Here is a 58668-nt window from a genome sequence, read left to right as displayed (position 1 = left end):
TCATTTTCCTTTTAACCTCTGCATGTCAGAAGACCAGCACGTTTCATATGAATGGAAATACGCATAACATTATGTAAGAACGGAGGCGATTCCTTCCCCTTGACTTATCATTAGTTCGAACATGGAATTTAGCCATTTTTGTATCTTATAACACACAACTTCAAATCCCCTAGACTATAATCATGTTCATGTTACATGCACCCTGGAACTATGCCGGGAATGGGATGCCCCTTGACCCAACCAAGAGCAGTATAAAGGTGGACCCCTCCCTCTTGGTGGGGTCAGGCTCCCTCACCACCCCCCCCCCCCATCTCATCCCCTTCAAAAGTATTCCGCGACCTCTATGAATTTAAGAAAGTGGATATGTAGGGTATACTATACCCTATAATAGCAAACCACTTTTCGACAGCAAGACAGGTGCAGCTTTAAAAACACATGTTTGAAAGGTAGCGATAATTAACCCGAAACGTTTTAGATCTAAAGCCCTTTGGTCTTCACTACCGGTTCTGATAGGTTAAGGAAATCGTTCAAGACCTGGCAGTGTTTAGAAAGGTACAGCGTGGTTTCAGTGGATTGTAAAGATTGTTCAACTCGAAAAATTGTAAACTGAAAGAGATTTGATGTTGAAACGGGATGATGAAACGAGGCTTTAACATGTGTGCAAAAAACTTTTTCTTTTCACTCTCGTAAAGCTTGTCTGGTTTATGACTTCGTAGAATACGAGTATCAAGGGGGTATCGATCCCTCCTTGCAAGTATCACATGAACCTACTGTTCTTAAATAAATTGTGTTCTCAGAACAGATTCACATCAGCAAGCAAGCACACTGGATATATAACGGGTGGAATTCCGAAGAATCTTACAATCTTCCATCTATCATATTGTGTATCTTTGCAATGACAAGACTTATTATCAACTTATAAAGTCATCATAACTTTAGGTAATTTATATGCGCTTTAATCAATGTCAATTTAAGAGTAAGAGACACGTCTTTAGCTTCAATGACTTTCTTATACACGACAAACTAGATACAACTTGTCATTTTCTAAACTCGAACATCAGAAATTTAAATCCAGTGTCTCATTAAACATTTCGAATTAAATCAAAAAGAAATCAAATTAAAAGTTTCACTTTCAACTGGAAAACGTTTGAAGTATAGTTACAGTATTTCAATTTTTCACCCACCAGCTTTTCACCCACCAGTTGCATGCCCGTTGTCTTCAATTTCACAGATAAATCGAGGGCCGCTAAAGAGGGCTGCAACCTTTAAGCCGCATGAGGATGGCAGGTTCAAGTTCTTTAAATTCCATTTTCGGGGGGTCTCACCTCTTTCCGCTGCGGATCATCGCTCCCCTGACTACGCATCATCCTGCGTATCATTTTCGCAGACGATACACAGGGAGACATCAGTGAAATGGGCGGGAAAACAGAGATGGAGGGACATACTGGAGAGAGATGAAAGTCTTTATCGAGAGAAAGATAGAAAGAGAGAGAGAGAAGATGGAGAACGTAAGAAGTTGCAGTAAAAGAAACTATTTCATCTTCTTATATACGATTCCAAGACTACACCGCAGAGAGATGGAAACGCTGTGAAGAGGAGAGAAAGAGTAACGGTGATAATAAGACGATGAGATTAAAGAAAAAAAAAACCAGAGAGATGATGATTAAGGTGAAGGGTAAATGATCTAGAAAAAGAGGCAAGGAACATTTAAGTATTTCCTGCATAACACGTGACACATAACAAAGAATAAGTCAAATAAAGAACGTTGTCAATGCGCAATTGTTCAAATATGAACCGAGAGAGCTGACAGAACGGAGAGAAGAGAGAGAAAGGAAGTAGAGGAAGGGGGGGGGGGGGAGACAATCAGAAAGGGAGGGGTAGAGGGGTGAGGAGGACGGATGTCGAAACGATACATATTTTCGCGACGTCGTAAATCTGGCTCGTGGTTGCTATTTCACAGTCAGTGAGCGCGAGCCGATAATATTGCATCACCGACTTTTCGTCACGGGTCGGCTGGAGCGTTGACCAAAATGTAATAATGAAATGGATGTTTGGAGAAGACGATGAAGGATAACGATACTCGGAGACTCCGTGCTGATTGATTCGAAAGGAATGAGGAAAATGGAGCGGCAGAAACGTGCAGTATAGCTGCAGATGAGATAACAAGCATAATTCAAGGCGATTTTCCTTTGTCATTGCACACTTGCATATCATACATTACTACAACAGAAGCATAGTATTTTTTCTTCTTCTTCTTCTTTTTAGTACCTTTCTGTTTCGTTTCGTCGGTAAGGCCTCCTTGCTTTGTGGACTTCTGGAAACGGCCTCTAGAATATCAGCTGACTTTTGTGATATACATGCTCTTCCCAAAAACATAGTTTTGAGATTAATTTTCCAGGCTTGATAAGATAGGTAGTATGAAGACATTATATCCATTCCACACGATTAGCCTTGTTTGCTATAGAGATAGAGTACCACTGAGGCTCCATATACAGGCCAAGGTGCTCTCCAAACCTTTGTGACACTCCACACACATTACATTGTGCAACCGAACAAAATCTGACGCAATGTGTGTGTATGTATATAATTATGTAATATGATATGCCACTCTATAATACCTTCACCGTCAATGACATGTATTGCTCCCCGTGCAAAGCTATCAATTAATATTGAAACATGGTGTGGCTCTTCCAAATGTTCATGTTAAAGGTATTGTTTAACTTTAGGAGCAGCTGTGATTTAAATAATGTTCGAGTTATGACATTTGATGCATATGTGTGGGTTACTTGTATCACAAAACATCCTACCCTATAAACATTTCGAAAGAGAGCCCACAACATAAGGAGATATCACTACTAGTATTTTGCTCAATAAACCATCGACGGTTTATTCTAGAAACTTTATCGTTCACAATTTGTATATTTAGCAATATTTACCATTAATTATACTGATTAACAATTTTACATTGGGTGTTTTTATCCCTTTACATTTTAAACCATTTTGACACACTAAAGCAGGGTTTTTGTTTCATCAGCAAATGGTATTAATGCCTTTAAACATGAAAAAAAAATAGTTTTAATAGATTATTCTTAGATATACAGAAAATGTGAACTTGATTTCATCTCCTCTATATACTCTTTCAATGCAGTTTTAAGGTGTTCGGGGTTTACTCTATCATGACTCAACAGGGCATGTCGTTTAGAATGAATGAATAAATTAAAATCAACGCGGGATGCGCGTCCAATGATATTGTTTGATTGACATTTTTTGTGGGACATACGACGCAACGACCTATTCTGCTGAAATATGATTCTTCGACAATGAAGTGAAGTATAATGATATTACCGTAGAGGAGAATACTAGGCGAGAGAACAAGGAAAGAGAGGAGAAGAGAAGACAATGGACATGATGATGGTGAGAAGTCAAGGAAAAGTGATGAGGCTCCAGAGTGACGGGGGAAGGAAATTGAGGGAAGGGGTGCTGATGAGACGGTACGAGCAACGCACACTACACAAAAAAAGAACGTCCTGGACGCCCTGTAACCGCACTAGTCATATAGGGCATGTTTTGCGGTGACGACGATGTCGCCAGTGGTAGGACAAAATGCATAAGAGGAAAATGAGGAAACAGACAAGACGGATGGGCAGCCCGTTGATGTATTTATTATCAGATACTTTGGAGGAAAAATTTACTGCAAGGTTACGTGTCTACCTATAATGCCAACTTCTTACTTCATTCTGTTTTCTTTGTCTCTTTTTTTTCTCCAACAGTTCAATTCAGTCATTAAAATATATCTTTTGCAAGAGATAAACGAGATGGCTTCGACCGCTGTTACAAAAGTCACTTTTTGAGGGAGGGATGGGAGTGTTTCGTCACATCCCACAAGTGACGTCTGTTTTAACCAAACGAATATTGGTGACTTCCTTTCTAAATTTGGAGATGCTTTGCTTTTGTACAGGTGTTCCACAAATTATGTTACATAATATATTTGAAAGCATGCGGTATTGTGACGTATGCTAAAAGTAACTGCTCATATATCTCTTCATGTCCGGCTCTTTTCACGAGGTTTTCTCTTCGTTTAAATGATAATGATGATAATAATGATAATGATGATGATGATGATGATGATGATGATAATAATAATAATAATAATAATAATAATAATAATGATAATAATAATAATAATAATAATGATAATGATAATAGTAATAATAATGATAATAATGATAATAATAATAATAATAATAACAATAATAATAATAATTATGAATGAATGAATAGATAACCCTTAATACGAAACAAAGAGATGAAATCTAGACACGGAATACAATTACCAACATTGTGATATACACATTAAAAAAAAATGGAGAGAGGACCATGTGACCAGAGCCTGAATAGAAAAGGTACCTGGGAATGAAAATAAACTTCAGTTGTTGTGATAACCGGGAAAGCTGTGCGACTATTTGAATAAAATCGAGATATACATGCGCTAGCCATTCAGGTTGATCAGGAATTTGCTGCATGCCTTGTATCAGTGTGTAGGCCCATATGTATAAAAACACATACGAAACATTTTTACCGTCACAATTAACCATGTAGCGCAAAATCCACCATGTTTTTTGTTTTGTTTTGTTTTTAACCTTTTTAGGCTCTGTGTGGCAGTAAAGATGGACTTAAAACAGACGAAGACGAACTACTAGTATCCTTTAAGAAAGATATCGGGGATGTTATAAACTCATACAGTTAATTGAACATTTCTTTGTCGTTGATTTAAAGGCATTATTTACCATTTGAAGATGAAACAAAAACATAGCTTTAATTCTTGAGAATAGTTCTAAAATGTGAGTTAAGGATAGAAACAACCAATGTAAACATTTAGATTAGTATAATCAATGATAAGTATTGTAGATATACAAAATGTGAACAACAGTTATAATAAGATTGTTTCTAGACTAAACCATCTACAGTTACATTTTTTTTTGGAGAAAGTAGTGATATCTCCCCATAGTTTAGGCTTTATTGTAAATGTTTTTATATGGTAGGACATTCCGTGATACAACAGACCTATAGTGTATACACATATGCATCCAATGTGATAACTGGAACATTTTCAATCACTGCTCCCAATGGTAAACAGTACATTTAAGGCAAATAAGCCAGAAAAGATTTTCCAGGTCTGCAAATGATGCCGATATGAGGTAAAGCTTAGTAAGGGCAAGCATAATTATAATGATATACTGATAAACGTTTACTGATACAGTTGCGAGTATAATGTGGTCCCGAAAGTGAAAATCAGTTGAAAATTATTGTTATATAATCTTCAAACGAGTAAGCGATCAGTGAGTGAGCGAATTTACAATTCTAACTTTTCACACAGTCAGCAAGTATTGAAATAAAACATGAATTTTTCTTCCACAATTAAATAGCATGGTGATGTGGATTCAAATATATTTTGATATATAGTGATAGCATAAATTGAAATTTGTGTACAACTTTTACACAAAATCATCGATTCTCTCCAATGAATTATGAATATATAAAAAGTCAAATGAATGAAGCGCATACCACTCTTTGACATATTATTATGGTTATAGTTTTCATTTTTGCGTGACAGCCGAAGTCCCAAAATTTTGAAGATTTCTTCAGATACTGAAAACGTTTACATCAATATGACGTCCTTTTTCTTTGTTTTTTTACTATGTAAGTGTCAGAAGGATTCTTCAACTGACATGAGGAAACTCAATTTCTCATAACTTCAGCTTTGAATGAGCGTGAGCTCAAAAAGAGTAGTTACAAGTGTGGTGAAACGATGGGAGCGCTGATGTGGCACAGTGGATAAAGACTCCCAACACCCGATCGGAGGACCCGAATTCGATTCCCGCCCAACGCTTACGTCTCTGCGTGGGCAAGATGTTTATACCCACAATGTCCCTCTCGACCCCGAAGTGTAAATTGGTACCTGGCGACGCTAGGGCAATGATAATGGTAGGGCCCTCTGGAAGAGCAGTGATGGCAACACTAAAGAGGCTTCCCTTGATAATATAAGACTTATTATAATCGTTATTATTATCATTATTATTATTGTTATCATTATTATTATTATTATTATTATTATTATTATTATTATTATTATTATTATCATTGTTGTAATTATTATCATTGTAGTTATTATCATCATTATCATTATTATCATTATTATTATTATTATTATTATTATTATTATTGTTATTACTATTATTATTATCATTATTATTACTATCATCATCATCACCATCATCATCATCATCATTATCATTATCATTATTAAATCGTGTTTCAATGCGGTACTTCGCGGACATTTGGATTGTTTTGACTGGACAGCAAAAACCCTGAGTCATAACTGATTGTATAGAGGTGTACTATTGTCGATGTCAAAACAAGATGTTAACAATACATACATATGACTTGGATGCTTCATTAATGGTAGGTCGTGAGATTTGACAACACCTCAGTAAAACTTGACAAACACGAAGACACAACGTGTGACTTGATCTACTTTTAAGTTAAAAGAAGAAAAAGAAAATAGAAACGTTAGGGATACACTTCCCTTTACGAACTGTAAGTGAAAATCTAATCCATTCTCAAGTTCGCTTTGATAAGTAGAATAAATTCATACAGACAGAACAGAGAAAAAAGCTTCATATTTATTCTGTTAAAAAAAGTTCTGGACTCTTCAGGCTTCGTATTCAAAAGTTATCTGATCTAATATGTAGCTTAGTGGTCAACATTTAACATAAACATTAAAAGTCCTGTTTACCTTGGGGAGCAGTGATTTTAAAATGTTCAAGATATCACTTTTGACATTTTTGATGCATTATATAGGTCAGTTGTATCACAAAACATCCTACCATGTAAAATTTTTGCAATAAAGCTTAGAATATAAGGAGATATCACTATTTTTCTCATTAAACCATAACTGTAGACGGTTTAGTCTCTAGTGGAATATTTTTTATTATAACTATTGTTCACATTTTGTATATTTAACGATACTTAACATCGATTAGACTGGTTCAAATTTTTGCATTGGTTGTTTCTATCCCTAACTCACATTTTAGTACTACCTTTATTTTGAATCACTAATGCTGAGTTTTTGTTTCATCTGCAAATGGTAAATTACGCCTTTAAGCAATGCATCAAGATGCTGGCAGGTTACTCCAAATGAAAGTGATCGACCAGACATCATTTAATTTTTGCAGTCCTTCAAGGGTCAGCTAGATGGACTGAAAGAAAGCATAACTCTACTGGCCAATGAAAGCATAACTCTACTGGCCAATGCAGTGATTGGATGACAGTTAACTCCTCGTATTATTCCTTCTTTTGCCTACATGCAATAAGTGAAAATGAGTTGTGTAATCCAAGCTATTAGCCATATTGACTGGAAGTTGGGTATCTTTGCAGAACTGCAAACGATTATCGTTGTTTTGTTTTATTTCATTTCATTTTTCTGAAAAACGGGAAGGAGAAAATGGTGGTTTGCTCATTCAATGTGATCTTTTTATCATTTTCTTCACTGGAACCTATAGCAACTTGACATAGAGAGTACAGTCATTACATTTTTAGTTCCTTTCAATGACACTTGGAAATTGTCCCACAACGTATATAAGTGATGAAACAGTTAGCTCAATCATTGTTGCTCACTGCTTGATATGAAATTTCCAATACACCCAGTAGGAGTTTATAGCAACGGCATACAGTGTTCGTTATTATCGCTAATGTGCGATTCTTGATTTGGGACAAAACGTCGGCTTACTGTGCTGCTTCGGACAGCTACCAAAACGCAAGCTCGGAGAAACCTCCTGGGTACGAGAATACACAACTGAGAGTGACAGAACATCCCTCAGAAGTACACCGATAGATGACGTCAGATTAAAAAGTCTCTCACTATGAACCAATCAGGGCCGTCAAACGTATCTTGCGCTGACATCATCGATCCGTTGTCCACCGAGTGGGCGGAGTTTCTCACTACTGTCCACACTTTACAGAGAATCCCGTAGTCTGCGTCATACAGGGGCTACCATCAATAAAGGCGGATGGAGGGCAGAAAGTTATTGCCGACTAGACGGTTTGATGGTCATCTACACTTTGTATCAAAAGATTAGAATATGCGTCATAAGTGCAAAACAGAAGTAAAACTGAAATAATCTGGAAAATTTATCGGAGTGAGGGATAGCTGCGAGAGTTTTCCGTAGCCCCTCGAAACTAACAATAAATACAACTCACGGCTCACGTAACTCACGCTCTCCCTCTTTCTTTTCCTCTCTCGTTTCACACACAACAACAACTCGCACACACAAACACACACACACATGCGCACTATAACTGAACACCGCTGGTTATTGTTCTCGTTCCCCTACGATGCTTACGACTGTGGACTGCGAACCCTCGCGGCTTTATATATAGCAGAACTTCCCACAGTAATCAAACTAAATTTCCTGTCTTGATCTCCTCAATACCAGTATCACCTCTTATTTCTTTCTTGATCAGCGAAATTTGCGGGCAATTTCACGTCAAGTCGCATCTACGTTGTGGGCATCATCATTGTTGTTGTTGTTTTTGTCTCCGCTGATGTTCAAATTCACTCTCTGACCTTGCTCCACACCTCAAATTAAAGTGTGTGCGCCTGCTGAACCAAAGGACAACATCTGATTGGCCCTCCTCACGATTGTAAGTTAAAGATTACTATCGAAATAATATATCGCAGGCAGAGCTGCCATAACATTCAAGTGAAACGAAGTAGGGGCCAGATTTGATCGACACAAATTAGTTTTATCATTACTGCCCACTCCTCAAACACGGTGTTCTGATTTAGCATTAACCTGTGATCACTCTGGCAGGAAGCTACAGCAGTGACTGTTCCAACCAGCGACTTATCTTATGGATGGATTAATGACCGGATGGATTCAGGTTTGTCCTTGGTATAAGTTCCAGTCCAAGTGATCAGATTAGGATTGATCGCAATAGATCGATTACGGACTCTTCCTTCGATGACGGTATAATTATTCGGCGGCCAACCGGGGAGGGAGAGCGCCTGTCCCTTTTGAATCGTCGAGCTCGCTTGACTGCTTCGGAGATCTGTCACTGTCTGTTAATCCCAACCTGTAAACCTGTTACACTACCACTTTTGGGGCTTGTGAATTGTCATCTTTTCCATCAACATTTCCTCTTTTTTTTTCTCTCTCTCTCTGTAGAATCGTGTTCTTTGTTTCGAGATTTCTCATAGGCCTAACAGTTTGCAGAATCACTTCCACTCTAAAGTGACATTTTGTTTCAAACAAACTATTCCTGGACTTGTACAGTCTGTGTGATATCGCTTGTGGGTCTAAACTTCGCGAAAGAATATTGAAGCTTCAGATCAAAACGGATAAATTTTGTGTGGATACATTTGCAGTCGTTGGAGCCCTTGTACTTGTTGGTGTCAATAACTGTCAGTTTTGATAGGCCCAGGTAATTAGCCGGCATCATGATCAGTTTGAGCACATTAAGTTTAGAGAGAGTACCCGATTTCGGCCAGCGGGGAGATCTGGAATGGACCACGATCGGACTCATGCTCGTCGTACTCGTAGCCGCAATCTACTACTACGTCGTAAAAGTGGCGGACCGCTGCACCTGTTCGAAGCGGCTGGACGGCAAGACGGTTATTGTCACGGGTAAGTTTGCGGGTCTATACACATGATACCTTACCCCCATTTCCGTGCATCCAACGTTTACAGTGGAGAATGTCTCATTACAAATAGACAACGATGCTAATTAGCCATCAATGGTGGTTAACAGATTGATTTTAAATCTTGCCATATTATATGTTATTTCTCCAGTGTTGCTGCAGTTATTTGAATTTCTTTACTCTTCGTATAGTAAGTGATATCAATATGAGGTACGTAGTGTAGAGTATGAGGAGTCGCCTCAAAACCGGGGGGAACCCGGCTGCCATCACGATCTCGACATGCAAGAAATATGTGTCATGAATGTGGTTTTGAGTATCCCTCAGTAACGAACCATACACCCTGGTGATAAACAAACACACCATAACAAGACACGAACATACAGCAAATACTATGTGACTTTCAATATCGTACTGACGTCCCAATGTATGAAATTTGTTGATCTACAATCGTCATGACATGCACAGGGGTTTCCCTCAAATGCAACTTGCACGGTGTACGCCCAAGCGATTAGTGGAAATAGAAAGAAAACGGTACAAAGGAATTTTCATCTTTTGTCGCAATATTAGATAAGGAGGCCACGCAATTTATACATGCCAATTCAATGTGTTTAGTTGTCATCATGTGCAGATGAAAACACAGGAAGTGTGGAGTGGTAACAAAGAGGACAACTGGCTGTGGTAGGTACTGAGTGATGCATTACCGATGATGGTAATTACTTTGACGGTGTAAGGGGTCCTCATTATCCCGCTAATGAATTTCTGGCTCGACTGCAAACCGCCAAAACTGACGGCCACGAAGCTTGAAGGTCCGTGACGGGGATCTAGAGCTGCTGAATGGTCTACTCAATGCCATGAAACAGCAAATAATCTCCATCGAAGTAACATCCAAACATGATTGATAAAAATTCATTATTCATTCAGAGCATTAATGTTGATCAAACAGTATATTAGTCCAATAACTCTTGTGGAAAAAATATATGACAAATCACAGAGAAAATTGCTATCATAGTATTTACATAAACTGTAATAGCGTATATCAATGTTTACAGATTATTGATAGGGAATCCTATGAAAACATAGAGACTTGACGTCTTCATGAATATTTGTGTTTGTTTGAGTAGATCTTGCAGAAGGTGTGTAGAAACAGATTTTGTTACAGTGCACTGTCTAAAAACAGCGTAAGGTGGTAAACCACGCTCGACTGTATTGAAGTATAAGAAAGACTAAAATCTGGGAAGACTGAATAATTTAAGGGTAATATCAGTCATCTCTCAGCTCCATTTGGAATATTTCTGTTTCTTTTTTTCACGGCTTTTTGTGCCCCTGCTTGTTTCTTCACCCGTTTTCGTTCATCATGACAGACGAAACCACAGCCACAGCCGTCCAGTTTCAAAGTAAAGCGTGGCGTATAATGGCGCCCATCCAGTCCTTTATACTGCAGCGGTGCAAGCGATATTACCTCTCCCCAAGTTCGGGTGAGAGGATACGTGAGCTTATACGTTTACCAGTTAAATAATGCTGATCATTTTCAGCATCTTTTTAAGAGATTAGAGATTCAAAGATCAGAAATTGGAGATTAGAGATAAAAGATTAGAGATTAGAGATTTTGGTCAGACATGTGGGTTTTTTGTTTTGTTTATTTTCTTTAATACATATGGGTTGTTTATTTTTCAGTGATGTATTGAAAGAGAATAGCAAAAAATCGGTCATTTTAACAGCCAAGCCTGGTATTAGGTTTTCGTCTCTCCTTCGCGATCGTCGTTTCGTCATTTTTGTCTCGTTCAATGTATTGCTACTGTCCGTGAAGCTTATAGATTTATTTGTGTAAATCAAGTTTAATTGGCATATAGTTTGTATCACTGTTCTATCTAATAATATAGAGACTGCAGGTGGCGAAAAATCGCTCATTGTCAGAATGCTACACCTCCTTGCCCTCCCCAGCCCAGTAATTGCAGGCATTAAATGGCTAGGCATTTGCATTTGTTTGTAAATTACAAGAAAGGCACACACGGACCGACGCAAAATTTCTCTTTTTCGTCCTGTTAAGGTCTTTTAAAGTGAAAGATCTACACTTTACAAGTTAAATGTTACTTTGACATAAAGAATACAACTACAAAAAAAAAGCAAAGTGGTACAAGTTTCGTTGAAATCGGAGATAGAATAAGACAGTTTTATGAACAGTTTAAAGTTTCGTGCTTATGTTTTCATTAATTAACGTCATTGGTCGCAAATTTAAGCGTAAATTTGATTAGAGTGTGACTCAATAATGCCCTCGATCCACTAGTCTCCAAGTATTTTTAAAACAAAATGCTAAGAGTAATAATAACAGAAAATAACTGAAAACAATGAAAGTTATGTAGCAATTAGAACCCATGCCGTTTATAAATCATACATTGCTCAGGTGCTTCTATAACTGTAGGACTACAATATTTTGACGAAAAAACGATCGATATTTTGGTCTCATTTTGAGATACGGTATTTGGCGAAGATCTGATGGGGGCAAGTGACGAGTCAAAGGAAAACTTATGACGTTACGACATCATCACCTTCTAATTTGCATAATTCCTCATGGTGATCATGCAATACCAGTGCGCTGTGAAGACATGTGGAGCTGTAAACTTCCTTTTATTATTTCCGTCATGACAAATACTAAGATTCAAACTCAATGACTTTAAAACCTACAAAGAATAAAGCAACTCATATACAATAAAATCAATACAAATATGAAGAAAACACATGGCATTACAAGCTTGACAATCTTATGAATAAAATGCACACAGAATGAAATTAACAAGGACAGGGAAAATGTGAAAAATTTATTGATAAATAAGATAACCCATATTCAGCTGCACTGAGTAGGCCTATATAGTGCTGCTGGTCTTACAAGTATTTATGTTACGTGCGATTTTATGTGACAAGCGTATACCCATCAGTTCCTTTGATTTTACTCATGAGAGTGAACTTGAACTTGAAGGGAAAATTCACTTGAAGGAATGCAGCACTGCAGCGAAGACTTGAGCAATAAAACATGTCACTGGGGTTATCTCTGGAATGATAAAGGGAATATATCTGTAGTTGTATATACAATGAAGAGCAGAGAAGTGCAATCACAACAAACACAACGTATCTAGAGGATGATGTGAGCATTCGACGTCAGATGAAATGTTTTGAGTGCTTTCATAAATCAGGCATCGTTCTTCTTGTTTTTATATTGTTTTTACAATGCGAAAGGACGAAAATACTCCCATAAATCCCATCCCCCGTGTGTCAAAAGAACCACAGGTGTCTCTTATGCTGTCAAGTGACATTGGCACGTCAGTAGTCAAGTGATGTTCTAAATATATGTGATATTAATAGACTATGTCCTCGCATTGTTCATATTCATGCCAAAGGCAAAGAGGATTATATCAAACTGAGGTAGGGATACAATCGAAGACTTTAGTTTAAACACACAGGAGGAAATGAGCATTGATTTTATGTGTCGTTAAAGAAATCCAAGTCATCACTAATGTGCTATATTTGAAAATCAAATGAACCCTCAAATTGAATCTGGATGGGAAAAAATACAAAAGCAGAGTCTACAATAACAACAACAACAACAAATATAGGGTTAATGGTCAGGCGCTTCCCTGACCCTTGTAATAAGTATTATGTACCTATGTCAACTATGCCAGAGTTTGTTTGCTTGATTGTTTGTCATAATACTTACATCCGGTTCTTTGTACTTTATACCTACATGTTTACACTTTGTTTGTATCTGCACTTAGACGGAGTGTTTATGATCTTTAACAAGAACATAAAAAACATTTTCGTATCGATTCTGGTCAAAACACAAAGGAGACATGCCGGCAGTGTGTTAGATACATAATCAGATATTTATCCTCTTGGTAAATTAAGATGAAAGTAGAACAACAATGCATATAATATGTAGTGAATCAGCTATAGGACTTGACGGACACAGTTATGTAATTTCACCCATGGTTGGGCCCACTGCGCTGACAAAGCCGCCTGGGTTGCAGTAAGATTTTGGTACCACACCTACACTCGAGGCGGTTGAGAGGCGTTTTCTCTCTGTACAAACCACACGGAGCTTAATTAATTGATGATGATTGCGAATCATTATTGTACATCTGATTTGCAGACGAAAGCCTGATGGCGGGGAAAAAGGATGTTTGTAATTACGCACGAAACTCGGCGTGACCGTCTGCTCAATGATTAAGCGATTTTTGAATTGCCTTGACAAGAATGTATCTCGGCCACTGTCTGGGTGCCTAATCAATTTATACATTATTGAGCTGCAATAGCGCAATGAATTGATGATAATTCCATCAAGTTTACCAGCAGTTCATTTAAATTCAGTGGTACTATGTCTTGAAAGTGTGCGGGGAGCTAATAACATGCGGTTTGTTCATTATTATAGATCATCATTAACCTGGGCGTCGTGTAACTGACAGGGTATAAGTTAACTTCACATCCAGATGATTATTATGAAAAGATTAGACTGTGCCAATTAAAACAGGTCAAATTCTATTAGAAAATGACCCAATAAATGGAAAATGTAATGGCAGAGTTTCACATGTTTTCATGAAACGAAACCATGTTACGAATTGCAACTTCATACGCGCAACTCTTAATTGGTCGAAATATTCTTTTTCTCTCTCTCCCGACAGAAAATAAAGAAACAAATATTTGGTGGAAGCTTCAGAAAAAAATAACGGAAACATACAGGTTTTTATCTCATGACTAGAAGCATCGTTAGAGTTAGATTTTGGGTCGTGGGAGAATGTTCCTTTCTCGTTGTTGGTCGAGGTAAAACCTGGCAAGTAACTGCAAGCACTGTTGGCAAAGTGTGACAGAAATAAATGAGTTTGGACAGAATTCAGACACAGCAGTCATTCAGTGGTTATTCTTCCAGTGAATTGTTTCCGTGCACCTGCCCGCATGTTCGGAGTGTCCATTAACTCATATATTTGTCATCAGAAGTCTGCCGTACGCCAAAAATGTCGACAAAACTCGGACTAAGATTATCAAAGGGAATGCACAGTAAGAGGTAAAGATCAAGTGTCGCAGGTTATCGAAACTTAACAGGAGCATTTTCACCTCTCCTTTATTCCAAAAGCCTCGTACTCAGATTGGATATCTCAGGACTGCATGCCAGGAGATATCAGTGACACCTATTTGTTTCCAGTTAAAGTGACATATCATTTTATTTCTTCTTTGCTTATGATTTTTGTTTTCCATAAGGAAGAATTTGACACTCAAAAAAGAAGTCAAAATTTCAAGACTCGCCATGGTAGTCATGAATATTCGTACGGTGAACTCACATGGTATATAAAGACACATAGTAGTCGTGTCATGGTTATCTTAGTCTGTATAGCCGATTAGTTCATGATGCACTCGCTCATTCATTGTCAACTAATACTTCGGGCCCGTAGAGTGTTCTGACCAAGGGACGTGTGAGAGATACACTTTCGTGTTCTGACCTGTATTATGCGTAAATCGGTCTTAGCAAATTGTTGAAATCAGAACCCATTTCAGTATATTATGGTATCCCGTCTTCGTTTGATGATGTGAGCGTTCTTAGTCGCTCACGAAACCGATATCTTCGTTTCCCTTGTCACGAATGATCGATGAATTTCACTCGCATATAACACAAAGGAAGGATGTCTACAATACATTGATAATCAACTGACTGTCTTGTTTGACCTCCTGTTTGTGGCACTTTGAATGATCAGACGAAGACCCGCGATACCCGCTATTGTCGGGTAAGAGCATTTCTTCTGGGTCTGCTTAATAATGGTGGGCCTATATTGGCAAGCATTTTCTCTCCGTACTAACCCTTGTCGAGGATTCTAGATCATGAGTTGAATAGAACAGGAACAACTGCGTGAATTGAGTGAAAGTGAAGCGATAATGAAGAAGCTCTACGAGATGTAGATAATCTGCTTGGCCACGTCTTGCTTTCTTTCTTCTGACTTGGTACACAAAAAAGCGAGGTTCAATAAGTCGCGACAAGCAAACAAATGAGAGAACAATGTGCCCACTTTTACGAATCAGCGCCCAAGAAACCGCGAGAACGCGTCAATTCAATCCGCTTTACGAAATAGTTTCTTTTCTTTCTTTCTTTCTTTTTAAAGCATAAAATTGTGAACCTTAGAGTAAAATATATCGATAAGCCTTGTGAGTCAGAGGAAAGGTATCCAGAATAGGGGATATATCGTATCTTTTCGAGTTTCATCAGCCCGGAACGCGCTTGTTGATTGGCGGTTCGTTCCTCCTTGAGCTTACTGTATCATGCTGTGGAATCTCTCATCACGACTCTTGAGCACTGTTTTCTTTGTTTTAATAAAAAGCTAATTTTGATTTATAATCTTGGCTCGATGACAGCACCTCTGGTAATGAATAGAATATCGAATGGTTATCTTTACAATTCATCCTTATAACGTACCCCCCCCCCCCCCCCGAATGTTACACCTAGAGAGGGAAGATGATTTCCACTAATTACAATCATAATACAGATGTGAAAATCCGACTTCAATAAATCCCTCAACTACCAAGATGGAAATAAGAATTACTTAGTAGTGCACGGGACCCGGATTTCAAGTCAGTAATGAAGGTGAAATCCTTTATAGGTATCATTACGTAAGCGCACATGAAGCAAAAACCAATTTGTTCTGCTGCACTTTACTTCTAGCAAATATTATAAAATGGATGTGTGAGTGCAGGCTACTTTTGTTCAATCTCGTCCCAATAAGAAAGAGAAAGACCACCACCAAAAAAAAAAATCACATATTTTGTACACCAGTATGAGGACGCGCTATATAACACTACAGGGCTAAATGGGTGACTGCACCAGCGCCCGCAGTACGAATTACTGTCCTTGTTGATCAAAAGTTGATATCTGTCAGACTTGAAAAGCTGACCAATGACCGTGATGGCCGTTCCTTTGTAATGATTGTAAACACTCAGTTGATCGCGAGGTTCTGGTAGCCTTACATTACCCGATGACTCATCAGCTGTTGTTTGCAGCTTTATAGCTCTCACATAAAATCCCACAAGCTCTCATAATCCTTTGCCTTGATTTGTCTCTTCTCGACTTAATCAGTTCCTCCACACCTGGTCGATTCCAGCTAATCCCTCCAGACGACTTCGTCAACTAAAACATTCCTCGCGAGGGAGAAATAGGCACGGGTTTCATTGGATGGGTGATCTCTTCAGTATTATCTCTTCATTTTATCGTTCCCTCGTTGCCTACAACTTCCTTTTGACCAGCGAGTCAAGTCATTATCATTCGCAGGCGTAAGATGTCTACCGGTTGTATAGGTTACACCTTACAATATCCACGGCTGCTGTTTGTGAAAGTGTTTGGCAGGTGATCGATACGTCCGATATCAATCTTATCAGTGATGTGGGAAGACGATATCCGCAACCGGCATTTAGTCATGAGAGACTTTCGGACAGTCGTGTGAACAAAATAAAACAATTCACTGATATCGTCGTTCAAGTACTCGTTATCTGTGACCTTGGTTACAAATGGGTCGTTCGTCATGAGACAGAGATCCCATTAGTTAATTCACACACTAATGAACACAAATTCGGATCACAAGCAATGCGTGCTGTTTGCTTGATTTATACGTTTGAGCTGCGTGATGGCACGTTATCATGATGATTAAACTTAAGTCTCCGCAAGTGAGTGATTTCAAAGCTTCTGAGGTAAACACAGTGAATTAGTTGTCATCTAACAGAACCTGATGTGGAGTTGTTCAGGCAGGCGACTGCAACTCTTTTGCAAAGCTCGAGTAAAGGTTTTGATAGTTGTGTGGACTGCTGTCTCACCGTTTGCTGAAAAAGACTAGTGATAATTTATTCGACAGCATGGCCTAATGGATTTGTAATGTATAGGATACGTAAAACAGTGTTGAATACAATCTTGAGTTATATTGAAAAAGAAAAAAGAAACCAAGTGATACTGGTTCACACACACACACACACACACACAACCACACACACACAAATATTTTATGCAGGTAAACACCTTATTTATTTGTTGGATGTTTGGTTATGTGCCTTTTAACATTTAACATTCGTTATGGACTATTGTTAGGTCAGCATGCATGCTATCCTTTCGCATTATTAGCCCTGATGTGGCCATTCTCGATGTTTGTTTTGTTTTGTTGAGATGCGTCATGTACACGTTTCCCCATATTTTGCAGTGTCGTTTAGTAGATGTGTGACATAAAAAAGCCATTTGGTCATTTTAGTCGTCCGTGTCATTTTAAGAAAAAATAGATCACTGTGTAATGTCTGCAATCAATACTATTAAAGGAAAACTCCGAATGATTTTCCGACTTTTGCATTTGAACATAATATATCAATCGGCTGTACTATCAGGTACAAAGTTACATAATTTAGAGTGATTGGAATAAGGAATAGGAATAATTTCAAAATTTGTAACAAATCACAGTTAGCAAGGATGATGGACATAGCAGCTTCACCATAAGAATGCAGGATGGGCGCTCATGAAAGCAGAACAAAAGAAAGCATCCATGAATTCTACGAAGATGAAATTGTTAACAAGTGTCATTATCATGCATGGAATTACATTGCTACATTACTGGAATGTGTGAGTCTTCTATGTCGTCATCCTTGTTCAGTGTAATTTGTTTTGGGGTTTTCAGAATTGGTTTATCTGCTCAAGAACCACAATAAGTTCCATAAATGTATACATGGCACTACCGATTTATGTACTTCATGATGTGAAATCACGGAAATTGTCCGGAATTCCCCTTTAACATAATCATAACATGAGATCCCATTAACCACTGAGAAAGACTCCTCTTATTGTTATACTCAGCCCTTTGGACCATCTAACGTCAAAGAATAGCAGAGGAAAGACAACAATGAAAAGAAAAATCTAGTCTTTCCCCGATAATTAATCACCTTTCTGTCCATCAATATACTGGTCTGTCTATCTTCCTATCCATCAGTCTTCCAATCCATTTATACCTTCATCCATCTGTTTATATCTGCAATCGCTTCATTAATCTAGATCAGTCAGTTTGCGAAGATAAGACGGAGTCAAAAGGAAAGAAAGAGAAATAGAAATAAAAGAGGCAGAGAAATCCTCACCTATTTTCCCTAGACCGATTTTACTTGAGGCCAGATTTCGCTTCAGACAAGGGTGCAGATATCAATGGGTTTAGGGATTTAAAAGATAAATGATAAGTCAAAACTCATTCGTCTCTTACACGATATCTAGGCTCAGTCTCAGTTACGGAGAGAAAAGTCGCCCTGAATGTCCTTTTGTTCGCAGTTCATAAGGACTAGATGTCCTAACACCAGATATCGTCCCTACGCCTTTTGTGCATGGGTTGTCATTCCCTGGATTTATCATTGCAAACGCGTTGGAGATGCTGATAAAAACTTGGCGTCTTGGGAGGGGGCTAGATGCCACCTCCGATGGGGAGCGCAGCCGGGGTGGTGCACCATCATTTCCCGTCCAAACCTACCAGCGAAACGTGATCCCTCATAAAAGCATCGATGGAAAGTTAACATGTTCACAATATTAAAAACGCACCAATTTTGCTTACGTGAATTATACGAGCTTCACCTGCGATAATTATATGCGTGTTTAGAGAAATGCAGCAATTTGTAAAATTTGTTGTCATTGGATGTGAATATGTCATTGCCATTGATAAAATATGACAGTTTAAAGCTGGTTTTCTGTTATGTATCAAGAGCATCTCGGAAGAATAATAGAGGGGAATCATGCTAGATCTAAAGTCGACACAGAGTAGAAATTTGTAGGTGAATCAAGGCTACAGTCTCTGACGAATGTATAGACTGCCATGCATGAATTATAGTATTTCGTTCCAGCAGATCACAAGAAATGAAAACGATGTTAAGCTTGAAGTAATAACAAATTCAGGATGATTATGCCATTACAAATGAATGACCATCAACGTCAATAAAAACTGATCGATGTGTATTACTTACTTTCACAAGGTTGGTATCTTCAAGTTAGGAATTGTTTTCTAGCCTAATTCTGAACTAATTTCCTGTCAAAAACACAGTAATGATTTATAGGAAAATATTCAAATATCCCAAAATCGATGTAACAACCATACACAAAATTTTAAAGGAGATTACTATATCCAACGAAGAACAAAGGACAGTTTCTGAGAAGGATATCGTCAGAAGGTTGGGGATTTACCGACCTTACACGAATAATCAAGGTGCTGTGACAAACGTATGGATTAAATGGACTGCTGCCAAAATTATCTTCCCATTGCTTTGTTGTCGACAGAATCGCGCTCGTTAATAAAGATATTTCCGGGCTGCGCAAATTACATAATCAGGGTTTGACAATTTTAGGTGGACGTAAATCCTTGTGTCTACAAAAGACGACAGGCGCTGAAAGTGTACATGAAACTCGAGTCTCGCCTCAACTTCTTCAAGTCTTAAACGCGTTATCAAGCTCAGCCATCGAAATACAATGAAACAACATAATATATAATGTCTTTGTTGTTATTTTTTTACTCGTTCATTCAAAATACTTATTGTTTTGGGCGGGGCTAACATTCACTAAGTCCTGATATTATTTATTGTTTTGTCTCTTCTTTTTTATAGAGCTATAGGCGTTTTCGTTTCGGATTACCGGTATATTTTCATGATATCTCTTGGTCTTTTGCCTTTCAGTGACTCTGTCACGACATATCCCTGAGTCTTAGGACAATCACTTAGGACTGTCAGACTTATGCTCGCAGACACAGACACAGATACTCACGCACATACAGACATACATGCACCATCCATATACACATACAATAATACATACACGATAATTATGACACACACACATACACACACACACACACACACACACACACACACACACACACACACACACACTCGAAAAAAACATAGTTAAGTTACATCCTTGTCGTGCAACACTATTCTCATTGTCAGAAGAGGGCCACAATATTGTGGCCAAAAAAGAGCTGTACGACTATACCATGCGACAGTTGAATCACCTTTTCTCTAATTTTGTCGTAAACATACATTACGTATATAATTATAGAGCCTGATACGACAGTGATTGGGAACAGGATACTAGTATGTAGCGAACGTATATAAGATATTGTACATTGATTCACACTAAGGGTGGGGGGGGGGGGAGACGATCAGAGCACTGGTTGGAAGTCCATGGTCAGAGTGCGGAAATTTATAAATCTCCACATTTCTTTCCTAAAAAACGGCTTCGCAGTCCCGTACGTGAACTGTTGGCTTTGAATAATGACGATTAATACCACTACAATCACTATGAATTTTGCTTAATGTAGATTGTAATAATTGCAGTTTCCTTATAACAACAAATCAGATTCTCACACCTGATTGGTTTTTTCCTGGCTGTCGCCATGCTAACTGCAGCTGCGTTACTTGCAAAAATATCAAATCTCTGTACAAATTAGAATTGTGAATGCAACAAAAACAACAATTGATAAAGGGAATTAATCTGGGAGAGTACTTATGTTTTCAACACCACTTGTGTCTCTAATGGGAGAGGCAGGTCATTGTTACAGTGACTCATTAATCCTGGTTTCTGCAAAGAGTGACTGAGGACAGGGAGTCACTATACCAGCAACCTGACATTCAGAACTTTGTTTTACCAAAAACAATTCCCTCGTCGATCAAGTCAATTGATGCTGTGAGATTGCAGATAACACTGACATAGAACAGATGAAAGCCAACCAATTTCAGTTCAGTTCAAGTTTATTCTTTTCATACTATACATAATAGCACAAACATGATAATATCATACTGTGAATAAAAGGAAAGAGATGTCAACATAAGTAATATAAAGTATCAGGGTACATACATTACTTTTGATGAAAATCAAAGGAGTGAACAATTTGATTGTTTTTTTGTTTTGTTTTTTTTTTGAGGGGGGTGGAGATGGGGGAACCAATGAAAAAAGCAAAGCTTGTAGACTGTGGGACCCATCAAGTGCCATATGAATAAATAGGTGAAATGTGAAAGATTATTGAAATCGTGAAAATAAACCCGTTCAATTACTTTGATGCCACCACAAATTTACATTTGATGTGTAAAAGAACGGACCTTCTCTCTGTGGTCCAAAGTACTTCTTCGCTGTGGTTTAATTTTCTTGTCTCTCTTATTCATCACTGGTTTCAAGCGTTTACCTTCGTTCACTGACCCCATCGTAACATAAACCAAAATAATTACATATTATAGTCCCAAATCGTATTCCATCAATATCAATTTCTTTTCCTTCCTTCTTTTTTTCTGTGCTGTACTTACAGCGTTGTTTTTTAACACTAAACACTTTCAAGAATTTTGAATGCAACTGTCTTATATCGCACAATTCGCTCTTGTTCTTTTTTACATTCAGTTGTATTTGCCAATGCCTACATAACCAAAAGCGGAATGATATGGCACATCATGTGATACCACCACATAGCAAATTAGAATACATAATGATTATGGTGATACATATGACCCGCTCCACTTGTTGTACAACCCATACACGTATCTTTTTAACCTAAACAAAACTTAAACTCTCTTTTTTTTATCAGGTCATCCACGGTCTTTGTCCATACAGTCACAGACCTTATAGCAATCAATGCCACTGAATTAGTCAACTGACTTTTCTATTTCCTGTTTGCTGAAAGAATGATGAAGGACTTGATTGTCTATATGGTAACCTGATATGTTATCTATTGTGATGTTATACCTATTAATTAATCATACAATTAAGGGGCTTTGTGGATCTTTTTTGTTTTGCCCTTATTCAAATTAGCCTTGTGTGGGAGTCACATAAAAAGAGATGATGACACACAATGCACGGAAAATACATCCGATATCAAATTAAACTGTTTCATATTCATATTTCATGACATCCTAACTTTCTTTATGTGGGGCTGTGGATCTTATGTTAATTAAGTAACTTTATTATCATTTCTGTAAACAAAGACTCCAAATCAACTTAAATTGAAAAGCTTCAAATTTTTGTTTCACGTAAATACTTCCGAGCAGAATCGTAATATAACTATTATTGTTTCTAAACAAACCAAAGTGTATGATGCGGGTTGTGTGTGTGTGTTTTTTTTTTCCAGGGGCATAGTTTGAACATTCTTCGCATTTGGCTACTTACATTGTAAAAACATCGATGTTAGATTTAACACCACAGGTGTTAAATCTAACACCGATCAAGTGTCAATAGAGGACCACACCCACAGGTGTAAAAAGTATGTTGTGATGGTGTTGAAAGGTGTTCACCTGGCACTTAATGGTGTTAATTTGACACTGCAGCTGGTGATATTTTTGACACTGCGCTGTGTATGGTGTTAATCCAACAATGACACCGCATGGTGTTGATTTGATATTGCTGGTGTTAATATCAATGGTATAACACCCGCCCAGCTTCAATAGGAGACCACACTAATTGGTGTTACTGTGGTGTAAATGTGTTCACACCTTTTTTTTTAAATCAAGTACTTTATCGGAAAATTCTTGATCGTCTTGTTGAAGTTCAAAATCAACAAGAAAAACAGTAACTAAGAAACTATTAATTTTTTTTTTCATATTTTGAAGTGACACCCGGAGGTGTTGATCTAACACCATAAACGAGCACCGAAAATTTAACACCAGCTCGGTGTTTCATATTTAACACCGGACTTTTTGCAGTGTATAAGGTCATTAATGAACCTGATCACCTGATTAGAAGAGCTGATCACGGTTTAAAGTCATACGAGTGCCCAATATCATAAGAATATTTGTATTTACGTGTTTAGGAAAATTAATGACAAAATGAGACAGTCATTCAGAGGATGGGCGGACTCAAAAATACAAACAACTTATGTTGAAACAATTTCCCCGAATTATACGCTGAATGATTAGTCCGTCGCTATTCATAGCGACGTGATTTAGATCAGATTTTGTTCCTACCACCTCCCCCCTACCAAAAAAAAAAACCAAAACAAAACAAACAAAACAAAAACAAATGCATAAACCAGGAAAACTCCTCTTTTTTCGAACATACAAACTAGCCCCTTCTATTAACGTTGATTCTTAAACCATCCTTCGAATGGTGCTTGACGCATTTCACCAATCGAGAATTCGTTCACATTTGGAGATGACATTATGGTACAAACACACATGTCCAACACATTTGGGTCTGAAACTCTGTGTTATGAAGAGTGTATGTATTTTATTTTCTTCTCCTCTTCCCAGTAAAACGCCGTGTATTTCCCAGAAAGACATGATTGCAATACAAATGCAGTGACTAATCGCTCGGCGTTGCGGTCTGGCATGATATAAAAAACAAACGACTAAGAATAGACCATTGCCCGTTTTGCATAACATCCATCAACGGAGTACACAAAACGTGAGTCTTCAGACCAAATACAAGGCTGTCTCCTTTTTGTACTGAATCAACTGTCAACAAGAAATCTCTGTTTGTTCCTTCTGTACGTCACTGCATCATACAGGGTTGGTATTGCATGAGTCTCGCTTTGTTCTTTCAAACTGAAAAGAGGGTATAGAAAATAATCCTTGAAATATTGCACTGTACCTGCAACAATCATTGGACCGCGGTAGATAAATCAGCTACCAAAACAGCATTGTATGTGTGTGCCTGTGTTGTGGTGTGGTGGGTACGTATGACAATAAGACGAGTTGGGTTTTGCTTATGAAGTTTAGCGGCGCGGGACAATGTACGGTGTTCAACCATTTACAAGGTATAGGAGATTTTAGTCTTTCTGTGTTTACCTCAACTAATTTTCGTTTATTCCATACTCCCCACCGTTTCTTCGTCTCCTCCTTCTCATTCTCCTCCTTCTTTTTCTTCTACTTCCTGTTTTCTCTTTTCTTGTGTTACACCTTGCAAGGAACTTTCCGAACTCGAATAGCCAATTAAGTCCTGATACTTGCCAAAGTCGACCCCTTAGAGCTCTAGATTTGCCCCGTTATGATTTTTTTTTGTAATAAATAAAACACCGATTCGAAGTTGTCACGATAAATAGCATCAGAACTGCTGCTGCTGATAATTATTATACTATGCTGAATTTATCTGACGCTCGCTAAACATCAACAAAACGAGGAAATGCGGTTGCTTGGATGTCATGACATTGTGTAGCTGTGAATCAATTCATAGGTAAAGCCCCGCGGAGTTTATCCGCTGATATCAAAACATTATGAAATTCCACCCTGATTTAGGAAAGGAGTCTGTGGAATGATAATCGCATCTCCTGGCTTATTTACAGGAATATTAAGAGTGATTGCCTAGCGATGTTGTCTGCCATGGATCCGCGAAGGGGGTTGTCCAATGGACGTGTTGGTTGCGGCCTGCTACCCGCCGAGACGCGACGAGCGGTCGTTACTGTAGCCGGCTTCCTCGGCTCCAGCACTGCGGGATTTCAGAGAAAGATTTGCTCTGACAACACCCTGTCACGACAATCCATAACAGGAATTGCAGAAAGGAAACGTGGAAGACTTGAACACGAACAGAACCTCTATAAAAAGTTTACTCAAACGAACATAATCATGTTAAATAACACAAATACAAGGGAAGGAGATGGGATAAAACTAGATGACCTGAGAAAATATCAACCTAGAACTTGAAGATGTTGCAGCCGGTCCATGGAAGGAACTGTGGCTGTTAAACTTGATCTTTATACAATTACAGATATGGTGAAACTGGTCGCTCTTACAAGAAATCTATATAGAAAAGTATCACCTAATCGGTGATGTGTTTGTCACCCAGTTTTCTGGAGGCAACAAAAGAGTCAGATCCTGACGGAAAAGAACGAGTCTTGACCATGGTAGGGATAATTTCCCTATTCCGTATAGACAAGATTCTGAGATGTATACATGCCGTCTTTTAAGTGTAATTAACATTCCTTTGAATCAGAAATACAGCCGTACACATTCACTCAAAACACAGGAACAGCTATCGCTTGAGCCCTTGTAATTGGGGAAACCGATGTGTGCATACCAAGAAGAAGGAGCTTATGCTTCGTTTCTTTGCAACAGAAAACTGCTCACAAGATGTACATTCAGGCTTTTTTTTTTCATTTTCCTATTTATGGTATAGGCCGGGGGATGATTCAGTCATCAGTTTATTTCTTTTATTCTGGCCGAATGACCTACGGTATGGAAAGCACATTGCTGTACTGAAAGCAATGTATGACTATATAAATAGACTAAACATGAAGGGGCGATAGTATAGACAACAACAACAACGAGAAAATGCAGTCTGATTCATTTCATTGTTCTTAACTCTACTTTGATAAAAGGAAAATGTGAGAGAATATATAGATATCCGTAATAAGTAAATAATATAGATATAGATGTAAATATATCATTCAAAATCAGTAATATTTCAATTCGTTTGCATTGCATTAGTTTTGTGTTATCTAATTATTAACGCATTAAGTCATCGCAATTTGTTTCATTTCCTATATTTACCCACGATGTCCCAACGAGAAACTCATTTACAACTTCCAGCTCAAGAGCTACCGCACAGGATGTTTTTAGTTGCCGAGTAGGAAGAAGTGAATGAGTTTGTTCTTCACACTCTAGCATGCAATGGGACTCAAACCTAACCGATGAGAGCGTTCAGAGAGATATATCTAGAGAGAGAGAAGGAGTTTCTAAACTTTTCTCGAAGCATTTTACACACTCGAGGGAAATCATCCTCCCAATAATCTATCGCAGCAAAATTTCCGTTTCATATTTTGCCATTAGTGAGTCACATTAAGTCTTGTCACGACCCTGTATTATCCACTTTCTCCTTCCCGCACCCCGAATCCATTTCTTAACGCCTAACGCTGAGAGGTGACTGACGGTGATACTTACAGGAGTCCTGTGATACCTAACGCCGACGAGTTTACTTCCTTCAAGAAGTAAGATGCGAAAGCCACAGCACGGATGTTCGATTCCCCTCCGAAAAATTAGCTTTGACGTCCTAATTCGGGGTTCTGGCTCCAGATGTGAAACGCTGAATTGAAGTTGAAACCCTTCTGTCGCTGCAGCAGGGTTTTACCGCCCTCTCGTTCATAAAAATGTGTTTTACCAGATAATCCCATACATGTGTGCGAATTGTATCGGATGGAAGAAAGAAAGTGGGGGAAAAGAGACTTGGCGAAAAGGTAACTCTCAAAGAGAGTGCCAAGTTTCCTTGACATTGATAAATGGAGAACATGCGACGATTAATGTATTGCGTATTTAGGGCTGATGCTCGACACAATACTTGTTGTAGTGACACATCGCGTCTGTACATCATCGCTGTTGCAAAAACGAATATAACCCAGGACATACGCAGGATGCAGTTGTGTCCATTGCCATACCGCAGAGTACAGATCGAAGTAGCATTCTAGATTTGATATAACTGAACTTGAAACCCGATTTGCACATTGTAAGGGGAATTTGAAAAATAGGTTACCGCTGTGTCATGTTTTGTTTCGTTGTTGCAAGCATACAAAACATCACAGGCGTATCCACACACCCGCATTTGCACCCACACATACAGACACAATCGGCAACACGGTGAAGGGGAGGGAGAATGCACTATATCCATTCGAATGCCCGAACCCTTAACCACACTGACAAGGCTTGATGCGCTGCGTCACCAGCCCGGATGCTTTGTATTTGTCAGACAGAAAGAAAGGATGACACCTCTAGGAGAGAAGGAGTTAGACGCAATCCCCTGCACTCGTGTCCAGGAGACCTCGTCTGGTGAGCTATGAACCTTCAGGACTCATCTACCCATTGCATCCTGATGCTCCGGTTACAGGCACGAGGTCTCGATTGCTAGTAAAGGTTGGAAGACATGACGAAAACGGAGATGAAAGAGGGAAAGAAGGATGAGAACACAACGAATAAACACTGACAATAAAAAGAGCATGAATTATAAAAATGAAGGAAGGATGGAAGTTGTAGATGACCGGATATGAGAAAGGGAGACAGAACGAATTTAAGGAAGACTAAAAAGACTTGGGACCACTTTTGCACAAAGCCAACATTTCTCTCTGGGTATTATTTTACTTATTATTATAGTGCATACAAAGCCTGGATTGTGTTTTAGAATTACATATCAAAACACACCTGCAAACTGAGGGATCCCGTCAGAGAAGTTAAACAAACTCAAACACCATTGCTCAATATACGGCACAGAAGACGTGAAAGCGATTGAAGTGTTTCAATTGATTTTACAAAGGAACAGGTCTGACCACAAGTAATTGCTGGGTATAGAGAGTGGAGGCAACTGAACAATTAAAGGCTTTGTTTCCTAACTTCAACAACCCTGACAGCGACGAACCTTATCCGATTATTCCTTCTTCTTTCTTCTCTCTCCCTTGCTCTTTATCCAGCCAGAAAGAGAAGTGGAGATCGGGCGAGAGAGAGAGCCGCATTGTCGTACCAACCATTGGAAGTACTTGTTACCATTGAAAGTACTTGTTCTTGGCGAATTTAATCTCCAAGCCGAAATGTTATGGGCAGCAACAAATTCCCTATTCTCGGAATGAGATATTGAAAAGAGGGAGGGGAGGGGGCGACCAAACGAATAAAATGTTTATGACGATAAACTTCCGTTCGCATGGGTAATCAATGCCAAGTTTTATGAACATTAAAATAAGAAATAGAGATAAATCATTACCGGTCTTCAATTACCCCGAAAAGAGAAACCCCGAGATGTTTTCATTTGACAAAACTGAAAAATATGGGGTTTTGAAAATCAGAAAACAACCCCAAACAATAGGAATAAAGGTACTTCTTCCCACAGCCTTTGCTCGCTTTGCAGCTTTTTGAAGGCACCATTGCAGACCCAGAAAGACTATCGACACAAACAAAAATATGTTTGACTTTTGTTATTTTTTTCCTTCACTCTGTTGTCGTAGAGTTGGTTGTTGTGGAGTAGTTATTCTTCTGGGACGCGTTTTGTTCGAGGGAAAATGGAGAGCAGAGTGTGCCCTTAAAAGTGCACCGGATTTCTAGCTTTTCATGGACCCAAGGGCTAACTCATGTGATACCGTAGGAGAAGAAAGGAGTCTGAGGTTGACTATACTTTTCTTTTCTTTTCCCTTTTTCTTTTAAACGGCAATGACTGAGTGGCTGAAAGAGACGGAAATTGAGAGACAGCCCATTCGAAGTATACCTTCACGATGTTAAAGGGATCGTATAGTTTTGGTTGAGATGGGGCTTCAGGTTTCCAACTTTGTGTGTATGTGTGTGTGTGTGTGTGTGTGTGTGTGTGTGTGTGTGTGTGTGTGTGTCGTGTGATAATGAAAAACCACTTATGACATTATGAAAAGGCATATAATTCTAAAAGGAATTCAAAGTTTATTTGATGAAAATTGGTTTTGAAATGGTTGAGATATCCAAAATCAAAGTGATCCTAATAAAAAGAGGGACACACCTTTTATTAGGATCGCCTTGTTTTACTTTGTTTTGGATATCTCAGCCATTTCAAAACCGATTTTCATCAAATAACTTTGAATTCTTCGTAGAATTGTATGCTCTTTAACATTTCAGAAGTGGTTTCTATGTATCTCACAAAGAGTTAAAAGCTGAATCCTCATCTCAGCCAAAACCATACAATCCCCTTAAACGATTGGGTATAGGGTGTTGCTGAACAAAGTACTAGTATATACGGATGGAAAATAGAAATGTGAATGAATGATTCTCCACGTGGTATAATGCCAAAGAGCCATCCGAGTGTGAATGTAGTGATTTCAATTCTAATTTCAACGAACAAAGTGTTATAATATTATGGTCATTATTCATTATAGTCAACTTCAAATGATGAGACGATATGACGCATATTCTGCCAGAGCAGTGAGGCAAGCTTGGACGAGAGCTATCTGGGTGTGGGGTTGAAAATAAAAGTCCTTAATGTATAATCCAGTTACCACTGAGCTAAACTTTTGTTGGCTATGTATTCATGGCATAGCGCAAAGTACATCAAAGAGCGGTTTAAAAGACTTCTCTATTTATAGTGACATTTAAAAGAGGAATCAAGAATGGTTCGTGGTATTTAATAATTTTACTGGAGTGCTTCCCGTGGTCATCCATTACGGCACAAGGACGTCAATCCGTGAAAATTTGGTGAAGATGTCGCTGGTTTCCTCTTTATCATTACCAAGGCAAGCGACAAAGGACAGAACATTTGCATCCTTCAATATTGAGCATTGAGTGTCCCAAGTTGAGAGGTCGACAACACTAATATATTCTCTCATCCCCCATTGTTGTCACGCATCAGCTCGATATACTGATCTGTTTATCTGCATTCTGACAAACATATTTTCCCGTATTTTTTGTTTTGTTTCCATTTCATTCATTGATATACATACATTCCAATTGAATGACTTGAATGTTTGAATGTGCAAAATAAGCATACAAAACATAACATCTCGTGTCAAAGAATACAATAAACAAACTTAGAATTAAACCTTTTATGGAACCACGACTACCCTATCCTGAATGAACTCCTTTTCTTCAGCGTACCATTTCCCTTGAAAGAATCTTATACTGTGCTTGGTAATGTGATTGGCCTGTAATTCGGAAAGATAGCGGATCTTGTCCATCATTTTTTTTTTCAGTGTTACAACGCCTTACTTCTGAGATGTCGATAGATGATAACCCATAACAATCACTTCATTGAAAACCTAAATCATCGATTCGAACTTGACCATTGCACGGAACTACCATTTCGTTCGCCCCTTGATTGACAATACCCTTTTTATTTAGGTATCGAAGGCAGTGTGTAAGGCACTGTTTTTCAAATGCATATGATATCCGATGAGCTTCATATGAGTTTTTTAAAAATGTGATATATGTGTGCCTTTGCATCAAAATCTGCAAGTATTTTTTCCCTCTTTTTTTTTGACGGCCGATATTCAGCGTATAGCGTATCAGACATCGACCAGTAAATGGCAAGAAAATATAGCCCCATGCTCATGATACTGTCGGGAAAGCTTTATATCGATACCGCATACATACAAGGGTGCTGAAAGTTTGAAAGAGCTCACAACACGTCATAACAAATATGATGGGGTCATTAGCACGTTTATAATGGTGCTGATATTATGTAGGAAAGCTTCTGGTAAGATGCCTGGTTCTAATTAGCAGGGAGAGTAATGATTTTGATTTTCTTGCTCACTTTATTCTATTAAATATGTTCACTTATGAGCATTCTCATTGTGTACAACATGGTTTTCAGTGTTCCCTGTCTTATATAAGATGTATATAGCAAAGTGTAATATTTTCTGTCCCTCCGCAGACGTATACTAGGCCTACAGTAACTATAATTATCACTAATTTCAGTTCCTTTTGCTTTAGGGGTTATGTTTTTATAACAATGCTTTTTAGTTTAGCTTGATATGATATTATGACTGTCATTAGTATTTTGTACATAATGATTGAAACGTCGTACTGAATTCCCGTATCAGGACAACAGCCTCCCGAGGACAATTACCCCGGCTAAATACCGGTTAGTGATAGGGTTAGAGTAAAGATCAGGGTTAGGTTTAGGTTTAGGATTAGGATTTGGGTTACGGTAAGGATTAGGTTCAGGATTAGGAACATGGTTATAGGTCTAGGGGAAGGGTCTGGGGTAATTGTCCGGTTACAGCTCGTTATTCCGAATGTTCTTTATTCCGATGGCTCTTTATTCCTAAGATTCCTTATTCCGAAGGTTCATTGTTCCGAATTTCATTTTCAGATTAACCGATCTTCGGAATAACGAACCTTCGGAATAACGCCACAAATTTTCGGATTAACGAACCCTTTTTCATTTTCGGATTAACGAACCTCTAGGTATAGGGAATTTGCGTGTTTCGGATTAACGACCCTTCGCAACAACGAACCTTCGGAATAGCGAACCTTCGGAATAACGAACAGCACCCAATTGTCCAGGGGTTAATTGTCCTAGAACTCTGAATTCTTTTAGGACTAACAAATGTATACATGGGTCGCTATCTTAGGGCAAAACGCGAACAATTTTTTTTTTCTCCAAATTCCTCCGCTGCCGCTAGTTTTGACTTTACTGAACTTCCCAACTCCACTTCATGAGCATAGCCTTACATGTGGTAAAGGAACGAAGGAATCAAATATTTTTGGCGTGTGGTTTTTAAACGCGTCTATCGTATAATACTAGTTGGGTCTACCTTACTGTAGTAAAGTCAGCTGGAAGTGGTATTGAAAATAATGGGAGAGTGGGGAACGGGGATGCCACTAAATTTCATGATAAAGTTTTACACCATTAATATCGTCAATATGAACAGGATGTTAGCAAACAAAGTGCTTACCGACCTTCATACTTGCTGAGTGGGAAAAAGTCCATACTATAGCATCATTTTTAATCATCAGGACTTTCAATAAGCAGGTTAATGATACCTATATTTGAAGCAGAATTGATAGGGCTGCAATGAAACATCAGAAGTTGTTCCACCTGCTTATCAACACAAACACACAAAACCTGGTGGTATCAGGATTACAGACTGCTTAAACCCCCCCCCCCCCCATTCTCAGTAATACATCATTATATTTCGGTCAAGGATTTGTGTCAATCGCTTTTATTGTACATTTGTGAGGGACTTTTAGCGGGTTCTTTCAATGATAAATGCATTTCATTAGCAACCTATTATGGCTCTCTGAATGACGAGGTCTGTGATCGGTTACAATACCTCGCGAATATCATAGAGAGCTTCTGGCGGCTCAGCGTTTCTGTCAGAATCATGGGTGATGAAGTTTGCGTCTTTTGAGCCACATGGGACAAAAGTAGACCTTCCAATAGCTCGAAATTGTGTGAGCAATTGATATCTTTGGAGAGAACGTCAAACAGTTTCATCTGTTAACATCATCATTCTTGTGCAAGTGCAACAGTCGAGGGTGACATAATTCTAAAATTAAATCATGCTAACATTGACACAATGCATTCTCTCTAAGATGTACGTATGATGATCGTATATAAATCACAAGTCATTTCATTTAGCTGTACAGATGATGAAAACTTCTCTAGAGCAATCTATATAGCCAAGGAGGTAGGCTACTACATGTATTATAGACGAACTCGCCTAGTAGCTCCTCGGGCCCCGTTTGTATGCTCGAATGTGTATTTGTATTGAATTGAGATTATGTTTGTAAATTCCACAAGTTGTCTCAGGAGAGATCCTTCATAATAAGCAAAAATTCAAGTGAAAGTACCGTTTTCAGTCTATGACGTTTGTGCTTCAACGTATTTTACTGATCAACTGAACATTCGGTATCATTAATTAAAAAAAGAATACATAGTTGCACTTATAAACCGTACTTACAAAAAAATCGTATACATTGTACTTATGAAAGTGTCAGAAAGTGAGAAGAAGATACCCAAAGTAGCTAAATGTAGTTTAGAAGTGAAAGTAATCTATTTGAAGATACGCTGTACTACATTTTCAACTGGTTTTTAAACTATGAAAAGTATGTATCATTTATGTCGAATGTACCCTGAGCATAAATGGAATTTGATTGAATACGACCCAATCCGCGTCATTTCACCAACATCTATTGTACAGCGAATCTCATTCTTCCAGTACTGCTGTTTAGGCCATACAATCTCTTGTCATCGCTTATTAAATGCAATCACAGCCGGGTGTTGAAGAACGAGAGTCAATTTGAGTTTGACAAATGTAATGATTTTAGCTGAGCTCCTAATAAACTTCACGGCATTTGAGGAATTGTGAGTTGATTGCATGGCGTTGACTCGCTGTCATCACTGCCAGTCAATCGTCGTTTAATTTTGATTCGGGAGTCGGGAGAAAGCTCTCTTTCTCGACAGCATGCAGACATACCCCGAGCCTGTGCCATCATAACATCTCACAGGCACGTACGTTTCAAGAGACTAGGTCACGTAGCGGCATTGACGCTGATATCTGACAGGGAAGATGGAATGTTATTATTGATTATTAACGCTAGGTTAGACACTATGACCTGAATCAAATTTACATTCGTAATAAAACATGAAACACACAAAGCATATCCTTGCCTTACAGAGTGTTTCCCATTTTCTGTGTCTCGATGCCTGTCTAGGTTTCTCATGGGTGCGTGTCAGTTCTCAATAAGCACAAGGCGAGGTAAAATAGTGGTGTTTATTGATGTTTTCCTCAGTGTGTGGTAGACCGTTCTTTGTATCATTTTCATTCGAACACTAAATTTTGGCGCCAGTCCTTTCACAATGTCTGAAACAACTCGTTCTCATTTTTTCATCTGTCGAAGGGCTGTGGTATCAACGCCCAATTGTGCTACGCCCGTTTGTCCCAATCCCCTTGTTTCACGAATCTAGATAAAGTTGATAATAATTTTCAACGCCGATCCACCTATACACTGATTTGACAAGGAAAAATTAATCTGAAATAAGCACTGATAGATAAGCATCAGACCACTGAAAGCTTGATTGTTATCATAATGAGCATCATTCGTATTGCAAATGTGGCCTGTAGGAACGTAAGCCGCCTGATTCGATGAATCTATTATACCACTAACTACGCCATTTCTATTGATAAGAACTATTTCTTCTTGACTTGTATACTTTAGGATATTATACAATGTGTATCATAACCACATCGATATTATCAGGAATGTTTGGACAATCTGTTTAATTATATCGATAATTGTATCAATATATAATTTTACACTTATGCTCGGTAATTTCTTTCTATTCTTCACTCTTTCCAGTCTCTCTCTCTCTCTCTGTGTGTTCTATACATTGTGCCAATATGTAAGATTTCATACCAAGAATAATATATCTAATGTTTAATACCTGTCTGAAATCCAGGAACATTTGTAAAACAAGGGTATGAGAGAATTTGAAAATATTTTCATCATCTTTTTTATTGATCTTTTCAAGTTGTTTAATATTTCTTTTATTTTAAAGGCTAATTTTTTTTTTTGGTGTGCTACAGACATTTTTTTTCCTGAAAAGAAGAAAAGTAGAAGAAAATCCTGAGGCAAGGCGGTAGGTATCGGCACAGAGCATTGGACCTGACCTTCGACTTACACTTGAACTTACTCATCAATCGTCTGTGCTCTTGTCAATAATTGTACGATCAGTTTATATTGACTGTTTTTCCTTTTTGAGGGGGGGGGGGGGGTTGGCGCAGGTTTAGAAGATAGGTATACACAGTATATATCGTGCATTTGACACTGTGTCAGAGGGCTTTAGTATGATAAGAGGGTCTAATCAACCTCCTTGGCAAGGAGGGTGGCGTCTGTATCTGAAGGATCCTATACATACATGTATTTGTCTTTGCCACCATGCTTGCGAGATGATGAAGAACTTGTCATTCCCGCATTTTGCCTTTCTTCATTTATAACCGGAACTCATGGTTATGCAGAAGGAATTCTGGACGCAGCGCAGAGTTGTTCGTATAATTTGCTAGTGAAGTCCATTACACGTATCAGACTGTGAGGAGATGATACAGCGCTTGGAAGGAAAAGCAGTGTAAATAGTGATCAACGACTTTAACATTTAGAAAAGAAAATAGACCACTCACCATTAGAAAATTATGATATGCCCAATGTAACCTCTAAGACATTTTTGCCTACTTATTCATGCATTCAATTATTTTTCCATTTCCAACATTATGCATAAATACATGTACATAGAAGTTTAATGCATAATTTACATTAAACTTAAAAATGAATGAACGAAATGTGTAAGTTTACTTAACAATTTGCATTCATAACAACACTGTGTCATTATCGTGCTGTTGAACGTCTATTGGTGATGTTAACTGAAGAACTCAAGTTGTGGTTTTCTAGTTTTGGATCAGTACCTCCCGTTTTTGACAGTTTATATATAGACTTTACGGCGAAGAACATGCGGGGCAGCGACATTACTGAATTTTCAGAATTTCAGCAAAGACGGAGTCTTGATCACTGATTTTGATAACACGTTATAGGAATTGAACAAGCAGTGTTTTTCAGTTCGCGAAACCCTGCAGTATCTTTCTATGTGGTCGAAACGTGAAAGCCTGCGGGAATAATATTTATGATCTGTGACGTTATTTGTAGTTGAGAATCGGCAGAAATACTGGAACGGGGAGGAGTGAGCGGGTCGTAAAAATTATATAAAACAGACCTTGACATTTGTTAGTCTCTGGAGATATTTCGAAAGTTCATGGCCAAACGATGTTTCTTTCAAAAGCTACCCAACATTTTTCGACAAAGTGTCAGTTGCGCGATGGTTCATGTTTGATTTAGTTGTTTTTCCGGTTAAGAGGGACAAAAGGGCGGATATAGAATAAACAGGTGCTCGTGTGGTTGCATCAGATTTTAATCAGTTTGGAATTTGAAATCCGTGACGGTCTGCTGCATCATGCCAAAAATGGTGATGCAGTTTGTGGTGCTTAAACTATTATGTCCCTCCTGATTCAGATGAATGCTGATCGTCGACTATCATACATCCATAAACATAGCTGAAGGAAAAATCTTGACTCCAGTCTGGTAAACGGTGTGCTGAAACCTTAATACTCTCCCGATGCTGTATGTTGACATCTCTCATTTGAACAACTCTCCGAAGAGCAAACTTTCTTTATCAAATTTATGATTTCTACGGACGAATCTCAAGACATGAATTATATTTGGGTGTCAGTGTTTGTGAGTTTGAAAGTATAATATAAAACTTGGGCATAAAAGCTTCATCTTGGCAAGTTCAGTGAAATCCAAGAGTCCAGATTCCAGGTCCAGATCATGTCAAATGACGGGCTCATCATCAAGTATATATTCTGTCTGCCATCAGCTAAGGTAGCATGCCGGATATCACGCTATTATTTCAGATATGATTTAAAGTAATGTCAGGTTGATTTCTCTGTCCACACCATATCTAATTTTGTTATAATGGGAATATAATATATAAGTGTGCATGGCAATGTAAAGTATATGACAATGTAATATGCGTTGAGTGTGTATGATATAACAATACCTAAAAGAGTTTAAAAAATATAACCCATGAATTATAAACAAACGTATAGCACAAGATTCCTTATGGCAGCCTAGCTTTTGTCGAGTACATTTTGAGCGAGAGAACAATACCAAATGAGCTGATGGGAGATTCGATAATTAAGTCATGTTAGAGTTGTTTTCTGCGAGGAAATAGTTGCCATAATATATGAATATAACAACTTGTGAATCATGGAAGTGATTTATAAGTCTGAGGCTCTTAAATCTCTACGATAGGATGCGAAAATCGCAATGTATTTATTTTCCCCATGATTCAGGATTGATTTTCAAATGAAATGGTTTGATGTTTCATGATGCTTCAAATCGTTTTATTCGATCAAGAGTTTGGGCCATTTTAAATAGTTTTATAATATTTTCTTCAGCAATAATATTGTTCTAGTCTGGATATCTTTGGAGCAATAAGCATTGTCTGTATAGCGATTTGGGTTTCGGAACTGTTTTTATCGGGTTCTCAATTCAGTCGCAGACAGGGATTTTTTTTTGTTATTTCTTTAATAGAATACGTTATCTGTTTTAAGTCTACCATTAACATCCGGTCTGATAATGATGATTAATAATGATGATGACTGAGCTTCTATAGCGTAAACCAAAATAAATGTTCCCTGTGCGCTTTAGTTATTGTTATCCGTTTTACAAACACATTTATATCACAAAAGCATATTTGCAAATTACATTCAATATAACAATGAAAATAACATGTTAAACATACAACACACAACATAAGCTGGACGCATTAATAATTATACGTAACTTACACAAAATATTTACTTTACAAATAAATAAGTCTTATAATATATATAATATCAATCAATAAAAAACATGATAGCTGAATCTTGCGAATGATCTTGAGTGTGCATTGATTGTGACTTGAAATAGGAATGAGTATATAATCTTCAAAGCGTAAAGCTCTTCTATTCGAAAGTCAACATATTTATCTAGCTGGAAACAGGGTGTGGACCGCTTACTTAGCAGGGCCACTCTGTTGTAGGTGGACGAGTCCTCCTCAAGGCTATGGGTTCAAATATCGTGATTACTTCTGGTGAGCTGTTTACTCTCTAAACTCGAGAGAAAGTGCGAGACGCTGAGGGCACGGACACCGCGTAGTGCCAACGACGCCACTTGAGATGAAGGGGGTAAAACGAAACAAACAAAACGCGTTTGGAGTTTCGAGTAAAAATAACATGAATTCTCCCTGAATTTATCACATTCGATGAGCTAAGAGTGAAGGAATCTTGGGAGGAGGAAGTTGTGTGGTTCCAATTATGAGTAATTCACGTTGTGCGCCCAAAACGTGCAGGGAGCATCATCGGACTAGCTGTAAACTAGGCGCGTCAAAAGTAATTTGGAAAAAAAAATAATGTAACAGATAAAGAAGAAAAGGGTGTGTCCAGTCTAGTTTGGAAAATGTCTGTTTGTTAGGATCCTGTAGGACTCTGTTCGTTTGTGGTTGACGTTTATGTGTTAATGAGATGCTTGCTATGATGGGGCTACATTCTCAGGCGTCTGGACGATTGAATTTTTCGTCTCGAGCTTGGAGACGTTTCCCTTTGAGTCTTAAGGCGTCTGATCATTTTAGATCCATCTCAAATCTTTTTCTTGGTTGTATGTCATGGTGTGGTGGAGGGGGGGGGGATGGATAGTCATACCTTTAAAGGACTCTAGAAGAAATTTGACAATGTGAACTAATTGATGAGAAAGGGCCATAGTGTACATACAATAATAACCATACCATATAGTGTCAAAAAACCAAGGATTTCGTTATTCCATTTCCATGCTTATGCAAAGTGACAAGATTGAACATATTTTGTATCAATGTGTGTATAGGATCACAAAATAATGGTTGAGTCATTTCTATTTAACACGAATTCAATCACTTTGTGAATTGATACCTGGGATTATACTACTAGATATTTGTGTTACAGGAAGTAAAAGTATCAGTTAAACATACATTAGCCGCCACATGCTGTGTGCGGCCCCCCCCCCCCCAAAAAAAAGGCCATATTGAAGACCCTGCGTATTGCGGCCACCTGTCTAACTCGGCCAACGGCCAGCAATTTTGTATCGGGGAAGATTTTAACCTGTGTATAGCGACCACAGACCCATACAGAGCCACAGCCGAGTCAATAATTCAGCGTGATGATATACAGCTGTAATCATTAAAACTGTTATCGTTATGTGAAGGTCCGTATATCATCGACTGGTAGATTCCGTTTAGCCGAATCATTTTTATTAATAATTTCTTGTCCAAAATGCGCGTTAAATATCTTATTTATTCTTATGCTTCAGATTTCACAGATTGAATTTTCCCTTTAGAAACATGAGTAAGAACTCTAGACGATGCATTCATGTGAAACAATGTTGCTTTCACTTATACCATTTTCATTCATCCAATACACGCTTGCCCCTCTAAATTTTGGACAAGTTTACGTTTGGGGATCAGAAGGAATGTAAAACGTGATATAAACTTACATGTAAATACTTTAACTTTGGAATCAAAACTCCCTGTTCTCCATCGGCAATTAACCTTTCCCAAACTGCAGCCTTTCTGAGGTGAATTGATGGAAATATTTTTTTCCATAGTTGCAAAATGAAAGGGACTCTCAGGAGAAAGTAGAACGTGATCAGAAGGAATTTGAAGAGAGAAATAAAGACTTGCCGCGAATTTGATAACATTCAGGACTAGGAACCGCCTGCCATTCTTGCAGCTATTTTCGCATTCCAGTAACACATCGACGGAAGCCGAGTTGGGGTTTGTGTCGAAAATAAAATAATACAACAATTCCGGACCGTCCGTTGAGGTTTGACTTCCACAGTACCAAGAGAGGCGGAGGAGTCTGTGTGCCACCACATTTGTTTTTCTTATGATTCTTAGTTATATTTAACAGAAGTATTCCTTTCACAATCGTGAATGAATGGGTCCACTGTCAATCACATTCGTTTCTGGATGTATATCAAGTCATATTATAGAAGTTAGATGTTTAGCAGATGGGTTTCGGGGCACCCCTCTTCCCTCTTGTCTCGGTCATTACTCCTGGACAGTCATGAATACATCGTGCATACTTTAGAAACTGTGTATATGCAGCATCACTGTGAATCATCTACTCACTCTTTTGTAAGTATCATGAGTATGATATTTTATAAGGCACTTTCAACTTAAATTGAAGCGTTAGAATGTAATGTCAAGTTCAAGTGCTATATGGTTTCAGAAAATCGTTGTGAGTTGCATTATCATCATATGACATAACAATCATGACAATACGCAATGACATCTGTAATGATTAAGCATGTGTACAGCGATAATTAAAATGACAATTTAGAAAAAAAATTGTTTTTTAGGAACAATTTTTATAATGTGCGTAAACTGTTTTACACGATTTCATTTAAAAAAAAGTCAAAAGCCGCTCTTCTGGAAGCCAAAAATGGTTTGCGTGCTCCTCTTGAGATAGGATACTATCATCATTCGACGCAAATGCCATCATTTCAGCAGCGGTATATTTTCATGAGGAGAGATGGAACGATATCGCTGAATTATTGTTATTTTTTTTCCAATATTGACTGTTCTTCCCAGATGTCGGCTGTTTCTGTGATGCGGAGCAACGAAACACTCCATGCTTATCCATATAGCCAGCAAAATACACGAGGGTACTTCACTTCACCTATTAGTCGCGGGAGTTCGCTCTGAATTGGCCAGTTTTGTTGACTCATCCCACGCTCACACAACAGCCATCATAACAATGAAAAACCAAAGACCGATAATTTCCTGTGATTATCGACCCTCCACGACTGAATAAACTTGAGGATTTCTAGTGTTGTATCTTCAGTCGGAATGTTCATTTCCGCGCAGATGTGCTGATGAAACTAAGTAAGCCCACAACAGCAGACGTGAGAGTTATATTCTGCTTGTCAAATACCCTTTTGCTACTCAGAGGCGTGATGATCGATTTTCGTGTGTAGCTTCCTTGTTATGAAAAGTATGAGAGCCATTTATAACAGTGGACTCCTTGATTCATGTATGTTGCTGCCTTATCTTTCAGCAATACAAATATCAGAAAATGTTTCAAAACCCTTTTTATTCTTTGATATTTGTTATATTCTAGTCTTTTCATGTTCAAGTGTCATACTATTCACAGGAATTGTCGAAATACTGCGAAACCTGATTTTCATTAACAATAGAAAATACAATGAACCTAAACAAGCAATCCTCACAACGTGTTCTTGAACCTGACTGCCGGGACTGTGCCCCCCCCCCCCCAAAAAAAAAGCACCCAACGACAACAAACAAACAATAAACTAAAATAGAATATGGAGGGTGGGGAGAAACACTGAGAAGCTTGAACGAGGCTCTGCTCTATTAGCCTTCGGAAAGTTAGTTATTGAATATTTCTATTTTGTTGGCCCGGTCGGCCCCCGAGGGAAAAATTACTCTCACAAATTCCTCCCGATCCGGTATGCGTCCGCTGCAGAGTACTTTCAACTACACGAAAATTACATTTTCTTCGGCTTCACTCAACCGTAGGACCAGATTCTTTACGACTTCTATGTGGGCAGGGAAGCAGGACAGTGTTTTTGAGGACTTTGAAATGCTTCCAGTGCATCTGTACTTTGAGGTGGACTATCGGCCCCCTCACGGGTATGACCAACCTGGACGCTCGACGTAGCGCACGGGCTGCGTCATCTGTCTGTACTAGTGGCAGCTGTATGGACGAAGAAAAGACAGGCGTTATAAGGGCTAGAAGGATTCTTACGAGATTTAGACCAAAAAAAGCGTCACATTCCTTTGAAATAACAAACAATATCAGACCTTGTTTCTCTTCTATATCCCTTTGCTAATACAGGGGTTAGAGGTATTATGCATGAGACCGGTTTTTCTCGTCTTTTTTATGTGCGAAGTATGCTTCGACAATTTTGCTGGTGCCAAGGAGAAAAGTGAATGTTACGGGGTGTTGCTCCTCAAAGACCCACTCAAAGAGAGTTTTTAGAAAAGCTGAAAAAGAGGGAGGCATTTTTGGATTACTTGAACAGGTGCTTGTTTGGGCGTAATTTGGGGTGATAAGGGGTAGCAGAGAGGTGTTAACTAGTTCCGTCTTGTGGGTAATAACGTGTGTCAGCTCCACTTGGCCCGGGGAGATTGAGGCGAACAGGCTCGTCACGTCTCCATCACACGTCGAAGATAGGGGCGATAGCTTGGCGTGGTTTGCCATCCTCGTCATCGCACACCGTTGCAATCGCATGAAATCGGAAGGGCATCGACTGATTGCCATCCACAATCTCGCTACTCCTGACAACTCTAGCTTGGCACAGTTTCCTGCTATCTTGTTGATCGTCTGTGCCGTCACAGCAAATGTGACCGTAATATTTCGGTTTTTGACCACAGAACAATTAACACCTTGTACGAAATCCACAGTAATACTGTTCAGACACAACACAGACGTCATACAGGTGAACGGATTAAAAAAAGTGATGACATATGACAGTTCTCTCCTTGTTTTTGATTTGCTTTCATCCTTTGTGTCTGTTTATCTTAAATCCGGATACATCACTGTACGCCTTGTAAATGTTGTGAGAAAACAATTAACTGGTGTACTTGTGGAGCTTTTGAGCATGCATGTTGTTATACTTATCATTACACGGAATGATATAAGATGATATCACTTTTTCACGATTATTATGATAAAGAATGTCATAGCAATCACCAGTATAATACGGAATTTAAGTGTACGTGCTATTTTGAGGAATGTCGTAAAGTTGATTGTTATCCATTGCCATCATTGCTTTAATCGAGTTGAAAGTTACAAGTCTTTGGAATTATGTTGGGTTATCTTGCAGGGGCTAATACCGGTATAGGGAAGGAGACCGCCCGGGACCTGGCCTGTCGCGGAGCTCGGGTGATCCTTGCGTGCCGTGATGAGCTGCGAGGCCGCGAGGCAGAGACAGATATTCGGCTGACCACAGGCAGTGACAACGTCGTGTTCATGAAATTAAATCTCGCCAGTTTCCAGTCCATCCGTCACTTCACCAAAGAATTCAGCAGCAGAGAGGAACGACTGGATATTCTCGTCAATAACGCGGGTAAGCTGTGTAACAGGGGTGGTATTACATTTATCCATATAACATTCAATCTTCTCTGCTGTGTACATCACAGCCTGCTGGCAATCGGTGATGCAGTAATCGTTTTACAGCATCGTCTGTCGTCGAACCTGTGCAGTAATGGTATAGTTGGTCTTTCGCCAGTGATCTCAGCCATTGCGGACAATATAACTTTCACTATATGCGAACAAATACAAGCTACCCAATTAAACGAACTCTTTCAATTGAAAGTTTCTTTGTGCAACGTTAAAATTCCATCATCTTCACTTTGAATTCAAGTCCAGTTTGAATCAAACTTCTACAACTCTATTATATTATTTCTGTGCATTACAGTCAACTCGAGCAGAGAGTATATATAATACAGTTTCACTTTAAAATGAACGAGCTGCAGCGAAGTGAATACCCCTACATTATTATTTTCATATCTGAGACCTTTACCGGTACTTCGACATAATTACAGATTTTGGACTTGTGATGCTGTCAGTTCTGCTTCTATTTCGAGTCCATTTACTGTTTGTTTTTTTAATAGGTTGACGGTGTAATGATTGATTTACTTTAAAAAAAATTGTTCATGTGTGGCGTCATGGGTTGATATGGAGAATTAAAGAATTTTATAAAGAAATTTCGCGGTAATATCTTTCCGTCTTGCAAAGAGCTGATGAACATAGTTGTGAGTGACACTCAGATACTCTAACATTTAAGCTTTGAAGTATAAAGGTGTACTAGTACACAAGGCTTAATACGGAATTTGATTTAATAGTTTGTTTTCCATTACAATGTAAATCGAATGCATTGTACCAGGTTCTATGTTAAAGATTACAGTCATGTGGCAATTTGTACTAGTCACCGAGAGCACTGTCGCTCACATTAAAACTGACCGAAGACATCATTCGCCAGTGCCTTGACACGATCAAAGCAACTTTCATTTAAATTGACATTATCTACTGTCATTACCATTTTCATCTAAGGCACCAGTCCCTTCTGTTCCAATTTATGAAACCTCTTGGTAGACCTATATATACGTAGCGGTAAATGGACCGCGACACTCGCTTGATTGTTTTACTCTGTAACCAAAATGTTCTGCTCGTCTGGATGAAATTTTGAAGCCTTAGAATTGATGAAGTCATAGCAATGAAGACTGCCAATAGTCTGCTTTGCATCATAGATTATTGGGTGAATCCGCAGGATAGAAATTTAGACCAAAAGATATCCGTCCAAATACACCAACAAGTCCATATTAGCAATCACAGCGGGAAATCTCATTTAGCGGAAAACGTCATGAAACATTTATTGAAGAAGACAAGAGAAAAGGACATAAATTCCTCTTTCTTTTTATCTCTTAGCATCTCAATGTCACAGGACGTAACTTTGAAGGTTTCAGGACCAATCATGTTCCAGATAGCATGAATTAGAAGGGCAACGAGAAACAGACTTTCGATATGAATCACCGTTTCCATCAACCCTGTGATAATATCAGCTCGTAGTTTCACTGTGCTCTTACAGTATCCCGAAGGAGTCAGGAGAAGGAACGCTCTATCCACAACGAAGCCAAGCCACTTAATTCTTTCTCTGCAACACGAACACTTTATAGTGTAAGAACAATGAGATAGGAAGAGAAACAGTATAGTGCCGTCTAAGGTCAAGTGACAAATTCAGGAAGCACTGGTCCAGAGTCCAAACAGTCCAAGGGGTGCCACAAACCGTATCCTCCGATCTTGATCTCTACTCGCCATCCAGATATGGCGATGAGTTAAATAATCCCCTCTTCTGTTCGTCTTTTTCTCTCCCATCATTCCTCTCCGTATTCTTCTCTCCTCTATTTACTTTCCTTCTTATTTCTTTTATTCACTTTCCTTCTTTTTTTTTCTTATCAAGTTCGCTTCGTAACGGCCCCCATAGCCCCTCTCTTCTTTTTCAAGTAAACGGTAAAGGAGCGGACGTTTCCCTGTCAATGTATGAAGTAGGAATAAAAAGATGTCAAAATATATGGTCAGTTTCCATAAATTTGCAACCTGTAGAGATTATAGTCTTATTTCCTCTTTATCAGAGGGTGCTATTTTATATAAGCCGGAATGATGAGGTGTCGCAGGGAAGTTGATCAAATTAAACCATTTAATATAAAAAAAAGGAGAAGACGCAAAAATTTATGTCTTCGTCCTTAAGAAAATTGACACCAAAGCAATTAAAAAAAAAAGTGGTTTGAAAATCCCCCCCCCAAAAAAAAAATACCCAAATAGACATTATTGATGATAAGTTGCGCACCATACCACAAGATCTATGTTGAAGAAATACAATAAAGTATTGATTGGCAAGTCATATTCTTAAATCCTAGCTTGTTCCAACTAAATCTGTGCGAATATTCATGATTTTACACCAACGTACCGTAAGATTTTACACCAAGTGTGTAGGGACCCTCTGTGGGTGCTGGAAGCGATGTTGTAGTTCATGTCTTGCAAGGTATAGGCGTGATCATTCCATTTCTCCAACTGAATGTCAAATCTATTCGTTCCTTTCTTTTCTTGCCAAAATCATTAACAATGTGAATGTTACATAGAGATAACCGTACATTTGTTTGTTTGTTTGTTTCATTTATTTTCTTCAACATAATTTGATACATATATCACATTTACATTTTCAGTGTTTTGTTCTGAAAAGGAACGATTCGTTGCTTTATTGTTTATACAAAGTTTGCTTTGTGGGCGTTTGAGTGTGTATAAAATGCCGTGTGTTCCTTAATATTTCACAACTCGTTTTTCCTTTCCTTTTTCAATAGGTGTCATTAATGATGGATCTCTGCGAACTGAAGATGGTCACGAGCTCGTCTTTGGTGTCAATCACCTCGGTCACTTCCTCCTCACCAGCTTACTCCTGGAGAAACTCAAAAAGAGCGCACCATCGAGGGTGGTCAACGTTGCCTCCTCGGCCTACATGTTGGGGGCGCTCGACTTCGAGAAGCTCGACGTGAACGAGGGTCGGGTGAAGTCCTACGCCAGGAGCAAATTGGCCAACGTGCTCTTCACACGGCAACTAGCCCTCAACCTCGAAGGGACTGGAGTGACGGCTTTCAGCCTCCATCCTGGTGAGTACTCTCTCTAGTGGCTTTTGCTTTTCTTTATTGCCACTCAAAGTAATGTCGAAAGGACTTCTGATCAGTTTCTATACTACTAAATTTATGCGTCTGTGAAAATTGTTTATTCTACCCTTTATAACTCATCAGCATTACATGAAGACTTAATACAGAAGAGAAAAAATAATACAAAACAAGAAAAAAACCCAAATTAATGTCATTTATAACAAGAATTCTATCTTTTTTTTCCATGAATACTTCAAACCCTATACAGGCTCCATCAACACCGAGATCAAACGGAACTGGGCCGGATGGTTGCGCGCACTTTCGCCAATCATCTCCTTCTTCTTCTTGAAGTCAGCCAGGTCTGGCGCGCAGACGTCAATCCACTGCTCCGTGTCGGACGACATCATCCCGCTCTCCGGCTCCTTCTTCAAGGGTTGCCAGGTACAGAAGCTGAATCGAACGGCTCGGAGCGATGAGCTGGCCCGCCGCCTCTGGGACGTCAGTCTCGAGATGACCGGTCTCAGGTCTTCGTGATGGCTGTCATGGAAACGTCCTATTGCGCTCGAAGAGTTGTGACATGATCTATAGAGAACAATGCCCGAGGCAGTGCTGCTTGATTAACAGCATTGATTGGCTCCTGAGATATTTCTCTCTGTGTATTAAGACTGCTCATGATCAGACTGATATCGCTTTGATATCGGTGAACATAGTTCGAAGTATTCAACAAAGCATCATTAGTCTTCCATCAATGCTTTTCTTTGCAGAAAGGATATTCATGTAGTAACCCACCAAGCAATGATTTTGTTGAGAATAGACAATGAATGCACGGTAAACATTGTGTATAGAGCTCTACATATAGATTAATGCATATATTACCAACTGAATTGAACAAGCTAAGACCTTTATTGGCAGCTGATGTTGTGCATCTAACCAAAGGTAAAGCTCACTTCTCCCTTACTTCGTTTATATTTTGTTTTTCGGTTATTTACCCGCCCGCAATGAGGGGAATCGTTCCGCTCAACGGCTTGGACTTATACACCCTTAATACTATTATTTGTTCATACTCATTCATAGCATTTGATTTCAGAATCGAAAGGTAAATATTCCGCACAGTAGATTGATTTGACATGAATTCCTCTGTGTTTTAACGTGTTTTTTGTTTATTTATGTGTATTTATTCTACACAAGAAATGTGTAAATAGTATGTATACTTTTGTAAATTATAAGATGGAATTACAAATAAAAATGTTGCAAAGTTATCACATGATTTTTCATCTCCCAACCGCTCAGTTCGTAACCTGATCTCTTCAGTCATTTATTCTTAAAGTTGACGTGACATGAACGCACGAGCATGAAAATATTGAGCACATTTCGAAATGAAACTGAAGGTATTACTCCAATTGTAATGTCTTTATAGCGCTTTTATTACTACTCGCTACTTGCAATGTGTGTAGACTGCTAAACATGCTGTTGGAGACAGTTTTCAGTAGAGTGTTCTCACAACATACAACTTTACATATATTTCTTTGTAAGTCTCATCGCACGTCACTGATTGCGTGTATTCACTTATCTATGTAGCTATCTATCTATATAACATTCACACAAACGTCAATTAGTCAGCTAGCTAGCTAGCTTTTCTGTCTGTCCATCTAGCTGTCTATCTTGCCTGTTCATTCATTCATTCGTTCATTCATTCATTCATTCATTCATTCGTCTCAAGAGTGCATAATGTGTGACAATATTCTTTGCAAACACAATGATAGTACATAGCATGAACTGCCGCAATGGATCGTATCATTTCCTAAGACATGTATTTCAGTTTCCCTGCATGTGTGACTTGTTATGTATCAGGTTTTGTGAAGACTTACACGACTACATTGTGTTTCTTATTGTTTGGGTACACAGTTCTTATCTTTGAACTATAGAAACCTCCACTGAAGATAGCAATTCGTATTGACAATCATGTACTTGCACCATGTACAAACAGAATAATAAAAAATGAAGAGATGAATAAAGAAGGGGGAAACATAAAGTAGAAACATTTTTTTTTCACAGTGACTCTTCTCACCCAAAATCATGATGTTTATGGTCTTTTTTGTCTTTCGAAACAAGAGGGGAAATTGCATAATATGTTGAAGAATTAATAACCAGCAAGTCAGTTTTTGCGCTAACGAGACTGGGTGAACTTATCTCTGAACATAATCGATGAGAGTGTATTTCATAGTGACAGTTATCCAGAATAACTACCTATTTATATTTTGTCATTGTGTGTCACTGACTCAAGGGACGTTAATTAGATTCATTGTTCTTTGGGTTTGTTTTCGATTTTTTTTTTCGTGGTGACTTTGCATTCAATAAATTATAAATTCTTCTATAATGTACTCATGCAGTGGTCGGCATCCTTACTTCGTGATACGTCTCTGTGTGTACACACACACACACGCCCCCCCCCCCCCCCACACACACACACATAATACATACACTACTAAAAGCTGCAAAGAATCATATAGCTATGAGGGAGGAAAGCCAGCGGCTGAAACGGATAAATGGTGCACTGTTACTTTGTTGGAATCATTTTAGTCTAAAATAATTTTAAAAAAGCAACTGATGTTTATAGAACAGTGATGTTTGCTTGAAATATTAGAAAGGAAATTCGTCGTTCAACAATATACAAGATGACTGTAATACATCAAGTAAAATTAAACAGCACAGATCGGCGAAAAGTTCCATTGCCGTCGGAAACAGACCAAGAAAGTTAAGGAACTGCATACTTAATAATTAGGCCTATGCTTTCACAGAACAGTAATAAGATCACAATCACGCATGTATTATTTTACTAGAAGTCAAAAGGGGTGATAATTCAATCGCTTTATAAGTCTCACATTGACTTTAATGAGTATTTTGAAAATCATTAAAATCTAATAAATCAAACCCTTCGGTTATTTCACCATTATACCGTACTGGTGACGGAAGAGTCAATTAAGATTGTAATAATATTAATAGTAACTGTGAATTTTAATAACTATTTCTGTAAACAATTGGAAATGGCTTTGTTTGTGTGTTTCGTCTATGAAATTCAATACATACATTATGTGAATGCTGGTATGTGTGTGCGTGTTTGTGAATGTGTGCATTGTTTTCTATTTTTCAGTTCAGTTCAGTCTATTTTTTTTTGTCCATCAAGCAAAAAGTGAAACAAAGTGCAATAACATAGCATAAACCGTGCTTAAAACAATCACATGGTTTGACTAATTTCAATCAAGGAAAAAAGAAATAGAAAACGAAAGTGAATCGCATAGTATAAATTATATTAAGATAAGTAACATAACTGGAACACCTAGGCATGCTTTGAAGGATAACAATAAAGCAAGTGATATTAAAAGGTTTGTCTTTAATGTTTAGTGTAAATCTGACTGAGTTCATTTTTTTCATTTCCTATCTGGAGGCAATGAAAGCACTATATGGATATAAAGAGTTTTCAGTACAAGAGGCTTTTCACCATCAGTTTCACACAAACAGACCAGTTCTTGTTTCGAGTCAGTGGGTGGCAAAAATCTTCAGTTTTGATATAAACCAGTAAGTATTGACTGGTGGTCCCCTCGTTTTTGAGTGAAGGAAGTATGTGATAGCTCAGGGAGACGGAAGAGTATTTCGCAAGTGATGTGTTAGTGAGTGTCATTCAAACGTCTGCATATTACTATTAGGGGTTTGCAAACGAAATGCTTCAAACAGCACTCATGGGGACACAGTGGTGATGATATATATCGTATACTAATATCATCTTGGTATTTTTGAGCTATTTCTAACTGAAACTATAGTTTTTCGTTCGAAAAGTAACATTTATATATATATATACATATATTTTGAAACAAGAAAGGGAAAACTGACCAGAAATAAATAAATAAATAGTGAGAACTTTGAGCAAAGAAAACCCATTTTCTTTGCTCAAAGTTCTCACTATTTATACATATACATATATATATATATATATATATATATATATATATATATATATATATATATATATATTCCACTATTTTATTTAAGGAGAAAAGAAGAAAAAAAAAACTGATAGGAATGGCGGAAATATAAGTAGACAATGGTATAATAAATTCAACAAAGGGACCAGCCCCGCCGACCTGACACGAAGTGTTGAATGCTTTCATGAGGGCGTAGTTCACTGAAGTATAATCAATGCTTTCCACAAAACCACCCGTAGGCAACGAGACGGTTGGCAACAACAAGGCAACAGCGCGGTGACCATGTAAAGAATAATTTCCCAGCTATACTGGTGAAGATTTTAAATAATGCGGCAATTCATTATCTTAATATTCAATTTTCTCTTAAGAATAAGAATCTGTTAATTTCATCACTAAATTTAACAGTACATCAAGAAAATTTGTAGTCATTATTCACCTCACATTAGGCACCTCTGCTATAGCGGATGGAGACTCCCCCCCCCCCCCCCCCCCGCGATATCTATAACAAGGACAGCTTCAAGCTTGTTAGTTGAATGGAGATCCATGAAAGCTGAACTTCGCTGACGAATGTTCCTGGAAGATAACTTACAACTCATGTAATAATATTTTTTATTCAAAGTGAGTCCACTAAACAACATGATGTTTTTTTTTTTTTCAAATGTTAAAGAAAGGACCATAAAAGACCATAGAATTTCATTAATGTAATAGTTGCACAAAATGGCAATCTCTGTAAGTAAATTTGCTAATTCTTCACCTTAGATGATTATCTATTTTAGAATTTAGATTGATGTTAACTGCCTATATGGTAGGTATACAAGCGAATCAACGTGGCATCTATAACCACGGGTACAGTTCGTCGTTCCGAAGGTTCGTCATTCCGAAAATAAGATATAAGGTGTAACGCCACAAAAATTCGGATAAACTATCCCGTTTTCATTTTCGGATTAACGAATTAGGGAATTTACACTGTATGTGTTTTGGAATAACGAACCTGATTTCATTTTCGGACGAACGAACATTCGGAATAACGAACATAACCAATAACTGGCACAATGGACCAAAGTATAGTAAGGCCTATATAAGAAAGTCCCTAAAAACCGTAGCTCACAATTGCAGCTTTTCCTTTTTCCTGGGCTTGAAAGACGAAAAACTTATGCTTGACTTGATATCAAAATATATCTACAATTCATAACAATGAGGAAAAATATGTCACCGTGGACGTGACGAAAAAGAGTTATTTTGACCAAACAAAGATTCAAAGTTATTTCCACTTTTCAGCCCTCTTGAAACGTATAGTGCATACAAAATTACGAACAACAGATAGAAAGAACTTAAAGGACAAGTTCACCTTCATAAACATAAGGATTGAGAGAATGTAGCAATATTAGTAGAACACATCATTGAAAGTTTTAGGAAAATCAGACAATCCGTTCAAAAGTTATGAATTTTTGAAGTTTTTGTGCAGTACCCGCTGGATGAGAAGACTACTGCAGTGTATGAATAACTTAGATGTCACATGCGTACAACAATATAAGGAAAATATAAAGAGAATTTCACAAAATTCCATCTTTTGAAAAAAGTACACATTCCCCTGACTCGTTACCGATAAATGTTATGGGTAATATTATCCCTGCCTTTAGAAAGAGGCAAGTCAATTTCTTTATACTGTTGTACGCATATGACTCACAAGCTGTAGTAGTCTCCTCATCCAGCGGTTCCAACACAAAAATTTAAAAAATTCATAACTTTTGCATCGATTGTCCAATTTTCCTCAAAATTTCACTGATGTGTTTTACTAATATTGTTGCATTTTCTCAATCCTTATGTTTATGAAGGTGAACTTGTCCTTTAAAGTTGCCACCTTGAGGAACAGACTCGACACAAAAAAAGAAAAGAACTTAAACAAAAAATTAATCTGGCTTTTCTGTGTTACAGAAATGTTACGGAGATGCTGATATCATGTAGATCCATAATAAGGGCACATTAACCAGACAAAGTTAACGTATATCCCCTATGTATTTATGCAACAGTATAATTAAGATTAAAAACCACCACCAGAACAACAACAGCAAGAACAAAGATCGTACGCAAAATTGACCAAACTAAGGTCTATATACAGTATATAAAAGAACTCTCCCAGTAAGGCTGATCTTTTGGTAGAATGACATCTGCATTGTATTCCACTGATTTAGAATATTATTGTGTTGATTGGAGGATGTTATATTCAAAGATTGTGCGTTAGATGAGTAGCATCAGGGAGGTGGTATCTCAATTATATTAATTTAACAGTTAGAAATACACGTACAATGTATACTGGCAAAAAAAAAATGACCCCCCCAAAAAACAAAAAAACAACAACAACAACAAAAACAAAAACAATTGAAGAAAAAGCATCTGCTCATTGACTTTAAGCATTTTTCCCCTCTCGCATTGGTGATATGAAGATGAGTGTTGACAGACAAGGGACTTTTCACAATAAAGCAGGATCGTGCGTGATCCACGTTATTGAGTACCGGCAGGCTTCCTATGTTTTCCACTGGCCGCATAAGATGTGTGAGCTGAGTGGCCATAGGGTAGGGTTGGAATTTTGTCAAAATGTTTTTCTTTTCTGTTTTTCCATGCCAAAAAACCCTCCCCGGTTCCGCGGCTTGCGGCCCTTGTTTTGTTCCGTGCTATTTGGCTCTCTATCAAACGTGGATGCCAATAATGTACGGATATCAACGTTGGGGGCAGCAAACACAGCTACAAACTACAACCGTACGGCACGGTAGTTCCGTACAATGCCCATTGCGTTTGGATCGAAAGCGCTATGCCACACAGTACATATCGACATGCATGCAGTTATATAGCGTCAACGTACGAAACTGTGTTTCATTCTTGTGCATTTATAGAATACTTCGGCAATACTGTGACTGGGTACTCAAAACCGCCTGCCAGTATTTTTGTGCGCTTTAACTGTCTCTGCAACCTATCAACAGTATGCCAGGTAATTAATATGTTCATGGTTCTTTTGTATCTTTTTTGAAACTCATTTTCTTGCTTGTCTAGGCTCTTTCCTAGTTTAGTTAGGGTGAGTGTGATTGTCTTTACTACCGCAGGTTTATCCGGCCCGGCATGACCCGCGTACCCGCCCGGACCTGACCGGGAACCATAACCCACTAACGTTTACGCAGCACTGACCCTGCTGACTGATTAGTGATACTGTAGTTTAATAGTGTTTAATATACGAGCCATAACCACGCCATCATTTCAAGCGATTGCCGACTTTTTTTTATTGTTATCATTTCCTGGCTATCTTGGGTTTTAGGGGTCTCAATATACACTCTCATTCCTTTTGTTGTATTTTTCAGTCTTTTATTATTTGCAATGTTTGTAATGCTCTGTTTGTCACTCATGAACCGGACGTCAGTTCTGTGGCAAAAGACATTGGAATGTCAATGATAAATAGATCTAGACAACTAACTGTTAGTGTTACTGTTAGAGCTAATGTAACAAGACAAAAAGAGACGTCAGGAGCAGAAAACCCTTATATAGAGTCTAGACTACATGTATTAATGTTAATACAACTGTAAATGTTGTGATGCTGTCATACTAGTCACTAATGCTAGTACAGTATTCATCGCATAATCGGGCATCTGATAATCGGGATCCTCGCTTAAATGATATACGCTTCCCAGAAACATTTCCAACGCACGTTATTTTCACTGGATAATCGGGCGGGGACCTCTGATAAACGGGACAATTTTTCTTCAAGCGATCTTTGATTTTGTTAATATTTTACACAAAAAATCTACCAAAATACCACAACAATATTTCAAAGATTCCGTATCAGTTGTCGTTTACAACAAACTTACAAAGCAAGCTTCGGATTGGTGTGTTTTGACCTCCGTCCATCCAGTACATGTACATGCATAGCCACGAAAGCGCCGTGTATAAGTATCCATGCCATTGCAAAGCACATGCCTTCGCGAACATTCTTCTCCCCTACATAAGCAAAGCCATGTGCTCGCTTGCAATTCCTACTCGACTCACATCCAATAAAAAACATGCCTCGCTCATACAGCCCAGGCTGTGTGCGTTGTTTAATCTCAGTCATACACTCTGAGGGCAAAGTCCATTGTTATCGCGCGCCTTCGTATCTTGTTATCTAGTACTGTCTTTGGTTTCATCTTTCAATACAGCTGTACACTGTGATCTGTGTGTACGTCACAATCTTCCTCAGTTGTGACTGGGCAAAAGTTACGTGATTGAAATGAGGGCTATGAACAGTTACGTATTCAGTGAAATGGGGGAGAGAGTGGGAGGGAGAGCGTGAAAGATGAGAAGGGTTCAATGTATGTGCGAATACATAACGTGTTATGAATCTGGGGTGGTATTCTGAAAATCTTCCTAAGTTTCTTCCTAAGTTTCTTCCTAAGTCAGAAACTTAGGAAGTGCCTAGGAAAGACAAAATTGGTATTCTGAAATTTCTTCCTAGGCACTTCTTAATGCAAATTAGGCCATCCTTATTCCCGCCCACGTCCTTTCCTAAGCCAATACGAAATGCCGTATCATAAGGAACTAACCGATGTCTGCCAATGACAATCGCATATTACTATGACGTAAGGTCAAATATACGAGTGCGCGGCATGTCCCCTTTCTCACGCTCATTTCGCGCATCAAAGTACATGTGCGCGCAATGACTGACAAGCGCGCCTATCACGATGCTTGCAGTTTGCTATTCTTAACAACGTACTTAGGACAGGGGTGGAGCTTTCCTAAATATTTTCCTAAAATTCTTTCCTTAGTGCATTCTAGAATACCAACTTCTTCCTAAGTCAGAAATTTGCATATTCCCTCCCCCTTCCTAAGTTTCTTCCTAGGTCTACTTAGGGAGAAACTTAGGAAGATTTTCAGAATACCACTTAGGAAAAAATCCTGACTTAGGAAGAAATTTCTTCCTAGGAAGGATTTCAGAATACCACCCCTAGACTATGAGCTGACATTGATTACGTGTACATGCGTGTTTGACAGAAGAATCGAACCCGGTTGAGATTACTCTACATCATTGCGAGAATGCAGGGAGAGCTGGAGGGTCGCGCCGAGGGGTAGCGTGTTGTGTATTCATGTACATGTACAGTACGTCAGTATGCATGTGTGTGTGTGTGTGTGTGTGTGTGTGTGTGTGCACTACATTACATGTCGTATGCCGTTAGTGTATGGTGAGTACTCATCGCGAAATCGGGCACCTCGCTTAAAGGGGCCGTGTTTGCTACTCCCAACCTGTCCCGATTATGCGATGAATACTGTACTAGTACTACAGCTACAGGTGTAGCTACAGGTACAGTATGCATTGACCAAAAGATCAATCTATAAATAATATCTGGTCGTCGGGGATATGTTCTGGATGTCAAAAAATGATTGTAGGCTAGTTCTAAAAAGAAACTTTACAAAAAAACTCCTCCGGACAGACGGATTTTTTTGTCTACCCTATGCACTGACCCATGACCGTGATCATTGCTGACTGAGAGCAGAACAAAGAAAATTACTGACTTTGTATAATTGTAATTATTCATAATAAGTAGATCTAACACCCATATCTGCATTACCCCCCCCCCCCCCCCCCCCCCCCCGCAAAATTTGGAATGATTGCCCTTCACTCTGTAGCTTCTGTAATAAAGTGTTAGTTGGTAGCTACAGCTGTACACGTACTCTAAAATCTCCCGCTTGAGTTTGAATGTCTCCTGCTCTGGCTGTGTATCTCCCTCATAAAATGTATTTTCTCCCACAGAAGGTCTAGCTTTGTCATGCCAAACTTTAGTATTGTCATACATTAGAAAATTAAGGCTAAGATAGCACAAAAAGGTAGCACCAGAAAGGACCCAAGACTTAAGAGCTTCCAGTCCAGGGCCCTTAAGCGTGCCCTGGACTCCCTGGAAAGGACGTCGCACTTTGAGCTCTGGATTTGCACAAGCGTAACTGCAAATCAAGAAGATGATGCAGATTGATCAAAATTAAGTTTAAAATGAGCCAATATGGCTGTAGAAATTCTGTTGGGAATAATATCTGGGACAAGAATGGCAAAATGCATGATCCATACAGTGTAATTGTCACTTGTTCTTGTTCTAGCCAACTCAGTGCTAATTGTGTAATATCTCTCTTGGCAAATTGTATTAAAATCTAAAATACCATGACATGTTCCTCCAACTGCTCTCTCAAAGCTAGTGGTGATCCAGTAAGACTTGAACTGTCCTACATGTCTTTGCCGAAGAGTTAGTAATGTATAGAAGAACATATGTAATACTGGTAATCGCCTTGTTCATTGCCGCCACTTACCAGGAAGAAAAAAAATCTCATGATGATGTTACAAACCATTGTACATGTTGTACACAAACAACTACTTGCACATGGAGAGTCTGTCATTTCACATACAGTGCACTCCCGTTACAACGAACAACGGTTATAACGAAATTTCATTATAACGAAGTAAAACTTCTGGTCCCAAAATTAACACCATTAAAGTCTATGGTACAAAATTCATTTATAACGAACACGATTATAGCGAAATTTCCGTGATAACGAAGTCTTTTCCGAGAGCCACTGACAAAGAAAAACAAAAGAAATGTGCTCCGTTATAACGAAATACAAATAGCTTTCGAAAATACGTAGCGGAACAAGCATTTATAGCGTCTCTACACAGGCGAACACTTCACACCACTGTGTGTTCTCTCCTTGTGTCAAGCACAGTTTCTGAGGGGAACTTGCGTATAATATTGTAATACAATAATCCCATCCCATTTCACATAGCTTTCCAGTGTATGATGAGTATTCAGCAAACAGAATATGATATATATCCGTGGTTTCCTTGTTTTTGTTATATATTGTATTTGTTCGGTTATAACGAAATTTCGTTATAACGAAATTTCGTTATAACGAAAGAAAACTGCCGCTCCCGAGCACTTCGTTATAACGGGAGTGCACATATTCCAAACTAAAACATAATTTTTACCTGTAGTCATACATTGTGCCAGTTGCTTTTAAGAAATTAAAAGTTTGTCATCAAAGCCTTGAATTGCACAGTTTTCCAGTTTATTATATGACTTACAATAGCTTATAAAAGCTTTTAATTTCTATTGATATGATACTGCACTCTACATCAATCAAATTAGATATACAGTTTGTATTGTCACATGCTCAGAGTTTCAGACATGTATTCTTCAAAGAAGTTGTGGAGTACTAGTGTACACCATCCAGAAAGAAGTTTTACATGTAAGTTTTATCATTCTGAGGAGAGAGATGAATTATTGACCTCTACAATATACCAGAAAGGAATCTAATTTCCAGAGTTGCAAAAGGGATAAATTGGCATTTTGTTCTTTGTGATAAATGAACATTACAGCTGCATATTTTTCATGCTCTTGCTCTGATTATTTCCATACACTGGTGTAGCAATAATGAGGTCAGCAGCATTATTTTGATTTTTCCATCATGATTATTTCATCACAGGAGAACAAGCACCGAGGGTAGAGGAGGTGAACTTCAAAGAAAAGTATCGCTCATTGAAGAGGAAAATGAGATTCCTGATTTATGTAAGTAGAAGAGGTCACTGAAGTAAATGCTTACCATAAGTGCCATAAGGATTAAGATGACTAATAAGTCTTGTTCTTGTTTCATTGCTAAACAAGCCCTTTTGCTGCTTTTTGCAGAAATGTATAACTTGGAGAAACAACAAGTATATTCTTTCACTGTAATAGTTGCACCATTCTAGATTGTGTCTCTGGCTAGTGACTTCAAAACCAGGAAGTCAGTCATACATGTACCTATTGTAGGTACCAGTCATGCGTAATACTGTAAAACATGATATATTCGCGGCATGAAATTTTCGCGTATTGGAGCCGACAGCCTTTTTCGTGGCATGAAATTTTCGCGAATTGCTACTGGCATTCAATGCATGTAGTGTAGACAAAAGCTTTCGTGTGCATTTTAATTTCGCGAATTTTGGCGCTCGCGAAATTCGCGAAATTAAAATGCACGCGAAAATTCCTCGTTTTACAGTATACCTGGTATATGAAATTTTAAATAGTAAGTGCGTGTAATCTTGTGAAGCAGAGCTGATTTCAGGAGTATGAGAATGTCTTGTGATATGTTCAGCTGTCTGTTACCATGTGCAGTGATTGTTGAAGTGTAATGTCAGACAATTTGATTTTATCAAATTTTGTAATATTGGAAACATTAGGCCTACCTGTACTCACAGTATTCAAATGGGAGAAATGATCCTGATAAGTCAGGTCATTCACAAATTTTAAACATACATTTGCATTTGCAAGAAATGAGCGAATGATACCAACCCCTCGCGGTTAGCCACAGACTAGCAATAGTCAGCAAATGGTATCAACTAGGAACATTGTGCCATATGAGAAGAAGTGATGTTGTGCTTGATGTAGAATTGTGTACATTATTTTTGCATTTGCAAGAAATGAGCGAATGATACCAACCCCTCGCGGTTAGCCACAGACTAGCAATAGTCAGCAAATGGTATCAACTAGGAACATTGTGCCATATGAGAAGAAGTGATGTTGTGCTTGATGTAGAATTGTGTACATTATTTTTGCATTTGCAAGAAATGAGCGAATGATACCAATCCCTCGCGGTTAGCCACAGACTAGCAATAGTCAGCAAATGGTATTAACTACTTAGGAACATTGTGCCATATGAGAAGAAGTGATGTTTTGCTAGATTTAGAATTGTGTACATTATTTGTTGCAGAATTGAACAAAGGGCTCCATAGATGTCAAAACCATTGTTTTCTGGATAATTCTTTTGAGACG

The 58668-nt window shown here is 38.4% G+C and overlaps 2 protein-coding genes across 2 annotated transcripts in view; both read left to right on the top strand.

Annotated features, from left to right (window-relative positions):
• Nucleotides 1-9305: 9305 nt before the first annotated feature.
• LOC139724696 (retinol dehydrogenase 12-like) lies at nt 9306-46415 on the top strand. Its single transcript, XM_071635819.1, has 4 exons — nt 9306-9686; nt 42548-42790; nt 45582-45887; nt 46150-46415. Exons 1-4 carry the CDS (start codon nt 9500-9502, stop codon nt 46413-46415), a joined length of 1002 nt encoding a protein of 333 aa, XP_071491920.1. The 5' UTR covers nt 9306-9499.
• Nucleotides 46416-52751: 6336 nt separating this feature from the next.
• LOC139724695 (uncharacterized) overlaps nt 52752-58668 on the top strand; it is a 15896-nt gene continuing 9979 nt past the window's right edge. Inside the window, exons 1-2 of the mRNA XM_071635818.1 lie at nt 52752-52847; nt 57347-57429. Of these exons, the coding sequence (XP_071491919.1) occupies nt 52841-52847; nt 57347-57429 (90 nt within the window). The 5' untranslated portion in view covers nt 52752-52840. The remainder of the gene's footprint in view (nt 52848-57346; nt 57430-58668) is intronic.

Source organism: Diadema antillarum, unplaced genomic scaffold (genome assembly GCF_040938485.1).
Source record: "Diadema antillarum isolate AM-2024a unplaced genomic scaffold, OU_Dant_1.0 scf00000226, whole genome shotgun sequence".
In the NCBI taxonomy this organism is placed as follows: Eukaryota; Metazoa; Echinodermata; class Echinoidea; order Diadematoida; family Diadematidae; genus Diadema; species Diadema antillarum.
Note: the sequence above shows the minus strand (reverse complement) of the source record. Positions and strands in the feature narration are given on the sequence as shown.

Coding starts and splice junctions, on each gene's coding strand:
- LOC139724696 (XM_071635819.1), top strand. CDS start 9,500: ATGATCAGTTTGAGCACATTAAGTTTAGAGAGAGTACCCGATTTCGGC. Junction 9,687..42,547: donor CAAGACGGTTATTGTCACGG/GTAAGTTTGCGG, acceptor GTTATCTTGCAG/GGGCTAATACCGGTATAGGG. Junction 45,888..46,149: donor GGCTTTCAGCCTCCATCCTG/GTGAGTACTCTC, acceptor AACCCTATACAG/GCTCCATCAACACCGAGATC.